This window comes from Papaver somniferum, chromosome 4, assembly GCF_003573695.1.
Source record: "Papaver somniferum cultivar HN1 chromosome 4, ASM357369v1, whole genome shotgun sequence".
Lineage (NCBI taxonomy): Eukaryota > Viridiplantae > Streptophyta > Magnoliopsida > Ranunculales > Papaveraceae > Papaver > Papaver somniferum.
The window spans coordinates 49,904,084-49,976,172 of NC_039361.1; the positions used below are offsets into that span (position 1 = coordinate 49,904,084).

The window sequence follows — 72,089 nt, forward strand, 5'->3', positions numbered from 1 at the left end:
TAACTCAACAGGTAAATGACATGCCTTGCCATACACAAGCCGATAAGGCGACATTCCAATTGGGGTCTTAAACGCAGTACGGTAAGCCCATAAGGCATCAGTAAGCCTAGACGACCAGTCTTTCCGATTAGGATTAAATGTTTTCTCTAATATACGCTTTATCTCCCTATTGGAAACCTCTACCTGACCACTAGTCTGTGGATGATATGGGGTAGCTACCTTATGTGTAATACCATATTTCTTCATCAAAATCCTAAAAGGTCCATTACAAAAGTGCGTCCCTCCATCACTAATTATAGCTCGCGGTGTACCTAAACGTGTAAGTATATTATCTTTCAAAAACTCAATCACAACCCTATGATCATTAGTCTTACATGCAACCGCCTAAATCCACTTAGAGACATAGTATATAGCGACAGGGATGTATAATTTACCAAAAGAATTAGGAAACGGACCCATAAAGTCAATACCCCATACATCAAAGACCTCAACAACTAAATTAGGGTTCAAGGGCATCATGTTCCTACGGGAAATGGTTCCTAATTTCTGGCAACATTCACAAGTAACACAATAACTGTGGGAGTCTTTAAACAACAAAGGCCAATAGAATCCACACTGCAATATTTTAGCAGCAGTCTTCTTAGCACTAAAGTGACCCCCACAAGCATGATCATGACAAAAGGAAATAATACTAGACTGGTCATTCTCAGGTATACATCTCCTAATAATCTGGTCTGGACAATACTTAAACAAATAAGGATCATCCCAAAAGAAGTGCTTCACCTCGGCTAAAAACCTAGAACGATCTTGTTTACCCCAATGTTAGGGCATTCGACTAGTAACAAGATAATTCACTATATTCGCATACCAAGGTGCTTGGGTAACAAAGAACAGTTGTTCATCAGGAAAACTATCCCTAACAGGAGGAGAATCATTAAGGGTATCCACAACAAGCCTAGACAAGTGGTCTGCTACTACATTTTCTGCACCTTATTTTTTTTATCTCTAATGTCTAAGGAAAATTCCTGCAACAATAGGGTCCATCTAATCAATCTAGGTTTAGTATCCTTCTTGGAAAGAAGATACTTCAAAGCATCATGATCAGTAAAGATTATGACCTTAGAACCTAAGAGGTAGGATCTAAACTTGTCCAAGGAAAACACAATAGCTAATAGTTCCTTCTCCGTAGTAGTATAGTTCAATTGGGCATCATTCAGAGTTTTGCTAGCATAGTAAATCACATGAAGTAACTTATTTTATCGCTGACCTAGCACAACACCAATAGCATAATCTGAAGCATCACACATGATCTCAAAGGGTAGGTTCCAGTTGGGTTCCTGGACTATGGGGGCGGTAGTGAGTAAATTCTTAAGCTTCTTAATAGCCTCTAAACAAGCATCATCAAAGACAAACTTAACGTCTTTTGCAAGCAAATTGCAAAGAGGTCTAGAAATCAAGCTAAAATCCTTAATGAATCGACGATAAAAACCTGCATGCCCTAAGAATGACCTAATATCTCTTACGGTTTTTCGGACCTGTAAAGTTTTAATGAGGTCAACTTTTGCTCTATCTACCTCTATACCCTTCGAAGATACGATATGCCCTAGAACAATTCCTGAACGAACCATGAAGTGACATTTCTCACAATTAAGCACTAAATTCTTTTCCTTACACCTAGTCAAAACTAATGACAAATGATGCAAGCACTCATCTAAATACGAACCAAACACTGAAAAATCATCCATAAAGACCTCTAAGAACCGTTCTACCATGTCAGAAAATATGCTCAGCATACAACCCTGAAAGGTCGCAGGGGCATTACATAGCCCAAAAGGCATGCGTCTATACGCAAAGGTACCAAAGGGACATGTAAAAGTGGTTTTCTCTTGGTCTTCTGGGGTTATGACAATCTGATTATAACCGCAGTATCCATCTAAAAAGCAATAATGGCTACATCCAGCTAATCTCTCTAGCATTTGGTCGATAAAGGGAGGGGAAAGTGGTCCTTCCTAGTGACCTTGTTCAATTTCCTATAGTCAATACAGACATGCCAACCCGTGGTCACCCGGGTTGGGATTAACTCATTGTTATCATTCTGGACTACAATAATACCGGATTTCTTGGGAACAACCTGAACGGGGCTGACCCACTTACTGTCTGAAATGGGGTAGATAATGCCTGCATCTAACAGCTTAAGAACCTGGTTCGAACTACTTCTTTCATATTAGGGTTCAGTCGACGTTGCATGTCCCTAGAAGGTTTGGTGTCACTCTCTAAATAGATATGATGCATACAATCAGTAGGACTTATACCCTTAATGTCTGCTATGGTCCACCCTAAAGCTTCCTTGTTATTCTGAAGGACAGTCACTAGCCTACTTTCCTGATCACTATCCAAGTCGGATGCTATAATCACAGGTAAAGTTTCAGATGGGCCTAAAAACACATACTTCATGGAATCTGGTAATGGTTTATGGTCCAACTTAGGAGGCTTTTCTAACGAAGGAACTAGGGTAGACTCAGAAACGGGTAGAGGTTCGAACTTAGGTTTCCAGCCATTACTAGTGTGTATCAAAGGGGTTGAATATAACAAAGCATTCACCTCATTAATCACATCGTCATCATCAAAATCAATCTCAAAGTGGGCTAGGCATTTCTCTAATGGATCTTCTAAAAAAGTGTTTGGTAATGACTTCTCGATTAATGTTCCTATCATGTTCACCTCTTCTATGCTCGAGTCATCTAGTTCAGAGGGTGGCTTACTAATATTAAAAGTGTTTATCTCAATAGTCATATTACCAAAAGACAAATTCATAATACCATTTCGACAGTTAATGATCGCATTGGATGTAGCTAAAAACGGGCGACCTAAAATCACTGGTATTTGGTTCTCTGGGTCAGGGATAGGTTGGGTATCTAGGATAACAAAATCCACTGGATAAATAAACTTGTCGACCTCAATAAGAACGTCCTCGATCACACCACGAGGAATTTTAACGGACCTATCATCTAAATGAAGTGTCATATGGGTAGGTTTCATCTCACCAAGTCCTAGCTTAAGGTACACATGGTATGCAGTAAGTTCACACTGACTCCTAAGTCAAGCAAAGCTTTCTCGACACAGTATTTACCTATTGTGAAAGAAATAGTAGGGGACCCTGGGTCTTTATACTTAAGAGTAGTGGTATTCTGAATAATGGAACTCACATGACTATCTAGGAAGGATTTCTTCTGGACACTAAGTTTTCGCTTTCGCGTACACATATCCTTGAGAAACTTGGAATAAGCGGGAATCTGCTTAATCGCATCTAACAATGGGAGGTTGATAGTAACCTGCTTAAAAACCTCCAATATATCATTAAAGTTGGACTCCCTCTTCGTTGGAACTAGCAGCTGGGGGAACGGGGCTATGAGAACAAAGCCGGGCTCAGCATGACCCTCATTGGTCTCTTTGGAGACTCTATCAGTCTCCTCATTTTCTGGCTCAGAAGGGTGAACTACAACATGTTCACTATCAGGCATGGCAACCTTATTGTCAACTTTCTTTCCACTCCTAAGGGTTGTTATAGAATTCACATGATTGTACGATTTCTCTCCTTTAGGGTTAGGATCAGTTTGACTAGGGAACCTTCCATCTTCTCTTTCACTAAGAAACTTAGCTATTTGGCCGACTTGAAGTTCTAAGTTAGCAAGAGACTGGGAATTATTCTTAAAATTCTGCCTGGTTTCTTCTTGAAAACCATAGTGGTTCTTTGATAACATCTCATGGTTCTTTGCTAACATAGTAAGGGTTTCTTCTAAGGTGGAGATCTTTTTCTCATTCTGAAACTGGGGTTGACCTGAAGAGTTCTTAGCATAACCAAAACCTGGGGAGGCTGAGAATTACTAGACTGTCCTTGATTCTGACCCTTAGACCAAGAAAAATTAGGATGGTTTCTCCAACCAGGGTTGTAAGTCTCTGAGTATGGGTCAAACTTCTGACGGTTCTCAAACCTAGCATTGTTATAGACACATGGGCTTGCTCTTCACTAACCTGACCTTCCCAAAACGAGTTATTGGGTTCTACTCCACAACTAGACACTTGAGAGGCTCTAAACCTATCATCAGGTTCAACAAGAGACCTATGTTTAGGATGATTCAATTCCAAAGCTTCTAACCTTCTAGACAAAGCAGCAAACTTAGCATCAGACCCGAAGCTTGTATCTACCACATTGGTGCTACTTCTATTGACCAAGAGTCTTTTGGGGGTTCAACACAAGACTCCCACTGTTGGGATTTTTCAGCGACAACTCCTAAGAAGGTAAAAGCATCATCAACACTTTTACTAGTGAACTCACCAGCGCACATAGACTCAACCATGGCTTTGGTTGAATAGTCTAAACCATCATAAATAATCTCTACGAGTTTCATCTTATCAAATCCATGGGAGGACACTGGGATAGGAGATCATTGAATCTCTCAAACCTATAAAGAGACTCCCCTCTTGTTGCACACTAGCACTAATTTTCTGCCTAACAGACGCAGTTTTATGCTTAGGGTAGAATTTCATATAGAAAGCAGCAATAAGTTCCTACCATGTTTCAATGGATTCAGATGGTAGGTTGTTCAGCCAGGTCTTGGCTTTATCTCTTAAGGAAAGGGAAACATCTTAAGTTTCAAGACTTCATCAGTAAGGTCTTTTATTCTAATTTTCCCACAAATTTCCTCAAAGTCCCTAATATGAAAATAAGGGTTCTCATCATCTTTCCCTAAGAATATAAGGATCATCTGAAGAATACTAGGTTTTATCTCGAAATTAGCCGTAGTGGCTGGCAATTTAATGCACGAAGCTTGGGTGGACCTAGTTGGGAACATGTAATCTTTCAAAGTTGCCATCGCTGGCACAGCTGAAGTACTAGGGGTATTTTCCTCACGAAGAGACAGATTCTCAAAACTGAAGTTTCCAAAAACAGGTCTCTCAAAAGAAGAGTCTTCGAGCTCCCCGCCTTCACAAGAAGAACTACTAGGTTTATCACTAATCAAACGACCTAGAGTGTTTCTTTTCCAAGCCCGCTCTTCAATAACCTTGGGTATATACTAGAAAAACAAAAGAAAAAGAAAGAAATCCTAAAAGGAAGGGAAGTTCTATGCAAATACAAACAAGGATGACTCCACCACAACAAACCTACTGATTTCTAGCAAACAAAAAGCATGATAGCTCCAATTAGATTGTTTCTAGACCAGCTTCTAATCCTTCGAAAGGGAATTCGTTACAATTTAAGCAAACCCCTCTGGAATCAATCCGAGTTTAAGTAAGTTGAATCGAGACGAGGGAAGCTCAGTGGAGCTTTGATACCCAAGGCCTCACCGGCGTTACAAGGCGGCGTATTCAACTCACATAAACCATCATGAACTTTGAAGCATGCTTAAAAGAGTAACCAATATTTTTCGAATGACTTTCCTATTAAGCTCGTTACCCTATGGTCTCGTTCTAGTCAAATTTTAGGCTTAGGTTCGCGTTTGGTTTCGTTTTCCTAAGGCGGGCAAGAAGGGAACGGTGATGAAATCCGAACCCTTATCTTGTACGGACAGTCCTTGTGATAGACACATTTTTGTGTCCAATTTGTTCTCAATACTATATATTGTTGGCACTCGATTTTGTACTAATTTTGTTATTTTATGTATTTGTAGGTATTTTTTTGGAAATAAATATTTTAAGAAAATTCGGCTCGAAAAGTTGATTTTGGCACCCGGAGGACACGTGTTATTCGGACTCCCAAGTTTGGATAAGGGGTAACCTAATTGCTAAGGGGCACCCCCAGGTCACCCCAAGGCATCTGATATTCGCACCCCAGTCCAGGATAAGGGGCACCTTCTTCAACAATTTGAAAACTGAAAATTGGCGGGAAAATGTTCACAGTTCAGGAGAATTTTCGATCGAAGAAATGAAGTAGTTGTAGGTCGATTCAATGGCTGAATTTTGGCAGAAAGATGTGATTTAGCCTATGGAAGATAGTTTGGGTGTCGAATTTGATCGGAATTGGCTGGAAATATCGATTTGATTCTCGAGCTCAAAACAGAGCTACACGGAGTGAACACGACCTGTACACGGTGTTTTGTGTGTTTTGGTTGTGCATGGAAGTGTTTTGGAGGAGTTGGATGACTTATAAGGCATGTATAAGGCTTACTAGAGCGTGTAGGATCGAAGTTTACGTGTGAAATTCTAAATCTGGTAAGAAAATATTCAAAAATAATGTTATTCACTGCCGAGTAAAGACGAATTATTTGGAGTTATGGCGAGGGATTTCAGCGTGTCTTTGAGTATAAATATGATCTTTGGGTCTACTAAAATGGTGGTCGAGAGTTTTGGGGAGGTTTGGAGGCGAGCAGAGAGGCGCAGGAGGAGTTGCAGAGAAGTTACCTGCTACTGCTGCTGCCATTAACACGCCTGAAGAACACGAAGAACGGACCTGCCATAGCAGTCGTTCTTAAACAGTGACAGCGACAACGGCTCGTGGGTCGTAGTGTGGGTCTTAAAACGCTACAACAACAGTTTATCTTTTTATCGTTCTTCCTTTTGTAACGGTGAACATCGCCTTTGCAACAGTTATTTCTGTTCACTTGTTTTACTCCCTTTAATCAACTTTTTGAGCTTAATACATGTATTTTGAGATTATGATTAATATGAGGAGCTAAACCCCAACACTGGGGTGATGGAGAAAGCCTTATTTCACACTTGGGTAATTATATTTAATTCTTCTCATGACTTTTGCACTAATTTTAATTGAAATTATGATTTGAAAAAATTAGTTGTCATTTGATTTGATGCGACATGCTTAGCTTAGATGATTTGATACCTCATGCTTAACATTTACATCTAATATTTGGAGAATTTATCTTGGCAAAAATAAGAGTCAATATATTTTATATATTTACTGAGCTATAATTGTTAAAAGAATCATTATTTGAACCTTAAGAAATGAATTCGGTGGAATCCTAAACCCCAGTACCTCTTGCACCATTGTTAATATCTTTGTGTATATAATTTTTATAAATCTAAAAATCCATTACCTTCACAAGTCCGAGAGTTTGAACCTTTATTACTACAACCACACGAAAAATCTTAAATCACTTTCCCTTTACTAGGAAATTAAAACAGCCGTTTTCAAATCCTCAGCATATATGCAAACGAATGAATACAGTAACTCGCTGACAGGGGATTCACGAGTGTTTCGACAAACTTACCTCCCGTACCAAAAGGGGGATGAACAGCTGAAGTCGACTCGGGCCACGACTCATATGTCATGTACGAACCCGAGGGGGCGAGGCGATATCGTAATCGCCGTCCTTCTCTGCAAACAGTTGATATTTAAACTACCCTTCCGTATGGTTTAAAAAAAAATAAAGTCCCAAAGTACACAGTCCAAAGTCCGAAAATAAAGTGCAAAAGAAAAAGATAATCTAAAAGAAATTCTAAAAAAAATAAAAATAAAAAAATATTGTCTCTCTCCTTTTTTTTAATTAATTTTTATTCTCCTTTTCTTTTGCTCCTTTCGCTTTGCTTTTACTCCAAATCTTTAAATATTCACCAAAAGCTTTGGCAAAAAAACATTTCGCTCCAAATTCCAAAATCTGTAAGGAAAAGACAAAAACCCAGAAACGTAAAGAAGAACAAATAAAATAAAAATGAAAAACAAATAAAAACCTAAAAAATCTAAAAAACTCTAGCCTAAAGAAAAGTCCGCGTCGGCGGGGCAAAAAAATGATGTGATTTCAAATTGAGTTGTAGTAAAAAGTTCGTTGAGACTTGTGAAAGCAAAGATTTTAGATTTAATGAAATTTGAAAACAAACAAAACTTAATTCAAGATTATTAGGAATAACCAAGACACTGATTCCACTATCACACATGAATAAATTATGGAAAATAATCCAACACTCTAATTATCTTTTAAGTCCCTTATTTCTTAATTCACAATTAATCAAACATATTTTAATATATTAATTGTATTCCTCAAGCATAGACTATCAATTGATTAAACAAAGTATAATCTATCAAATTGAATCACAAATAATTAAGAAAATTATGTAAACATTTAAAAACTCTGCAAGAGCAGTGATTGAGTGAATAATAATTAAAAAATAGAGAAAATGAAATAGTTACCCATTATTCATGTGTGAATAGCTTCCTCATTGCATTGGTTGTGGGAGAATTAGCTCATCATCATGTTGGAAACACACTCAAAATTCATTTTTATTGCTCAAAGGGTGTTTACAAAGAAATGAAGAAAAACTATTAAAAACCGGGTTATAAGTGTTACAAACTGAAAAGAACGATAGAACAGATTACTGTCGCTGATTCTCGACCCTCGCCTGTGTGTCGTTTCCACTATTGAGAAACGACTGCTGTTGCGCGCCTAATGTTCTTGGTGTTCTTCACAGCAGCAGAAATGGTGATTCTTCTGCAACTCGACTTTCACAGCTCTGTAATATCCCCTAAACTCTCTGTATCCCTTGTACGACCCCCAAACACTTATTTTATACTCACCAGGACCTCAAAATATCACTAGTTAATGCCAATATCTTCTCTTTACTCACTCTGCATATTATCGGGATTTCTTTCCCTGTTTAACTCCTACACGCTTCTGTTGTATCCAAACATACTCCAATTTCGCTCAGAACAAGAACAGAAAGATCCCAACACTTCAGACACGCGCAATCCTCAAACACTTTCCAGACATAAAGCCGAGAATATATTTCTTCCCTGTTTGACTGAAACACCGAGGAATCTTCATTCTTTCTTCAAACTAACCGGGTTACCAGTCCTGTTTCGTCTTAACAGGCCCATACAAGTCCAAAACCATGAAAGAATCCCCACAAAATCTTCCCAAACTCGATTCAGCAGTTACGCAAGTGACAACATATTTCTCCCATGCACGAACTGCTCTGGTTTGATCCCTTGGATTATCTAGCCAAATTCAGTCAAAACAGACAATCATACCACGTCTGTTACGTACAAACAATTCATTCCAAAGAATCTCAGCCATTGAATCTCCCTAAAACAACTCTAAATAACGAACCCTAATTCTGATAATAGCCTGTGAACAGTTTCCCGCCAAACTGAAAATTCAAATGAAGAGGATGAAGTCCCCTTAACCGGACTTGGGGTGCAAATAGCAGATGCTCAACTGAGGTGCCCCTTATCCAAAACTGGGGTCCGTTTAGCAGTTGTCCTTTGGGGTGTTCCGCATAATTTTTCGAGCCGATTTTTCCAAAAATACCTACAAACACACAAAACACCAAAATAAGCACAAATCCGAGTACCAACAATACAGAAAATTGAGGACAACTTAGACACAAAAATGTGTCTATCAGTCCCTGGAATGAATGTACTAGGATGTAAATGGGTCTACAAAATCAAACTTAAGGAAGATGTCACTTTAGAGAGACACACAGATAGACTTGTAGTTCAGGGCTATAATCAAATTGGTGGTGTGGATTATGAGGAAACTTTTAGTCCAGTAGTTAAGCCATCTACTATCAGATGTGTTCTCAGTCTTGCCTTAAATAAAAAATGGCCCATTAGGAAATTGGATGTATCCAATGCTTTCTTACATGGAGATTTAAATGAAGATGTGTACATGATGTTGCCTCCTGGTTTTGTCTCTATAGGAATCCTTCTTATGTTTGTAAACTGCAAAAGTCCTTATATGGTTTAAAACAAGCCCCTAGGGCATGGTTTGATAAATTCAGCAAATTTCTATTTTCTCAAGGATTTACTCAGTCTGAATGTGATCACTCCATGTTCTACTATAGCAAGTCTGGTGTTAAAAGGATTCTTCTGGTCTATGTTGAGGAAATTATACTAGTTGGCAGTTCAGATGATGTGTTATCCACTTTTATTACTTCTTTAAGTGCTGCTTTTGCTATGAAGCATTTGGGATCATTATCTTATTTTTTAGGTATGGAAGCACTTTTCACTTACAACACCAATTCTTTGCTTCTTACTCAAAATAAATATTCCTTGGAGTTATTAAAGAAGTTTGACATGTTAGAATGCAAACCATGCAAAACACCAATTGCTCCAGGTCAAAGAGACTCTATTTCTGATGGTACTGTTTTAAAGGATTCTTCTACTTATAGAAGTTTAGTTGGAGGTCTTCAATACTTGGCTTTTACAAGGCCTGACATCAGTTATGATGTGAACTATGTTTCACAATTCATGCACAAACCAACTGATATTCACTTGCAGCTTCTTAAAAGAATTTTGAGGTATATTAAAGGCTCTTTAAGATCTGGTATTACTCTTATTAGGGGTAACTGCACTACTATTACTGCATATAGTGATAGTGATTGGGATGGTTGTCCATATTCTAGAAGATCCACAACTGGTTATTGTGTGTTTCTGGGAGATAATCTGGTTTCTTGGTCATCCAAGAAACAACCAACTATAGATCATTCTTCCACTGAAGCTGAATACAAAGCTTTGGTTGTTGCTGCTTCTGAAGTTAGATGGATTTCATATATTTTGGATGAATTGGGAGTTCCTCTTACTACTCCTTGTCTCATGTACTGTGCTAATATGGGAGCAAGAAGCTTAGCTTCAAATCCAGTCTGCCATGCTCGCACCAAGCACATTGAAGTAGATTATCACTTTGTCAGAAGTTTGGTCATGATTGGATTTCTCTTTGTTAAATATGTTCATACTCTGGACCGAATTGCAAATTTTTTTATAAAGGGTCTCAACAAGAAGTTGTTCTTCAAGTTACAAGGAAAACTGATGCATTACCAGAGTGTTCAGTTTGAAGGGGGTTGTAAGAGAACATAATGCTCAAACAATTATTCTTGTCCACGTGTACTCTTTCTTAACCAATACTTTGTGTCCATATGTATCTTTGACAGCTCACTGTAAGGGTTTTGTCTAGCTTAGTTGTATCTGTCCGGTGTGTCTTTAAATATATTGTCAGATTCTTTGTATTCTTTCAACACTAATAATTCAATACATCTCTGTTCTTTCAACAGTAAAATAGACATCACTTTTTGATTTCTTTCAATGATTGTATTGGTCTATTATGAATAAAACTATTATGAATAAAATTATTTGATTTATAATTTTTCTTGTGATAGTTTTCGGTTTACATAGCCTGTGCTTGAATGCTCTTATATTATTGCTATGTATATTTATGGGATGTTTGATTTCGGTTTTACTACCTTAATATTCGATCTCATATGTTCAGAACCCTTGTGGTTTGGGTGACTATTTGATTTAGCAGGATTAAGTTCTAGCCCATGTTGGTAGGCTTTATCAAAGAATCATGAGGGGTTCTGGTAGAAACAATATGTGAAAAAGTCACAATATGTTGAATCGGTTTTGGTTTAGCATAAAAGCATATGTGTTTCGACGGTTTTCAACTTTTGCTTGCAATTTTTAAAACCCATTTTCAACCTTTATATGGTAAAGGTTGGTTGTTGTTATTCTTTTGTTTTTGCATAAGGATGACAACATGATGATATTTCGATATCAATTCTCCCTGGACAAAGATGCAAACTTACTGGAGAAGTGGATGAGAAATTTTAGGTAACAATCTTGTTAGTTAATTGTTTTCCTGTTTAAGAAAAGCCTGAATTTATTTCATATATATTTATTGCTTTTGCTTAACAAAATTTCGGTACAATTGATATTTATTCCATTATTTATGTATGGATGTATGTGTGATTCAATTGGTTCCGGTTAAGAAAAAATATTGTTATCTTGCTTTATTGTGTGGTATCAATTGTTTAGGCTTACAAAATTTTGGTGCAATTGCGGTGCTTTAATGTCTATGTTGTTTCAATTGCTTCTGGTTGAGGTGAATAATTATGCAAGTTTATTTATTTGGTTTGTATGAATTATTTATGGCTTAACGAAATAAAAGGTTTACGGGATGAGTTGTTTAGTACAACTCGATTCCGGATAAGAGAAACTAAGTTAATTCTGATCTTAGTTAGACTTATCGAAGTGAGGTTTTGGTTATTCAAGTCTAATCGAATGCCTTAACAAGAAATGCTAGTTAACTAACCTAGTACTTGTCTTGTTTAAAGTTGAAAGGTCTAAGTTTATGGATAATTAGAACCTGATGAGAAAAATAGAGTTATCTTTATTCTGGTCTTATCGAATAAGCGATTGTTTTGTGCAATCGGCTTAGCAAAGGAACTATGTTGCTTAGTTGATTTTTAGTTTGCTAAACTAAAGTGGAAAAATTGTTTCAGACAATTGTTTCCTTGATAACATATCAAAATAAAACTACTTGTAGTTTCGGTTTTGATATTGATTGTCGGAACATGGTGTGTGGAACCGTCGTGCCTAACTCTACAGGTTGCAAGTCTATTTTGAGATTTTGTAATATTCTTTTCGTGTTTTCCTTTATTTTTTCGTTTCTTTGTCATTTTGTGACAAAAAGAGGGAGAAATATATGGAGTAAACAAGTGATACTGGCATTGATTTTATATTGATTGGTATCGCTAAGGAAAAGAACATTGGTGCTTAAATGTTTATCTAAACGAAAGAGTGAAAGCACAAACTAGGGGGGGTTACATATCATATTAGTGGTATAACAAAGACGCGCGGATTGAATATCTAATTATTTTCCTTAGAGGGAGTATTATATTTGTTATTATAATGTCAACAACGACATTTTGAGGATTGAATGTATGCAGTTTACTGTGTTGTTGAATTCGGGAATCAAGTGTATGTGTAATGAATTCTTGTAATTTGTTTATCCATATGAGGTAAGAGTTTTGTCACTAAAATTGACAAAGAGGGAAATTGTTAGAGCATAGATCGGCTGAACCCACCAAGCGTTGGTATGTCAAGTTTGGTTGTCATATTTTAGTGAATCAAAACTCATGTTAAGAGTCGCTTGATTATGTACTAGAGTCAACTTCGTATAGGTTAGCTTTAAAGTATTAGGATACGAGACATTACGAGTATTGCGAAGACTTGAAGATGTGAAGAAGCAAGGAGCTACAACGACAACAGTCATCCTTCCACTTGAGGTTAGTGATATTTGACTTGAACCGTTTCATTCCCTAACGTATCTTTCAAGTCGTGCATATTGAAAAAAAAACTGTGAAGCATATTTTGAACTCTAGATAGACATAGTATTAAGGAATACAATACGAGGTTTATTGCTTAACCATTAAACTTTGTAGATAAGACATCGCCATAATCATTTGAATGCTATTGTGATTATGTATGGGTATGAGGTGAGGATTTCATCTTAGGGAACAATGTTTACATGTGTTCTAAGGAAGTAAGTTCATAAACTTGTTCGTGAATCGAAAAGGAAATCTCCAGGTGTTATTGGTTTTGTTATTCATTGATTATCTTATGAACAACCAATATGTGTGATTGAGTATAACCACGCACAACTTGTTTGTGTTCTTGGTAGAACTATTCATAAAGGCCTGACTTATGTATTGGTATGACTTTAATTAGTGAAACCGATCTTAAGTAATCACCTGAGATGGTATGATCGGGTTTGTGATTTTATGTCTGACCAAAACTGGGAAAAGGGGAACCGATCCTAGTAAGAGGTGCAGTACATCACAAAGGGGAACCGGTCCTTGTATGAGGTGCAACAGGTTTATAGTAGAAAGGGGAACCGTTCCTATGGACATGTGCAACACGTTTTTAGGCAAAGGGTAACCGATCCTATGGACATGTGCAACACATATAAGTTAGATACCATATATATGTGGGGAACCGATCCGAGTACCTAGTCAACCGAATTTTTGAATTCTAGTGTGACTATGCACAGTACTCACATGGAGGTAGAACCGAAACTTGTTTTGGTCGAACCGTTAAACCCATGATTTGTGATTGAATGTTATTTGATCAATCACATAGTTCTTGAAAGTCAGATGAACCTATTCTAAACTTGTTTGGCAGTGTGGCAAATCAGTTTCAAGGTTGTAAGTATGAAAGAGAACTTACAAAGTTAGGATGTCGACATACTTTGAACACGTGTTGTGAATGTTTATTATTTAATTGTTCAAAGTTATTCCTTAATAGCTAAGGGAAGAGAATCCCAGGATCGAAACATAAATAAGTTAAGAATCTTTTAATTAAGGTTATTAATTTCATTTTTAGGAAAATAAGAATTAGTAATGTGCATTTACTAATTAAATATTTTCTGAGAGATTTCGATCATTATTTTTGGACAGAGCATTTCCAGGAATTATGTAAACCGAATTTGTGCTTTAATGAATATCTTGAGAATATTTCCAGTTTTGGAAATTCCTTGGTGTCCAAACTTCCTAGTCTATACATACTGAAGTTTGCATTTCTAGCAAACTAATCCTCCGTAACAGCAAACTACCTCTTGTTGTGCTGCTACTGGTGAAGCCTCATTCGGAGAGGAGAGTAACCTAATTAGGCGAAATATCTTACGACGGTTCGGTTTAATGTCTTCTTTGAGATTCGGAAGATCTAGTCAGTACCGTCGGTGGGAAACTAGATAATTGTGGTTTATCTTTTGTTTTCATTGATTTGATTGACTAACGGTGGTCGAAATTTGATTGCACCTAGTTTGTTTATGCTTGAGAATCTTTTGTGCTGATATAAGATTCACTCAAACTAGTTCAGAGTTTCGACAGGGATCTTTAGACTATTGTTAGTTCTAAAGACGATCTTGTGATAATCCATTGTTAACAGACTCCGTTTCTGTGCGTGATTGATCACAAGAGATTCAAGTGATTGTGTGCAGGTGTTTATTGAAGATCTAAGAAGATTTGAAGATATTGAAGATTTTTGATTTGTGAGTTCATAATATCTGGTGTGCACAATACTTGTTTCGATAAAAAGAGGATCCAATTAATAATCGGTTTTATCCTTGTGATAAAATTGGATTGATTAATTGAGTAGATCGGCATCAACACAATTCTTTGAATTAAGAGTGTTGATCGCAAAATATTAGCGGTTACTTTGGTAATTGAACATAAGATATATCTAAGGACCTGACAAAGGAGTTTATGTTAAGATAAACAGAAGAGCCTTTGTCCGACTCATATCACTTGGTTGAAGAGAGTAGATACCAAATAGATTTGTTGTTCCTTTACTGTTTGGAATACGAACCAAAGGAATTTATCCAAGTACGTGACTTATTTATAAGTTGGAGGCGTGGGAATACAGACGGAACTAGGTGAACTATAGGTTTAGTTGCTTGGTCTCAACTATACGAAGTTGGTGTAGTTTTGTGTAGCGGCTTAATCCTGAGAGTATTCAATTCTGGACTAGGTTCCGAGGTTTTTCTACATTTTTGGTTTCCTCATTAACAAAATCTTGCCGTATCATTTACTTTTAATTTCCACTTTGTAATTTTTTTTATTATAATTAAAGTAAATCACACAAACGTTAATTCCCATTTACTTGATAAGTGAATCCTATTGTGTTTGGTTAAGTCCGAACATTTTTATCAAGTAAACATACTTCGTTGTTGTATTGTGTTGATCTCGTATCCATAGACGATCACACGAAGTGTGAACCAATTAGTTGTGTTGTCTCAACTCAGTCCATAGACAATCACTTGCGAAGAAAGGACTTATAGGTAGGATATTTTTAGATTGAGGTATATTTGGGTACCCTATATTTTCACTCCCAGATTTCTATTTGCTGATTGAATTAAGAGTTAGAGATATTAAACTCTTTGATATACTTTATTTTAGATTGATTCTGACTGTCTAGTTGATTATCTAGAAAGTGTATTGGAGTAAGTCCTCTCAGATTACCAAACCAATTGTTGGGTGTGGTTGTTAGACCCCCGCATTTTCAATTGGTATCAGAGCAGGCAAACACGTTAAAGACCTCATAAGTCTGTGTTTGTAGCAATCTGTGTTCTGAGGATCTGAGAAGTATCTCTTAAGATAAACGCATATTATATGTCTTCCAAAAGTTCGGATTATGCCAAAAATCTTGGGTTTGCCTCAAAGGATAACTCCTTAGTAGATTCTTTCGAATCCCGAGGGAAAAACAAGATTTGTGGGACTGTATCAGAACCCGAAATGGAACTCACCAGATCATTAAAAAAATCTGCTGATATCATTGATGTTCAAGTCTCTGAAATTATGATTCTTGAAGAAAAAAATGATCTGCTCATTGATGAATTTGAGAAATCTCTTGATAGGTAACGTGAACTCCATCTCTTCATTGAATCTCTCTCTAACGACATAAAAAAACTGGTTCAAGAAACTACTCTACAGCGTGAAAAGATTAGTACTTTTGAAAATACTGTTAGAGAAGACTCTGTTAGAGAAAAACATTTGATCAAGGCTCGTTCATCAGAAATAAACAGCTATTGTGTTAAAAAAGAGAAACTTGTTGCATCTCTGCAACTTGCCCGAGAACAGTGTAACGCCTTGAAAAAGGAAAACTCTGTTTTGATGATTAAGTCATCTTCTACACTTTCTCCTGATACTCATAAGGTTTTACCTAGTGTAAAGAAAAATTCCTACAAGGAAGTACCTACTGAGAATCACTTGAAAAATGTGCATGTGAAGGATGAAGGTTTGGATCAAGGCAATCATGTCTCAATTCCACGATGTTGTTCCTTCTGTGGGAAAAAGAATCATTATGCTCTTCATTGTTTTATCAGAAGGAAACAAATTTCTAATCTTCACAATTTGCTTCTTTCTACTGTCAATGGAGTAAACCGTCTGACAACATCTACAGTGAGTTTCTTACCTACAGAAAACCAGAAATATTATATGATCTCTCTTCAAGAAATCATCACAGGTTGCATATTTCTCATTACGGTATAAACTCTTGTGCCACTAATGAAGACTTTCCCAGTATTTATAAGAATAATTCTGGTAAGTCTAGATCAAGAAAATGGAAATCCTCCAAATTCCCTTTTCTAGAACCTATTTCTAGAGGTCCTAGACTCAGTCCTCAGAAAAATCCTTCGGATGGACTTTTGAAAGGATTTATTACTAATTCCTCTGGAATACGTTTTAATCGATGGAAAGAAGGGAATATACAAGTAAAACGGTCAAACAACCTATATAACCCTTCTTCCATGTTTGATAGTGAGATCACTTCTCACTCCTTTACCTAACTTTAGGTAACCTCATCCTTGAATCTATCTTGAGAGGTACAAGAATGATGACTATGGGAGTCTCAAGATTTGTTGTACATCTATGTGTGTTGTTTTCTTTTGTCAATCAATCAAAGTTATGCAAGTCTGTCTCATGACTCAGGCTCTAATTTTAAGGATTATTGAGCAATATTGACAAACTTTGTATCTTTCCTCTTACTGGATCCAGTTTAAATCCATTCTTCTCTTGTGAACGGTCCGTCAACGTCCGTGTCCTACTGTTGTGAGTTCATAGGGTTTCCTTACTGAGAAGTGTCTTCTCTTAATACATATACATCTTATATTGTATTAATCCATCCCTAACAAAAGTTATATGGAGAACTCTGCAAAATCTCAGGAGATTGTGCATCTTGATATGGAGGAAGACACTCAAGGATGTGATTCGATTCAAGAGCTGGTTCTGAAGAAGATGCTTGCAAGGAAGGAACACAACTCCTGGATGGGTGAATCTGTGAAGGATTTAATTTGTTTTCAGAACGATCCAAAGGTCGAGTTTACAAATCTTCAACTGCAAATAAGCCAACTTTTAGATGGTCAGGCCAAAATCCTTGCAAATCAAAATATTCTGATACGGAATCAGAAAAAAGCTCATCATGGACTGTGTCAAATCTAGACAACTTGCTCGGATTGTTGATCGAAAAGTTTGTGTTCTAACTCACGGACATGGTATGTCTACGATCAAGAGAATAAATGAAATCAGTGACACCTTCAATGATGGATTCATTGAAAGGTATGAGGTTCTCAATGAACTTTGATTGTCTAGTAAATCTTCCTTTAGAGAATTTATTTCTTGAAGAATAACTATGGTTTGGAATAGCTATTACTGTGAGTATACATAACTATGTCTAACGATTTTTCATCTTCATGTTTTTAGATTTATTTATTTAAATTCTAAGTTTTTTGGAAGATAATTTTTGCAATTTTAGTATTTATGATTTTATATATTGCAAATTTTTATGGGATATGTTGTTTACGTCCGTGAACCTGTGACTGTCCCATACTTCTTCAAAAGTTATCTCTATTATGTCGATATGAATGTATTGATGGAAGATAGAGTGAACTTTTAGCATTACAAAAGTTAAAGCTTTTTATGTCATATTTTGATGGAAGAAAGGATAAAACTTTTGTTTACAAGGATGAAGCCTATTGTATGTCATTGTGCAAATAGTGATGGAAAGTAGGATTAATCCTTTTCTATTCCGCAGTATTTGTTCGATCTCCGATCCACATTTTTGTGCATATACTATGTTGTTCCATAAAGTTTCTTATGTTGAGCACAACCGACTGAGTTGATCATTCTCTTATGATTAACTTAGTTGTTGATCCGTAAGGTTCCCTATGTCGAGCATAAACAACTACATTAATCATTCTCTTTTGGTTATTTTAGTTGTTTCTCCGTAAGTTCTCTTATGTCGAGCATGACCAATTGAATTGATCACTTTGTGGTTAATTTGGTTGTGTATTTCAATTAAATTAATCACGGGATTTCTTGTGATTAATTTGGTTGTATTTTTCGATTGAACTAACCATGGGTTCTCTTCTGGTTATTTCAATTGAATATTTTTGGATTCAAATTCATGTTTTTCATGTGATTTGTTTGTCCAAAAGAAATCCTTCTTTTCTTGTGAAAGTAAGGTCGCCTTTGTTGTTCCTTCGGGGATGACATTTTATGGGGGATATTTCATTTTGAACTTGTGCTTAATTGCCAAATCTTTGTGGGAAGTGCGGCTGTGGAATTTTTAGGGGTTATCTTGTATCTTTATTAACTCCTTGATGAATGCATTTAGCTTCGGCTTTATGATTGAATCTAAATTTGTTGGTATGTTTATACATCTTTTGGTCATGAAGTATCTCCGAGGAAATTTCATTAGGATCCCACTAATTTTCGTACCTTTGCCAATTTTTTTGACAAAAAGGGGGAGAATTAATATGTAGTTCACACTACAAATACATATGGTTTACGGATCATTATTTAAGGGGGAGTGGTTTTCATGTTGAGATATGTAGTGACTAAGGGGGAGTGATACATATGACCATAGTATTGTTGTCAAAGTTATGATACAATTGAACTTTGATGTTGTGTAATAATAATATGACATTGTATAAAAATGATTGAGAGCATTTTGTTTTCTCATTGTTATAGCTACGGATCTTCAACAACTGCGATGCTGAACTTACAACCTTTAGTATCATGGAGTACTTAGAAGTGACGAAGATTTCGAGTCGCGTTGAAGATGCCAAGGACATCAAGCATGTGGATGAGAAGCTACAATTTTTTTAATCTTTTTTGTAATCCATATGTGTTGATAGTTTTGTCACTAAAATTGACAAGGGGGGAGATTGTTAGAGCATTGCTTGGTCGAACTCGCATGCATTCCTATCTCAAGTATGTTTTTCAATGTTAGTGATCAAAACTATAAGTCTTGATTTCTAGCCTATTTATAGATTTCTCGGACTAGGACATAGATAGTGTAGTTGAGCTTAGATCTCTCGAAGTTCATCTCTTGAAGACGAAGAACTACTAAGGGGAGCTTGTGGAACTTCTTCGACAAAAGGTATGTGGAGACTTGAACTCATCTATCACTTGGAAAGTCTATTTCTATTATCTCCTATATTGAGACATAAGTCGTGTTACGATATAGTTTTCTCTATACACATTTGAGATTTCGAGCTGAGTATATCTCACTTACATATTTCTCGAAATATTTGTTGGTAAGCTTTCGCTTCGACCAAGTTCATCTTATATCATGAGAAAATTTCCGAGTAACATCTTACATGGCTTGTGTGATACAATCATTTGATGTAGGCTTGGAATGTTTCGATAATGATTATTTCAATATCTTGAAAATTGTTTTGATGCTAATAGTGTGTGAAAACGGCTATTGTCATTATAGAAGAATGTTTCAATGATTGAAATAAAGAGTTTATGATGTAACCATATTTAGATATAAGCATATACAGTGTGTTCGCACATTAGTGTATGAATCCATAAACCGGAAGCCAAGAGTATGCATATGTGTGTATACGAAATTGGTGAAGGATACAGGTTAGGTATGCGTAACCGTACGCATACTGGCGGAAGTTTTCGAACCGAAAATATCTGTTGAATTTGGGAATTACAAACTCCTAAACTAGTCACCTTAAGTATGCGTACCCATACGCATACTGGCGGAATTTTTCGAACCGAAATTTCTGCTGAGTTTGGAAACTTAACAAACTCAAAAAACCGGTTGCTTAAGTACGCATACTTAAGCTGGTTACTTTGTTAAATCGTTTAGTTCATGGACTTAAAAATTTAAATCATAAGGAATGCAATCTTTGCAAACCGTGGGTATAATGTCCATGATTTATTCAAGTGAATCAAACCGATTTGGTTTCAATTGTGTTTTCTAAACAATTGAACAACTCTTTAACTAGTTTCATTTGAGTCATTTGAACTAGTTATGGTTAAGATGAATAAGGTTGATATGAGAGTAATCATATGGCTAACCTCGGTTAACTATTTTTGAACCAACCTAGTGTACAGGTTTAGGTACGGTTACATAAACCTAAATGAGGGTACATTTCATTTGTGTGTAACAAGCTAAATTCGATCTAACGGTTGAAAGATATTAGCTTAGTTGAATCAGGTTTTTCATCTAACAGTGAATATTGAATGCTTTGTACCAAGGTAACTTGGATTGCAAACCCTGATTTGAAAACTATATATAGGAGAACTATAGCAACTGGGAAACCTAATCCCCATACCACTTGTGTGTTACTAGTTGCATAACTAGAGTCGATTCTCCTTTAACCTTAGGTTTCTTCTCGAGACCCTGTAGGTTAAAGACTTGAAGACTTCATTGGTATTGTGAAGCCAGACCCAACTATTATCTTTGTAGTTGTGTGATCTGTTCTTGCTGTTTCTATCGTGTTGAGTGCAATTGAAATAATTGGCTCGAGATTTTATATCTCCGATAGGCAAGATAGAAAAGTAATCACAATCACAAACAATCTTCGTCTCATCGTTTGTGATTCCACAATAACTTGTTTCGCTAGTCGATTAAGTTTATTGTGAAGTGATTGATAATACTAGGTTGTTCTTCGGGAATATAAGTCCGGTTTATCAATTCGTTCATGTTCACCTTGATTTATCAAAAGACAGAACAAAAACTCTTGGGTATTTATGTGGGAGACAGATTTATTCAATTTTATAGACTTTTCTGTGTGAGACAGATTTATCTATCAAGTCTCCGACTTTAGGTCGTAGCAACTCTTAGTTGTGGGTGAGATCAGCTAAGGAAATCAAGTGCATAGTATCCTGCTGGGATCAGAGACGTAAGGAGCGCAACTGTACCTTGAATCAGTGTGAGATTGATCAGGGTTCAACTAAAGTCCAGTCCGAAGTTAATTGGTAGTAGGCTAGTGTCTGTAGTGGCTTAATACAATGTGGTGTTCAATCTTGACTAGGTCCCGTGGTTTTTCTGCATTTGCGGTTTCCTTATTAACAAAATTCCGGTGTCTGCTTTATTTCTTTTCCGTATTATATTTTTTTATACAATTGAAATATCACAGGTTGTGCGTGATCAATCAATTAGAATATCCAACCTTGGGTTGTTGATTTATATTGATTGACACTTGAATATTGGTCTTTGGTACCGTTCAAGTAACTCCTCTTATATTCAATCATGCTCGCAGATTTCTATTTGTTGATTGCGGATTGAATTAAGAATTAGAGATATTAAACTCTTTGATATACTTTATTCTAGATTGAGTCTGACTGTCTAGTTGATTCTCTCTAGAAAGTGTATTGGAGTAAGTTCTCTCATATTTCCGAACGAATTGTTGGGTGTGGTTGTTAGACCCCCATATTTTCAATAATATTTCTTCAAAAAAAAATGTGAAAGATTGTCTAATGTGAAAAAAATGACACGACCTCCAAATATCAACAACTCCTACTGCTCCATCACTCACAGAGGGAGTAAAAAATCTAATTAAATAACCAAAATACACAAACCAACCCAATTTATAATTAAGAATAAAAATGTATAATATATATCCAAAAATTAGCAAACTATGAAAGTAAATTAACTAAAATTAAAAAGAATCTTGTAAATATAAAGAAAATCACTTTCATATTCATACCTGAACGACAACTCGCACTGCAGTTAGCTTCTTCAAGTTTGAACAATTCTCCTCATCCATTGTCTCTTAAAATTAGGGTTAGGATTATAACTTAGAAGGGAATTCACATAAACATCACATCATTGAAAACGAGAGAATATCAAATTTATACGAGACCTTGCCTATTATGTGTGATTCCATACCTTTTTTTTTAGTATTAGATTACATTGGCATAATATATGCAGTTATACATGTGTTACAAAATAAAATCTTAAATTTTATGAAAACACTCTAATAAGATGTCTATGATACATTGATGTATTTTTAGGTGCAATAATATATCAATTTAATTATGATAATGTGTCTCCTTCGACTAACATCCTTAATTCATATTTGTTTACTTTCAAAATGAAATATATTTCAAGCTATGTTAGGACTACTAAGTATATCAATGCATTATACATAAATGGATTTCATAATGATATAATACCAACTACTTCCAGTCAAACGGTTACACATGGAATTTAAGATTTAATGCAGTTTGCGATCAATCATAGTTACCTACCTATTATTATTGAGCTTGACAATAAATCGGTAATGTCTAAGGCAATGACGGATGAAGAGCGTGATATCCCGTATTCACGGTTCATCAATTAGAGCCCTAATTTTATGGAGAGGAACAAAGATAACTTTCCTTTTCCCACAGAAAAAAGGGTTCACATATAAAAATCTTTCATAAAAAAGACAGAAAAAACGAGAAAAAAAAGTTCAGTATCTCAGATGGTACCACAAAATTTTGAAGTCAGTGATCTATGTTCACGATATGCACATTTATAGATTTGATCCGCTAGTATATTTCAAATCATTTGTGATAAGTCTATCATTATAAGCAAACCTCCTCCATAAGAACCCTGCTCAATAGTGTACCCCACTGATGGAGGTTCTCCCTAAATCAATCTTTTCCTTTTAAGAGTGAAAATTTTGGAAATACGAAGACTAGAGTTTTCGAGCGAAAAAAAAATATTCAACCGTGAATAAGAAGAAGATCCTATGATGACGATAATCTAATGTATGCATTATATAAAACAAAGCGCACATATATTCTAACACCTCCTTCTCAGGTTTTGGAGTCGAATAACGGAAACAACCAATGAACTTCCAGTCAACATGGGCTAAAACTAATGGTTCGTCTACCATGAATGAATCGTATTTATTTTGGATAATTCTAATGATATCAATCATTCCAACCAAAGGTTTTCATTTGGTCCTAGGGGTTCAAGGTCATGGTCGTTACTCATGTTTGTATCCAAACAAGTTTCAAAATCAGTTATTTTATTTTACAAAACTCCATCAACTGTTAATGGGGAGAATGTGATTAACACTCTCATAAATTCGAAGCAAAATATCCAAGTGCGAAAATACATTGTTGGTAACTTTCGTAGGTCGTATATTACCATAAACAATGGTGAAGGATTCGCTCACAAAAACATGGGGCTTGAAAATATGAAAATCCATGGTTACAATGTTTTTGTCTTTGAATTTGTGAATGAAGATGATAGACAAACAACTCCGTAATTTGGACATATATTTATTGAAAATAGATTATTCATAATTAGGACTTGAAATTTTTTTCTTGAGTCTGACTTTGTTGGCGTTGCTCGGTTGAACTTACCAAGTTTGGTATGTCAAGTTTAGTTGCCATATTTTAGTTCCAAAACTCGAAGCTGTGATTTGATTACCAGAGTCAACTTTGTAAGGTCAGACTAGGAACATATAAATGTTGAGATTCACTCTTGTTACTTATGAAGAACCTGAAGACATGTCGGCATCAACGAACACATCATCCTTCAGTTCGACTGAGGTTAGTAACAACAATAACATACTTGACTTGTTCCACTTTTATATTTGTTCTTTCATGTATTGAAAACATAATATACGAAATATAGTTTGTTTACTTGTCTCTAGTATCGGTGATTTGGTTATTCTACTATGATAAAAGTAAGGAAATATATAGTATTTGTTTAATACAACTTGAGTATATGGAGTTACAAAGTACAGTTTATCTATAGGCTTTGTAAGTCGATGTTACACTAAGTGGTAACTTGTTACTATTTAGTGAATTGAACTTCCAGAATGATTCAAACCTTGGGATTACATATGAAGGAATATCAAGTAGACTCACAAATTTATGTTTGTATTAAAAAGAGAACACATGACCGATCCCAATGTAGGCCCGATCCCTGACCGATCATGTTTAGAGTTTAATCTATTTTTACATGTTCGATATGTTTGGTGATCTTAGGGTTTGAAAAACACCAAGATATACATGGATTTAACTTGGAATACTCGTGCAATGTCAACATAGTGATTTGAACGTGTCATAAACTCTTATTACTTAATGTTCAAGAATTTTCTTTGATCCTCAAGGCGAGATCTCGAAACCGAAATATTCAGATTTCTTTTAGATATTCGAATTTATGTGCTCACCATATCCTGTAGTTACATTTATTCAGTTCTGATTGACCTTTTTTTTTTTTTTTTAAAAGTCGTCTAAAAATTTGTTGCAGAAGTGGGTCGAACTCTAGACCTCTAGCGTACTAGGATAGACTCTAACAATTTGGCCACAAGATCGTTGTTGTTGTAACTTCATATAATACTTATATATTCATTTTAATCATTTTTATCAAGTGGCCCAACAATATAAATTCTTTATATATAATTTGACATATGTTGAATTTTGTGTACCGAAATTATATCCCAAAAACGCATCATACACGTACGTATTGAAAAAGCAGGGGTCTAAAAACCACACCCAATGTTTCGTTTAGGCATTCTATATGGACTAACTCCAATATATTTCCAAGAGAATCAACTAGACAGTTAGACTCAATCAAGGAAAATACATCCAAGAGTTATATCTCAATTCCTCAAATCTATCTGCAATCGAACAGATAGAAATCTGTGAGCACGATTAATATGAGAAATAACTTGGATGATAACAAAGACCAATATCCAAGCGTCAATCAATTTCAATCAACAACCAAAGGTTGGATTTACCAATTGATTGAACTACGCACAACCTTTGATATTTCAATTATATAAAAATATAATGCGGAAAAGAAATAACACAGACACCGAAATTTTTTTTAACGAGGAAATCACAAATGCAGAAAAACCCCGGGACCTAGTCCATATTTGAACACCACACTGTATTAAGCTGCTACAGACTCTAGCCTACTACAAGTTAACTTCGGACTGGAATGTAGTTGAGCTCTAACCAATATCACATTGATTAAGGTACAGTCACGTCGGATTCTGCGCACTTGATTCCCTTAGCTGATATCACCCACGGCTAAAAGTTGCTACGACCCAAAGTCAAGACTTGATAAACACATCTGTCTCACACATAAAAGTCTATTGAATAGATAAATCTCTCTCCCACAGAAATACCTACGAGTTTTTGTTCCGTTTTTCGATAAATCAAGGTGAACGGGAACAAATTGAAACACTAGACTCATACTCCCGAAGAAAATCCTAGTAATATCAATTACCTCACAATAATATTAATCGTATGATAGCAAAATAAGATATTTTGGAATCACAAACGATGAGACGAAGATGTTTGTGACTAATTTTTATCTTACCTATCGGAGATTAAATCTCGAGAAAATCTTAGAGAAGATAGTACTCAATACGATAGAACAAAGTAAGATCATAACACACAACTATATAGAAAATAGTTGGGTCTGGATTCAGAATCCCAATGAAGTCTTTAAGTCGTTAACCTATAATGGTTTTAGGAGAAACCTAGGTTAAAGGAGAATCGACTCTAGTCACAAATAGTATCACACAAGAGGTATGGGGATTAGATTTCCCAATTGCTAGAGTTCTCCCTTATATAATCTTCAAATCAGGGTTTGCAATCAATGCTACCTTGGTAACAAAGCATTCAATATTCACCGTTAGATGAAAACCTGATTAGAATCAAGCTAATGTCTTTCAACCGTTAGATCGAACTTAGCTTGTTATACACAAATGAAATGTGACTTCATTTAGGTATGAGTAACTGTACCTAATCTGGTACACATGGTTGGCTCAACAATAGTTAACCGAAGTTATCCATATGAATACTTTCATATAAACCTTGTTCATCTTAATCATAACTAGTTCAAATGACTCAACTAAAACTAGTTCTAGAGTTGTTCAATTGTTTATATTCTCATTAAGTATACAAGACACAATTGAAGCAAAATCGATTTTGAATCTGTCGAATCAATTCATGAACATTATAACCATGGTTTGCAAAATATTGCATTCCTTATTATATAAATATATTATTTCATGAATAAACCGATTTTAGAACATAACCTACTCAAGTATGCGAACGGGTACGCATACTGTCGTACATGACCAAACTCAGTTGAATTCCCGGACTTGAGCTTTTAAGCCGGTACGCATACGAGTATGCATACTAATTAAGTTCCCGGACTTCAACTATCAAACCAATACGCATACGGGTATGCATACTATGGTTCCCGGACTTGGAATAACTTGCAACAGTTAGAATACAAGTACGCATATTGTGCTATATCCAATCAATTGTTAATCGTTCTAAACTCCATGTTAATCATTGAAACATTCTTGAAAGACGGGAATAGCTGTCTCATACAAACTATTAGCTTCAAAGCAATTTTCAAGTGATCAATATATCAATACGAAACACTCCGAATCTACATCAAATGACTGTCTCACACAAATCATGTAAGATGTTACCAGGCGATTTTCACATGATCATCTTTTGACTTTCGTCAAGAATAAAGATGAACTTTGTTAAAGCGAAAGCTTACCAACACATATTTCGAGAAATATGTAAGCGAGTTAAACTCAGCTCGAAATATTAAATGTGTATGATATAAAGTCTATATAGCTATACGACTTTTGTCTCAATGGGTGATAGAATAGAAATAGACTTCTGAGTGATAGATGAGTTCAAGTCTCCACGTACCTTTTGTTGATGAAGTTCCACAAGCTCCCTTTAGTAGTTCTTCGTCTTTAATCTATGAACTCCGTGAAGTCAAAAGCTCAACTACACATTTTATCCTAATCCGAGGCATAGCTATAAGTAGACTACAAATCAAGACTTATAGATTTGGAAACTAAACTAGACAAACAAGCTTGATATAGCACCGATTGAGAGTTCGACCAAGAAGTTCTCTAACACGTATGCATTCTGAATTACCACCGTATCGCGAACTGTTGACCGGATTATTGGCCGAATTTGATTTTAAGAATCTGAATAATAGTCGTATGTATGTCGTTCCGTACGTTTTCCATATCACGAATTTCTAACTAGCGTACCAAGTACACCAACAAAATTTCAATAACTAGATCATTCTTGGATGATTCAAATTCAACTTTGAGAGATTCTTGTTCTGAATTAGATACAAGTTCATCTCAATGTTCTTCAATTATCTAGTTTTTCTTGAAGTACCTTTTTTCATTCACGACCTTTAGAGATTTCTTCTTTAAGACCTAGTATTTGTTTTAAGATAATCCCTTGCACCAATAGAATCAAGTTGGTTTTGCAAGTCTTTATTCTCACTACGATGTCTGTCATATTGAATTTTCTAGCCGAATAAAGAGATTTCAGTTTTAGAAAGTTTTTGATGACATTCCTTAAGAAGTTTATTAGAAGTTGTATCTTCATGGAACACTTCTTCGTCAGAGTCAGAATCTGTGTCCGAAAGGCATCTTCCAGAAGCTAATGCAAGCTCACTTGTATACTCTGGATAATAATAACTGTCAGGCATATCATCAATATTTTGGAAAGTTTTAGTGTATGCTGGTTGTCTACGGTCCCTGCTAGGGCATACAGAAGATAAATTCCCGATCTCACAATAGTTGAAGCATTGGAAAATATAATCAACACAGGTCCAAGGCTTATGATCAAGAGATGTTGTATCTTTAGTAAAATCTCTTTTTCGTGTTTCTCAAGATTTTTCTGAATTGTCGTGGAGTATCATCCTTAGTTTCTGGCATAGTATTTATGGAGACTACTAAGGGGAGCTTGTGGAACTTCATCAACAAAAAGTATGTGGAGACTTGAATTCATCTATCACTCAGAAGTCTATTTATATTATATCCTATTGAGACAAAACTCGTATAGATATATGTACTTTATATTATACACATTTGATATTTCGAGTTGAGTTTAATTGGTTTAAGTATTTCTCGGAATATGTGTTGGTAAGCTTTCGCTTTAACCAAGTTCATCTTTATTCTAGACGAAAGTCAAAAGATGATCATGTGAAAATCGCCTGGTAACATGTTACATGATTTGTGTGAGACGGTCATTTTATATAGACTCGGAATGTTTCGTATTGGTCTATTGATTACTTGAAAATTGCTTTGAAGCTAATAGTTTGTGTGAGACATCTATTCCCGTCTTCCAAGTATGTTTCAATGATTAAGATGGAGTTTAGAACGATTAACCATTGATTGAAAATAACATAATATGGTACTTGTATGCTAATTGTTGCAAGTTATTCAAAGTCCGGGAACCATAGTATGCATACCCGTGTGCGTACTGGTTTGGAAGTTGAAGCCTGAGAACTTAGTATGCATACCCGTATGCGTACCGGATGAGAAGTTCAAGTCCGGGAATTCAACTGAGTTTGGTCACGTGACAATATGCGTACCCGTTCGCATAGGGAAAAATATCGTTTGGTCCTTTTTTAGGTGGGCCCATGTCTGTTTGGTCCTTTGGGAAAACGCCTTTACTGTTTGGTCCATAATTATTTAAAAATATTAAATTAACCAAAGTACTCTTCCGTGTTAATTTCAACTTATCTTTTTGTAGCAGTTCATTCTGCCTGATGAAAACTGTACACTTCATTATATACTATAAAACAGACTTCATTCTAGAAATGAACTCCTAATAAAAACCTATACAAATCAGACTTCATTTCAGAAATGAACTCCATATAAAAACCTAAAAAATAGACTTCATTCCAGAAATGAACTCCATAAAAAACCTATACGAATCAGACTTCATTCCAGAAATGAACTCCGTATAAAACCTATACAAATCAGACTTCATTCCAGAAATGAACTCCGTATAAAAACCTATACAAATCAGACTTCATTCCAGAAATGAACTCCATATAAAAACCTAAACATACAGACTTCATTCCAGAAATGAACTCCATATAAAAACCTAAAAATACAGACTTCATTCCATAAATGAACTCCATATAAAAACCTAAAAAAACAGAGTTCATTCCAGAAATGAACTCCATATAAAAACCTAAAAGAAACAGAGTTCATTCCAGAAATGAACTCCATATAAAAACCTAAAAAAAACAGACTTCATTTATGGAATGAACTGCAGCATCATCATCTTCGTCGTCTTCAACAGCAGCAGAAATAAATTCTTCGTCATTCAACAGCAGCAGCAACATCGAAAATCTTTTTTATTATCTTCGTTTCAATCTTCATCTTCTTTGACATCAGCAACAATAACAGATCTTCATCTTTTTCATCATCTTCAAAAGAAGCAACGGGAAAAAATGACGAAAAAACGAAAAATCATCGTCGTCTTCATCATCGTCATCTTCATCTTCTTCATCATCATCAGCAGCAGCAGAGACAAAAAAATCAAGAAAAATTCATTAAGAAATCGTCTTCATCATCTCCACCATCTTCAACAACAAAGAACAACAAACACAAAGAAAAAAAAATACAAATCTTCATCGTTTCATCATCATCTTTATCTTACACACCATCGTAATCAGTAGCATAAGAAAAAAGAAAAAAGAAGAAGAAGAAGAAGTAGATCTAAAAAGAAAAAAAAAGAGGTGAGAGAAAATAAATCTGCAAATTATTTTCTTCTCTCCTAATAATGAGTATATATATGGTACCCATTAAAAGGGTATTTCTGCCACTACCATTTGAAAATTACATTATCCATGACGTCACCCTAGGACCAAATCATAATTTTTAGGACAAAACTATAATATATTTTACCAAAAAGGACCAAACAGACAGTTGACTCAGTCGACTGGACTAGACTCTATCTAATATATTGTTCTTAGGACCATATGGTATTTCCTACGTTCGCATACTGGCGAACCCATACCAAGTCTGGAACTCTAAGTATGCGTACCCGTTTGCATACTTGAGTGGGTTAAGTTCTAAAATCACTTTGTTCATGAACTGATACATTTATATATTAAGGAATGCAATCTTTTGCAAACCGTGGCTCTAATGTTCATGAATTGATTCGAGTGAATCAAAATCGATTTTGCTTCAATTGTGTCTTGTATACTTTTATCAGAATATAAACAATTGAACAACTCGATAACTAGTTTCATTCGTGTCATTTGAACTAGTTGTGGTTAAGATGAACAAGGTTGATATCAAAGTGTTCATATGTCTAACTTCGGTCTACTTTTGTTGAGCCAACTATGTGCACACGTTTGGGTACGGTTACTCATACCTAAATGAAGTCACATTTCATTTGTGTATAACAAGCTAAGTTCGATCTAACGGTTGAAAAATATTATCTTACCTCTAATCAGGTTTTCATCTAACGGTCAATATTGAATGCTTTCTTACCAAGGTAACATTGATTGCAAACCCTGATTTGAAGACTATATAAGGGAGAACTCTAGCAACTGGGAAACCTAATACCCACACCTCATGTGCGATACTAGTTGCGACAAGAGTCGATTCTCCTTTAACCTAGATTTTTCCTAAAACCATTATAGGTTAACGACTTAAATACTTCATTGGGATTCTGAAGCCAAACCCAATTATTTTCTCTGTGGTTGTGTGTTCTGGTCTTACTTTGTTCTATCGTGTTGAGTACTATCTTCTCTAACATTTGCTCAAGATTTAATCTCCGATAGGTAAGATAAAAAGTAGCCACAAACATCTTCATCTCATTGTTTGTGATTCAACAATATCTTGTTTCGCTTTCATATGATTAAGATTATTGTGAGGTCATTGATATTACTAGGATGTTCTTCTGGAATATAAGATTGGTATATCAATTGGTTCCCGTTCACCTTGATTTATCAAAAGACGGAACAAAACTCGTAGGTAGTTTCGTGGGAGACAGATTTATCTATTCAATAGACTTTTCTGTGTGAGATAGATTTGTTTATCAAGTGTTCGAATTTGGGTCGTAGCAACTCTTAGTTGTGGGTGAGATCACCTAAAAGAATCAAGTGCACAGAATCCGGCATGGTTCAAGAAGCGTATGGACCGCCGATTGTACCTTAATCAGTGTGAGATTGGTTAATGATCAACTACATTCCAGTCCGAAGTTAATTAGTAGTAGGCTAGAGTCTATAGCGGCTTAATATAGTGTGGTGTTCAAATCTGGACTAGGTCCCGAGGTTTTTCCGCATTTGCAGTTTCCTCGTTAACAAAATTTCTGGTGTCTGTGTTATTTCTTTTCCGCATTATTTTTATATAATTGAAATATCACAGGTTGTGCGTAGTTCAATCAATTAGATAATCCAACCTTTAGTTGTTGATATAAATTGATTGACACTTGGAATCACGAGAATTCTACAACGATTTTAGTAAGGAGCGCTAATTAGGGTTTCAGCATCCCAAACCCTGATTTCGACAAAGTTGTCAGGCACCATCACTACCATTTGATAACCGAAGCTCCAGCGTCATTACCATCGTTTGGTAGCCGAAGTTCTGAAACCAGTTTACACCATTCTGCGGACCGAAGACAGTTTCCACCATTCCACTGACCGAAGCCAGTTTCCTCCATTTCAAGCCGACCAACGCCTACGGCTCCCATTCCAAGCCGACAATCTACATCTCACCACTTCACGGTCTATCCAGCAACATCACAAGTAGAATCTATGCAAGGCCGCCAACACGAGAATCACGAACTCTCCTTACTTCTCGAAAAAGGTTAGTCGGGTATTCTTGACCATCTTTTCACGACTTGTCATTTCGATTTTGACCTCGCCTGTCACCATCTTATGCTTACCTCGCAACAATGCTCCTGTTCCGAGCTAAGCAGGGGACTTAATGTTGATGGTGGTTTTTGGCTTAGGGTTAAAATCGTAAAACCTTACATCTGACATGACGTCACTAGGACCACTAGCGCATTTATTGAATCATTCAACACGCCTACGTAAGAATTACCAGGGTACTTTTTTTTTTTACATATATATGTGTCATGTTCCTCGGTAAAACCCTTAGTATTGACCGACATCACCTTCGTATACCAAACCCTAAGTTCTTACACCACCATGCCAATGGCAAACCATGCCAGCTACGTCTCCGTGCCAAGGCATGCCAACCATGCCAGCCGTGTGCCAATGGCATGCCGTGCCAGCCACATCTCCGCGCCAAGGCATGCCAACAATGCCATCCGCACCACCGTGCCAACCACGTCTCCGCGCCAAGGCATGCCAACCATGCCATCCGCATGTGCCAATGGCATGCCGTGCCAGCCAATTCTCCGCGCCAAGGCATTCCAACCATGCCAGCCGCACCACCGTGCCAATGGAAAACTATGCCAGCCACGTCTCTGCGCCAAAGCATGCCAACCATGCCAGCCGTGCCGGCCACACCTCCGTGCCAAGGCATGTCAACCATGCCAGCCGCACCACCGTGCTAATGGCAAACCATGCCAGCCACGTCTCCGCACCAAGGCATGCCAACCATGCCATACGCACCACCGTGCCAATGGCAAACCATTCCAGCCACGTCTTCGAGCCAAAGCATGCCAACCATGCCAGCCGCGCCACCGTGCCAATGGCAAACCATGCCATCCACGTCTCCGCGCCAAGGCATACCAACCATGCCAGCCGCACCACATATGCCAATGGCATGCCGTGCCAGACACACCTCCGCGCCAAGGCATGCCAACCATGTCAGCCAAGATTCCATGCCAAAGCCATGACAGACCCGCTACATGCCACTGGATGCCAAAGCGAAAGGTTGCAACAATGAACGACCACCCTTCCATCTGAGATGCAGATCTTAGCCGTCCAAGGTCACCATCCAACGCATGGTAACCTTTGGCCCAACGCCAAAACCCTAGTTTTGGCCACCCCTAAACCGCGCCAAGGCATGACGACCATGACACATGTGCCAATGGCATGTCGTGCCAGCCACCTTGCCGCGCCTAAACCATACCATGCCGGCCTTCCCTTTACGGCTGCCAAAACGAAGGCGTGCGAAAATCAACGACCACCCTTCCATCTTAGATGCAAATCTTAGCCGTCCAAGGTCGCCATCCAACGCATGGTAACCTTTGACCCAACGCCAAAACCCTAGTTTTTACCACCCCAAAACCGCGCCAAGGCATCCCGACCATGCCACATGTTCCAATGGCATGCCGTGCCAGCCACCTTGCCGCGCCTAAACCATACCATGTCGGCCTTCCCCTCACGGCTGCCAAAACTTAGGCATGCGACAATCAACGACCACCCTTCCATCTTAGATGAAAATCTTAGCCGTCCAAGGTCACCAACCAACGCATGGTAACCTTTGGCCAAACGCCAAAACCTTAGTTTTTGCCACGCCTAAACCGCGCCAAGGCATGCCGACCATGCCACATGTGCCAATGGCATGCCGTGCCAGCCACCTTGTCGCGCCAAAACCATACCATGCCAGATTTCCCCTCACGGCTGCCAAAACGAAGGCGTGCGACAATCAACAACCACCCTTCCATCTTAGATGAAAATCTTATCCGTCCAAGGTCACCAACCAACGCATGGTAACCTTTGGCCCAACGCCAAAACCCTAGTTTTGGCCACGCCTAAACCGCGCCAAGGCATGCCGACCATGCAACATGTGCTAATGGCATTGCCGTGCCAGCCACCTTGTCGCGCCTAAACCATACCATGCGGGCCTTCCCCTCACGGATGCCAAAACGAAGGCGTGCGACAATCAATGGCCATCCTTCCATCTTCGATGCAAATATTAACCGTCCAAGGTCACCAACCAACGCATGTTAACCTTTGGCCCAACGCCAAAACCCTAGTTTTGGCCACACCTAAACCGCGCCAAGGCATGCTGACCATGCCACATGTGCCAATGGCATGCCGTGCCAGCCACCTTGTCACGCCTAAACCATACCATGACGGCCTTCCCCTCACGGCTGACAAAACGAAGGCGTGCGACAATCAACGGCCACCCTTCCATCTTAGATGCAAACTTAGTCGTCCAAGGTCACCAAACAACGCATGGTAACCTTTGGACAAACGCCAAAACCCTATTTTTGGCCACTCCTAAACCGCGCCAAGGCATGCCGACCATGCCACATGTGCCAATGGCATGCCGTGCCAGCTACCTTGCTGCGCCTAAACCATACCATGTCGGCCTTCCTTTCACGGCTTCCAAAACGAATGCTTGCAGTAATCGACGACCACATTTCCATCTAAGACGCAGATCTTAGCAATCCAAGGTTACCAGCTAACGCAGGGCAACCTTTTGGCTCGATGCCAAGCCCTAGTTTTGGTCGCGCCCAAACAATGCCAAAACCCTAGATTTTGGACACGCCTAAACTAGGCCATATTAAAGCCATGCCGGCCATGCTTTCATGCCACTGGCTACCAAATGAAGGGTTGCAATAATCAACGGCTACCCTTCCTGTCAAGATGCAAAATCTCGACCGTCAAAGGTCACCACCGAGCCGGCAAGTCTCCCAAGCTCAACTTTCCAAACAACATCAACATGCTACATGTTTTCCACGAAAACACTCGAGACATCAACACATGTCACAAACTGGGGGATGCTCATTAGGTATTAGTTTGGCGGTTTACAGCGTGCGGCGTGCACTACGCCCTTTACAAGACAATGTCATAAGGATGAGGCGGTTAGTAAATACAGGAAGTAATGGTAAAATGATTTCTTTTATGGAACATCAATTCTAGGCATTACCGGTTACCACCTCCTCCCATTTACTCATCCGTTTTCCATTTCTTACGAGACCAGAGTACGTTTCACTTCGACTTGTATAAATAGGTTTTACCTATTTCCACCGAACAACAAATTCTGGTTAGGAGCATACAACACTTAGAAAATGTTTGCTAGATTTCCTATCTGTTAGCTTCCCACTTCTGATGCAAGTCACAAAACAATTGTTCTTACAGGATCAACTATTCTGGTCTCAACACTCTCTTCGCTTTCCTCCCAAAACCAACCCTTCTCCTCCTCTTTGTGACCGAAGCAAGTCTAGAACGTCCATTTCTTGGTTTAGGCCGTATTTGTACAGATTGATCTCTTGAATCTAAAGTACTCCCTTGCAGTACATTGTTTAGGGTTTAGACTCGTTTCTCACCCACACACCTGAAATCGGCAGAAACGTTTTCACTCTCAAACAACTATATGTAGATTTATCCTTAGAAACAATATTCTCACCTTCACGAACTATCGGAGGAACATACCCCTTTATAAAAAGTATTTATGTCTGATATTCACGGTCTTATAAGAAGGAGCGCAAAAAAATTTCCACCATAACTAATTAGTGCCGTCAAGCTCAGATTAATGTCTACAGGTTCAGATCGCTACAGACACAGATTTATTAGGTATTTACGGTGTTTGCCTTCTATGATCACAATTGAAAAGGAATGGGTAACTAGTACACTACTTACTATTTCGTTCGGGAACCTATATGGAAAATCATTGTACAATCTATACGTTCGGTTACAAAGTTATATTTAAGATTGTTTTAACAAGGTAAACCTAGTATATACCCGAAGTGTTCAAAAATTTTAATCCAACAAGAACAAGTCTTGTAATTTATATTTCAAGATACGAGTTCAACAAGAACGAGTCTTGTAGGTTCTTTACAGTTGATTTAATATTATCTAGGTTTAAATACGTACAACATGTCAATTATAAAGATAAAATAATTTAATGCGGAAAAGAAATAACACAGACACCAAAGATTATTTTTTAACGAGGTACACTACAATCTTGTAGAAAAACCTTGAGACCTAGTCCAGATTAAACACATATCGATTTAAGTTGTTACACCAATTACTAATATCAGATCTCGGATAAGATGTAATACCTACTTCGTTTGTATTCTTGCACTTGTAGATCTCCTAGAAGAACACCAATTCTCTTTAGGAATCGCTCTTATAAATCTTCTAGCAGAATACTGATTCTCTTTAGAAGATACTCTTGAAAATCTTCTAGCAGAATGTTGATTCTCGTTAGAAGATGCTCCCCAACAATTAGGGTTTACCATTCCGTAACCTAGTTGATTCTTCCTCACAAGATCAACTAGAAATTATCTAGAGATATTTTATATATCAAATACAGGCTTTATGAAAAACACCTAGAAACAGGTTCCGTAAATTTCGAAGAGGATAACTTCCATGTGCTTTACAATTCCCAAGTAAAGTCTTTTGAAATCTCTGTCTTGTTCGTAAAAAACATATATATGGAAAATAACCTTATGTAATACACCCACAATTTCTAAGGGATAGTTTGTGTGGTTATATGGAACTTCTATTTGTAGTTAGTGATCAAGGATAGTATTCAAAAAGCGTGGGTCTAACAACACCACCCAATATTTCTCTTAGCAATCTGTATGGACAAACTCGAATATACTTTTAAGAGAATCAACAAGACTCAATCAATTAAAAGTATATCAACGAGTTTATATCTCTCTTCTTGATTTGATTTACTCAAGCAAGAACTGCGAGTTATAATCAAATACAAGGAATAACTTGGATGGTACCAAAGACCAATATCCAAGGATCAATCAATATCAATCAACAACAAAAGGTCGTATTTACAATTGATTGATTCAAACGCACAACCTGTATTATTTCAATTATATAAACAAATATAATGCGGAAATAGAAATAACACAGACACCCGAAATTTTGTTAACGAGGAAACCGAAAATGCAGAAAAACCCCGGGACCTAGTCCAGATTGAACACACACTGTATTAAGCCGCTACAGACACTAGCCTACTCCAAGCTAACTTCGGACTGGACTGTAGTTGAACCCCAATCAGTCTCCCGCTGATCCAAGGTACAGTTGTACTCCCTACGCCTCTGATCCCAGCGGGATACTACGTACTTGATTCCCTTAGCTGATCTCACCCACAACTAAGAGTTGCTACGACCCAAAATCGCAGGCTTTGACAATAAACAAATCTGTCTCACACAGACAAGTCTATCAAAGGATCAATCTGTCTCCCACAGATAAACCCTAAAAGGTTTCGTTCCGTTTTTTGATAATAATCAAGGTGAACATGAACCAATTGATAACCCGGTCTTATATTCCCTAAGAACATCCTAGAGTTATCAATCACCTCACAACAATCTTAATCGTATGGTAGCGAAACAAGATGTTGCAGAATCACAAACAAAGAGACGAAGATGTTTGTGATTACTTTTTATATCTTGCCTATCGAAGATATTAATCTCAATCCAGTCAATCTGATTGTACTCGTACGATAGAAGATGCAAGATCAGATCACACAACTACGATAAAAGTAGTATCGGTTTGGCTTCACAATACCAATGAAGTCTTTAAGTTGTTAACCTGGTTTTAGAAGAAGAAAACCAAAGGTTAAAGGAGAACCGACTCTAACACGCAAACTAGTATCACAAGTAAGGTGCGGGGATTAGTTTTGCACAGATACTAGAGTTCCCCTTAAATAGTCTTTCAAATCAGGGTTTGCAATTAAGTTACCTTGGTAACAAAGCAATAAATATCCACCATTACATGAAAACCTGATTTAGAATCAAGCTAATATTTCTCAACCGTTAGATCGAAAACTTAGCTTGTTACACACACTTGAAAATGCACGCTTCTAGGTTTGTTAACCGTACCCAAACGTATGCACTTGTTGGTTCAACAATAGTTAACCAAATGGTTAGCCATATGCGCATTCCATATCAACCATGTTCTTCTTCACCATAACTAGTTCAAATGACTTCAAATGAACTAGTTAGAGAGTTGTTCAATTACAAGGAAATCTCATATAGTACACAACACACAATTGAAGCAAAGATGATTTGATTCACTTGAATCAGTTCATGAACTTTTATAGCCACGGTTTGGAAACTGCATTCCTTAGTCTTTTTAAGTTTACGTTCAGAAATCATCTTCAGATATATAACCTTCTCAAGTTCGCAGACTAGGTTTGCGGACTTAAGTAACCGGGCAGAGTTTACAAACTCCAGCAGAAATTCTCGGGTATGAGAACTTCGCCAGTTCGCGGAATGGGTTCGCAGTCTGAGTTCGCGGACTTAGTTTCACGCAAGTAGTTTGTCAACTCCAGCAGAGATTCTCGGGTTTGAGAACTTCGGCAGTTCGCGGACTTGGATCACGCCATTCTTCCAGTTCTCTTGATCAACAAAGTTCGCAAACTTTGGTTCAAGGAATAGGATTTATACATAAATGTGTTTCCACAACAATGCTTATGTCCACCATTGGTTATGTAATCTAAACTCTCATTTCAATCATTGAAACATTCTTAGAGGACGTTATACAGTTGTTACACCATTTCTCGTCAAAGCAATTTTCAAGATGATTGAAACATATCATGACTTTCGTCACATGGTAAAGATAAACTTGGTTAAAGCGAAAAGCTTACCAACTCATATTTCGAGATATAGATAGGCGAGGTATACTCGGATCGAAATACCAAATGTGTATAATCAAAGTCTATATACATAACATACTACTTCTTGTCTCAAAGAGTAGGAGATAGAGTAGATAGACTTTTGAGTGATAGATAAGTTCAAGTCTTCACATACCTTTTTGTCGAGAAGTTTCACCGGTTCCTTGAGTAATTCTTATACTTGTATGATGAATCGCCATGAAGTCCTTGATCTCAAATACACTTTCTATCCTAGTCCGAGACTTAGATATAATATACTAGAAATCAAGACTTATAGTTTTAATCACTAACATTGACAAACATGCTTGAGATAGCAACGCATGCGAGTTCAACCGATAAATGCTCTAACAATCTTCCCCTTTGTCAATTTTAGTGACAAAACTATCAATACATATGGAATACAAAAAAGATAAAGAAACTTCAATAGCTCATATTTCACATGTCTAATCTTCAACATTCCTCGAAATCTTCGTCACTTCCAAGTACTCCAATGATACCAAAGGTTGTAAGTTTAGCATCACCGCTGTTGAAGATCCGTAGCTATAACAATGAGAAAACATAGTTCTCGATCAATGTTATACAGTGTCATAGTATTATTACACAGTGTGAAAGTCCAATTGTATCACAATATCAATAATAATACTATGGCGATATGTATCCCTCCCCCTTAGTCAATACTCCATCTCACATGGAAACCACTCCTCCTTACACAATGATCCGAAAACCATATGTATTTGTAGTGTGAACTACATATTAATTCTCCCCCTTTTTGTAAATAAAATTGGCAAAGGTACAAGAACGGGATCATAATGAAATTTTCGAGAGAGACATTTCATTACAAAAGGAAAAAAAATACAACCAACTAATTTAGATGCAATCATAAAGTAGAAGTTAAATGCATTCATCAAGGAGTTTAAGATACAAGATAACCCCTCTAAAATTCCACAGCCGCACACCCCTCAAGATATGACCATTAAGCACAAGTTCAAAAGAACTCTCCTCCATTTGATGTCATTCCCGAAAGAAGAACAAGAGCGACCTTAATTTCGAAAGAAAAGAAGGATTTTTATTGGACACAAAAAACCATGAGAATGATTTCCTATATCCAAAAACTCAATCAAATTAAACACAAAAAGTGATCAATTCAATTAATTATGCTCAACATAAGAGAACTTATGGAGACACGAAAATACTCAACTAGATTAATTACAAGAGAACCCATAATTAATCTAATTGGAATACACAATCAAACTAATCCCAAAAGTAATCAATTTAATTGTCATTTGGTTTGCTCGACATAAGAAAACTTACGGAGCAATAACTAAATAACCAAACAAGATGATTAATTTAGTTTAATATGCTCGAAATAACATATCTCATGGAACACCAACTAAGATAAAAAATCAACTTGGTTGTATAGTGCTCAACATAGGATACATTACGGAGCCTCACAGTAATATATAAAATATGGATCAGGGATGATTAATACTGCGGAATACACAAGGATTCATTCTATTTTCCACCACTATTTGCATAACGATATTAATAGACATAATCCTTGAAAACAAAAGATTTTAACCTATCTTCCATCAAATATTTGATAATATAGGCTTAACTTTTGTATTTGTCAAAAGTCCATTCATTCTTTTACCAGTTCGTGAATACCGATCACGAACGAATTTACTTCTGACAAAGTATGGGATGAACATAGTTCACGGACGTAAAAACAAATATCCCATAACAAATTGCAATATAACAAATCATAAAGTTTAATACTGCAAAACATCATCCTCCAAAAAGTTTTTAGAATTTAAACCAATAAACCAAAAAAAAAAAGATGAAAAATAATAGTTATGTGTAGTCACAATCATTGTTATTCAAAGCCCTAGTTATTCTTCCAACTAAATCAAAAAGAAGACTTACTAGGCAACAAATAAAACAAGATAAAGGAAAACAGACTTCAATGCTATTCCGAACACGAACTAAGATCATATGGACGGTTCAGAATCCTCATGAGACAACGGGTCTTTGAGCTTGTGAACAACAACATTCATTGCAGCATTAGAGAGGTGATTCTCTTTGCGAAGAACATTGATGTAAGACTTTATGAGACCAAGGTCAGCAGTAACCTTTTCCAACTCAGTTTTAAATGCATCAAGATTTTTCAGAGTAACAATGAGCTCTTGTTTTGCTTCCCCAAAGTACTTAAGAAAGTCATGAACAACTTTAGCAGAAATCATTTCATCCTTTTCAGCATCCTCATGAACATAGGCAAAATAACATAAAGAATTAGGATGATCTTCATCTACAAGGGTTCTTTTCTTCTTGGACTCAACAACACAATCTTTGTCAAGGAATCATCTTGCAAAACCACCATAGCAAGATGAAGAAAAAGACATTCTTGACAACCCAGAAGCCAACGTAGAGTATGCGTACGTGACTTTCGTAACTCAATAGGCTGGTATTTAAGGGTCTCTTAGGGAAGGGATTCTAGGGTTTTCTTAAACAGTTGACTCATCCCAAAACACGGGTATCCGTTCGAGTACAACATGACCCCTAGAGAAAATAAAGCCCAAAAGGGACTTTTGCAACAAAAGACTCGAAAAATTCCATAACTCAGGAAAGCAATTTTCAGCATAGTTGTAGCAAGAAACAAGACTCAAACGTGGACTTCCTAAAGAAAGAAAAAAACAGAAGCAAATTTAGACACAACAATACCTTAAGCACAACAAATCTGCATACTTTAGCTATGGACGATAAGAAGATAGATCAACTCAACAGACGCAGATGCCAAAAGTATACCTGATTAATAACACATCTTACTCAACAGGGTTTTTATGAATAATCTCTTCAAACCTTGTGATTAATTAGCACAAGTATGAGCCACGAGCTCATCAAGAGATTTGTGTTTATGGTCAAGTTTCTTTTTCCTCCTGAATCTAGAGAGGGACTCCTTTTTATGTGAGAAATTATCATAAAACTTACTGTCATCAAAATACGAGACATAGTTTGAGTTCTTACCAGAAGAATTTTGGTTTGAGGAGGAAGAAAACCTGTTGACGAATTCTTTATACCCTTCAATTATCTTTTTCAGATTATCTCTCATTTCATCAATTTTTCTTCTTTCTTCTGAACTTCCTTTCTCAACAGGAGCAGCATAATTTCTAGAGACCACGACACAATCTTTCTTTAGACGATGTTTATTAAGACGTTTGTTTTGTTCTTGAGTGTTCGAGGAACTCATTGAACTGACTTTCCTGGTAACATACAAAGGGTAGGTACGAAAACTAATTGGTTTAGACAGACGAATGTCAGTTACACCTTTAAGAATTAGATCTAAGATGTGTTGAAGTTGAAATAAGGAGTTTTTCTTCAACCTAGAGGTTCCATTTCGTTTAACAGAACTTTTTGTCTCACGGACAAGACATACTTTCTGATCATCAGAATGATTAGATAGTACAGTCTTAATATCATCGTTAGAATATTTCTTCCCTCCATTTGATGTGCAACATTCTTGAGTGATGGTGACTTCAGGCACATCCGTTTACTAGAAGGGGCTTCCGTTTTTACTTCTGAGCATGAACCATCTTTAGTTATGTCAGAAGTACTTGGCATATTGGATTGCTTTGAGCATCCTTGAATAGAGATCTTAATCAAGAGATGTTCAATTTCCAGGGCATCATTTTTGAGGCTAGCCTCAAGAGTCGTGCACGAAGACTGATCTTCAGCATTACCTTTGGATTTGCAATCACTTACTACACCAAGAAGAGTATCGACATGGTGCTTCAACCGATTAAATTTATCATCTTGAATTCTAACAAGATTTAGAATCAATTCACTCTCTTCAGCTGAATCCCATTCATTGCCAGAGAAGCTCTCTTTTGAAGGGTAATCGGAATCACACATGTCGATGTTAGTCTGTCTCGTCAGAACACAAGGTTCGTCTATATTCGAGATTGAAGAACCTTTCTCTTTAATAGAATTTGACGAGATATAAATTTTATTTCTGGCGAGGCGTTTATCAGAGACATTACTCTTGTCCATAGAGTCAGATCGTTATAAACACAGACTTGTAAGGTCATAAACGTGTTTGCCTGCTCTGATACCAATTGAAAAAGCGTGGGTCTAACAACACCACCCAATATTTCGCTTAACAATCTGTATGGACAAACTCGAATATACTTTTAAGAGAATCAACAAGACTCAGTCAATTAAAAGTATATCAACGAGTTTATATCTCTCTTCTTGATTTGATTTACTCAAGCAAGAACTGCGAGTTCTAATCAAATACAAGGAATAACTTGGATGGTACCAAAAACCAATATCCAAGTATCAATAAATATCAATTAACAACCAAAGGTCGGATTTCCAATTGATTGATTCAAACGCACTACCTGTATTATTTCAATTATATAAACAAATATAATGCGGAAATAGAAATAACACAGACACCAGAAATTTTGTTAACGAGAAAACCGCAAATGTAGAAAAATCCCGGGACCTAGTCCAGATTGAACACGCACTGTATTAAGCCGCTACAGACACTATCCTACTCCAACCTAACTTTGGACTGGACTGTAGTTGAACCCCAATCAGTCTCCCACTGATTCAAGGTACAGCTGTACTCCCTACGCCTCTGATCCCAGCAGGATACTTCGCATTTGATTCCCTTAGATGATCTCACCCACAACTAAGATTTGCTACGACCCAAAATCGTAGGCTTTGACAATAAACAAATCTGTATCACACATACAAGTCTATCAAAGGATCAATCTGTCTCCCACGGATAAACCCTAAAAGGTATTGTTCCGTCTTTTGATAATAATCAAGGTGAACAGAAACCAATTGATAATCTGGTCTTATATTCCCGAAGAACAGCCTAGAGTTATCAATCATCTCACAACAATCTTAATCGTATGGTGGCGAAACAAGATGTTGCGGAATCACAAACAATGAGACGAAGATGTTTGTGATTACTTTTTATATCTTTCCTATCGGAGATATTAATCTCAAGCCAATCAATATGATTGTACTCATACGATAGAAGATGCAAGATCAGATCACACAACTACGATAAAAGTAGTATCGGTCTGGCTTCACAATCCCAATGAAGTCTTTAAGTCGTTAACCTGGTGTTGATGGTGGTTTTTAGCTTAGGGTTAAAATCGTAAAACCTTACATCTGACATGACGTCACTAGGACCATTAGCGAATTTATTGAATCATTCAATACACCTACGTAAGAATTAGTAGGGTACCTTTTTTTTCTTACATATATATGTGTCATGTTCCACGGTAGAACCCTTAGTATTGACCGGCATCACCTTCGTACACCAAACCCTAGATTCTTACACCACCGTGCCAATGGCAAACCATGCCATCCACGTCTCCGCGCCAAGGCATGCCAACCATGCCAGCCGCATGTGCCAATGGCATGTCGTGCCAGCCGCATGTGCCAATGGCATGTCGTTCCATCCACATCTCTGCGCCAAGGCATGCCAACCATGCCAGCAACACCACCGTGCCAATGGTAAACCATGCCAACCACATCTCCGCGCCAAGTCATGCCAACCATGTCAGCCACGTCTCCGCGCCAAAGCATGCCAACCATGCTAGCCGCGCCACCGTGCCAATGGCAATCTGTGCCAGCCACATCTCCTCGCCAAGGCATGTCAACCATGTCAGCCGCACCACCGTGCCAATGGCAAACCATGCCAGCCACGTCTCTGCGCCAAGGCATGCCAGCCATGTCTACGCGCCAAAGCATGCCAGCCGCGCCACCGTGCCAATGGCAAACCATGTCAACCACGTCTCCGCGCCAAGGAATTCCAACCATGCCAGCCGCACCACATGTTCCAATGGCATGCCATGCCAGCCATACCTCCGTGCCAAGGCATGCCAACCATGCCAGCCGCGCCACCGTGCCAATGGCAAACCATGCCAGCCACGATTCCATACCAAAGCCATGCCGACCCTGCTCCATGCCGCTGGATGCCAAAACGAAGGGTTGCAACAATCAACGACCACCCTTCCATCTGAGATGCAGATCTTAGCCGTCCAAGGTAGCCATCCAACGCATGGTAACATTTGGCCCAATGCCAAAACCGCGCCAAGGCATGCCGTGCCAGCCACCTTGCCGCACCTAAACCATACCATGTCGGCCTTCCCTTTACGGCTGCCAAAACGAAGGCGTGCGACAATCAACGTCCACCCTTCCATCTTAGATACAAATCTTAGCCGTCCAAGTTCGCCAGCCAACGCATGGTAACCTTTGTCCCAACGCCAAAACCCTAGTTTTGGCCACGCCTAAACTGCGCCAAGGCATGACGACCATGACACATGTGCCAATGGCATGCCGTGCCAGCCACCTTGCCGCGCCTAAACCATACCATGCCGGCCTTCCCTTTACGGCTGCCAAAACGAAGGCGTGCGAAAATCAACGACCACCCTTCCATCTTAGATGCAAATCTTAGCCGTCCAAGGTCGCCATCCAACGCATGGTAACCTTTGACGCAACGCCAAAACCCTAGTTTTGGCCACCCCAAAACCGCGCCAAGGCATGCCGACCATGCCACATGTGCCAATGGCATGCCGTGCCAACCACCTTGCCGTGCCTAAACCATACCATGCCGGCCTTCCCCTCACGGCTTCCAAAACGAAGGCGTGCGACAATCAACGGCCATCCTTCCATCTTAGATGCAAATCTTAACCGACCAAGGTCACCAACCAACGCATGGTAACCTTTGGCCCAACGACAAAACCCTAGTTTTGGCCATGCCTAAACCGCGCCAAGGCATGCCGACCATGCCACATGTGCCAATGGCATGTCGTGCCAGCCACCTTGCCGTGCCTAAAAAATACCATGCCGGCCTTCCCCTCACGGATGCCAAAACGAAGGCGCGCGACAATCAACGACCACCCTTCCATCTTAGATGAAAATCTTAACCATCCAAGGTGACCAATCAACGCATGGTAACTTTTGGCCCAACGCCAAAACCCTAGTTTTGGTCACGCCCAAACCGCGCCAAGGCATGCCGGCCATGCCACATGTGCCAATGGCATGCCAGCCACCTTTCCGCGCCATACCATGCCGGCCTTCCCTATGCGGTTACCAATTCAAAGGAGCGATGATCAACGACCATCCTTCCATCTAAGATGCAAATCTTAGCCGTCCAAGGTCGCCAACCAACGCATGGTAAAATTTGGCCCAAAACCCTAGTTTTGGTCACGCCCAAACCGCGCCAAGGCATGTCGGCCATGCCACATGTGCCAATGGCATGCCAGCCACTTTGTCGCGCCATACCATGCCGGCCTTCCCTATGCGGTTACCAAAAAAAAGGCTGGCGACGATCAACGGCCATCCTTCCATCTAAGATGCAAGTCTTAGCCATCCAAGGTCTCCAAGAAACGCATGGTAACCTCTGGCCCAACGCCAAAACCTTTGTTTTGTCCACGCCCTAACCGCGCAAAGGCATGCCAACCATGCCACATGTGCCAATGGCATGCCAACCACCTTGCCGTGCCATACCATGCCGGCCTTCCATATGCCGCTACCAAAACAAAGGCTTGCGAAGATCAACGACCACTTTTCCATCTAAGATGCAGATCTTAGCCGTCCAAGGTTACCAGCTAACGCATGGAAACCTTTGGCCCGACGCAAAGCCCTAGTTTGATCGCGCCCAAACAAAGCCAAAACCCTAACTTTTGGATGCGCCTAAACAAGGCCATATTAAATCCGTACCGGCCATGCTTTCATGCCACTGGCTACCAAACGAAGGGTTGCAATAATCAACGGCTACCCTTCCTCTCAAGATTCAAAATCTCGACCGTCGAAGGTCACCACCGATCCGGCAAGTCTCCCAAGCTCAACTTGCCGAACAACAACATGCTACATGTTTTCCACGAAAATACTCGAGACATCAACACATGTCACAAACTGGGGGATGCTCATTGAGTATTGGTTTGGCGGTTTACAGCGTGCGGCGTACACTATGCCCGTTATACGACAGTGTCATAAGGATGAGGCGGTTAGTAAATACAGGGAGTAATGGTGAAACACTTTCTTTTATGGAACATCAATTCCAGGCATTACCGGTTACAACCTCCTCCCATTTACTCACCCGTTTTCCATTTCTTACGAGACCAGAGTACGTTTTACTTCGACTTGTATAAAGAGGTCTTACCTATTTACACCGAACAACAGGTTCTAGTCAGGAGCATACAACACTCAGAAAAACATTTGCTAGCTTTCCCATCTGTTAGCTTCCCACTTTCTGATACAAGTTGTAAAACAACTACACTTCCAGAATTAACTATTCTGGTCTCAACACTCTCTCCGCTTCCCTCCCCAAAACCAACCCTTCTCCTTCACTTTGTGACCGAAGCAAGTCTGAAACGGCCATTTCTTGGTTTAGTCCGGATTTGTACAGATTGATCTCTCGAATCTAAAGTACTCCCTTGCAGTACATTGTTTAGGGTTTAAATTTGTTTCTCACCCACACACCCGAAATTACCAAAATCAGCAGAAACTATTTTCACCCCCAAACACCTGGTTTTAGAAGAATAAAACCAAAGGTTAAAGGAGAACCGATTCTAGCACGCAAACTAGTATCACACGTAAGGTGTGGGGATTAGTTTTGCACAGATACTAGAGTTCCCCTTAAATTGTCTTTTAAATCAGGGTTTGCAATTAAGTTACCTTGGTAACAAAGCAATCAATATCTACCGTTAGATGAAAACCTGATTTAGATTCAAGCTAATATTTCTCAACCGTTAGATCGAAAACTTATCTTGTTACACACACTTGACAATGAACGCTTCTAGGTTTGTTAACCGTACCCAAACGTATGCACTTGTTGGTTCAACAATATTTAACCAAATAGTTAGCCATATGAGCATTCCATATCAACCATGTTCTTCTTCACCATAACTAGTTAAAATGACTTCAAATGAACTAGTTATAGAGTTGTTCAATTGCAAGGAAATATCATGTACTACACAAGACACATTTAAAGCAAAGATGATTTGATTCACTTGAATCGGTTCATGAACTTTTATAGCCACGGTTTACAAACTGCATTCCTTAGTCTTTTTAAGTTTAAGTACAGAAATCATCTTCAGATATATAACCTTCTCAAGTTCGCAGACTAGGTTCGCGGACTTAGTTATCGGGCAGAGTTTACAAACTCCAGCAGAAATTCTCGGTTATGAGAACTTTGCTAGTTCGCGGAATTAGTTTCAAGAAAGTAGTTTGTTAACTCCAGTAGAAATTCTCGGGTTTGAGAACTTCGGCAGTTCGTGGACTTGGCTCACGCCATTTTTCCGGTTCTCTTGATCAACAAAGTTCGCAAACTTTGGTTCAAGGAATATGACTTATACATAAATGTGTTTCCACAACAATGCTTATGTACATCATTGGTTATGTAATCTAAACTCTCATTTCAATCATTGAAACATTCTTAGAGGACGTTATACAGTTGTTACACCATTTCTCGTCAAAGTAATTTTCAATATGATTGAAACATATCATGACTTTCATCACATGGTAAATATAAACTTGGTTAAAGAGAAAAGCTTACCAACTCATATTTCGAGATATAGGTAGGCGAGGTATACTCGGCTCGAAATACCAAATGTGTATAATCAAAGTTTATATATATAGCATACGACTTCTTGTCTCAAAGAGTAGGATATATATTAGATAGACTTTTGAGTGATAGATAAGTTCAACTCTTCACATACCTTTTTTTCGAGAAGTTCCACCGGTTCCTTGAATAGTTATTCTACTTGTATGATGAATCGCCATGAAGTCCTTGAGCTCAACTACACTTTCTATCCTAGTCCTTGACTTATCTATAATAGACTAGAAATCAAGACTTATAATTTTAATCACTAACGTTGACAAACATGCTTGAGATAGCAACGCATGCGAGTTCGACCGAGCAATTCTCTAACAAGTGTAATAACCCAATATTCGGCAGTGGTTGGCCAAATGAAATATAAGTAATAGTTTGTCATTTCCTTACACTGGGGCCTTTTCAGCACAGTTGGCTCCATAGTTGGCAGAGAACTATGCAGTTGAGCATACTCGGGCGGGAGTAATCCAGGGATGGGTGACCTCCTCGGAAGTTACTCCAGATGACCGCAACGATTCCCGTTGAGACCCCACACTGCCGGATAACCGCAGTGGCTAAGTGGGGACAATATCGGTGGAGGGTCAAATAATTATAGATAGGTTGCTTGGAAACCAAGCTACCTTGCCTAGGAAAGGAAATAACCAAGTATATTTCACGGTTTTAGTTCGCGAACTATTGTCAAAAGTTCTTGTACAAATTTCCTATTCACGAAATTAACTCCATCCACACATATAAGTGTTACTATAATAAATCACTCATAACTTCTTCGTTATAACTCGGAATTGAGTGATTCTTGACTCTTTGAAACATTTTCTCATCACTTCAATACGAGGACCTTTCTAGGGACAAAGGTCATCATCACAAAATTCTTGGTCTAAAAAATCCTCGAATATATACATAAATATATATTTACCGTCATAGGAATTGTTCCATACAGTGAACACTTGTTTCAATAGATAGAGAGGTAGAATAAACAAGATAATCAAGAGTTTGTTACTAACATTTAATAAAGTTTTCCAAGATGTATTCGCGTAGCCTTCAATCTCCATTCTTCAAGGATAACTTTTATCATCTTTTCTACTTCTTAAACCGAATCTAGTTCGAAACTGACATTTAGGAGACTGAATTAAGTGTATTTTGGCATTTAAATTTGACAACTGACTTGACATACCAATGCCAGTGGTTTTCAACCAATTAATGCTCTAACAATATAGGTTGGTAGTTGAGTATTAGACATTCTTGAATATAACCCTCGAAGACTGATGATCGACAAATATATTTGGACAAATTCATCAACAACAGAGGTATGTGAAGACTAAACCATTCTATTTACTCACATACATTACCATTCTATCAGACTACGTCGTATGACTTCTGGTAGATTTAATATTGCAAAGGAGAAATTTTGAGTCAAGCTTGACTTGTTAAGCATTTCGAAATATTATTTAAGCAATGGAGGTTCATTGTTCCATATCAATCTTAGCTCGAAATAATTTATTGTTCAAGAACTATTTTTGCGTCTTATGGATGAATTGAAAATTTCCCAAGCAATAATATATTATATCAATGGCAAATGAGAATGTTTCAACATCAAAAAAGAGTCTATCAAAACTACTAAAATTTGAACTCAGGGTAGGTTCTTGAACCATTTCGCAAATCATGGATATCTGGAGTTATAGAATATAACTAGGTTCACGAGCCTAGTTCGCGAACCGTAAAGAGTTCTGAATGGGACAGTTCACGAACCTAGTTCACAAACTATGGTGATATGAATTTGTCAAATAGCCAATAGTTCACGAGTTTATGAAGAACCGTAGACATCTGGGTTCGGGAGTAGCAGGATGGCTCATGAATCATAGCGCCCTGAATTCTTGAACTGGCTAACGGTTCACGAACCATTTCACAAACCTGCCTAGCACGTATTAGAAGATACTCAAAAATTATTTTTAAAAATATGTTTATCATTGCTATGAATCTCATAAAAACCTCGAATAGTTCGTGAAGCTAAGTCTGACTATGTTTACGTTGATAGTTCGTGTATCCTGATCTTGTTCTTTCTGTTATTGAGGTTTTAGCAATTTCTTTTAGGAACTAGATAAATAGAAATCGCAAAGTTCTCTTCATCTCAGACTTTTTGTTTCCTCAAGACAGATATCTAAATTTTTTCTTAATCGATTAGGTCATGATTGTTCTTGATAGGTGGTTAAGAATCTTGGCTTGTCAGCTAACTGAGTGTAAATATTCTGGATTTGTGAGGTTTTCTAGCTTTGTCTATTGCAAAAAAATTTCCAAGCCTTGATATATTTGATCTAAAGAGAAATCAAATAGTCTTATCCGTTAGAGGAAGATTTATATAAAAAGTCTTCACTTAGGTTGAAGCAACTCTTAACTTGTAAAAGACATCAGTCAAGAGAATCAATTGCATAGAAACTTGCGAGGTTCAAGAGACGTAAGGAGCATGACTGCATCTGAATTTCTTGGAGGGTGAATTCAGTCTCAACTACATTCCAGTATGAAGTGTGATAGTAGGATAGTGTCTGTAGCGGCTTAATTATACAGTTCGGTGTTCAATCTGGACAAGGTCCCATGGTTTTTCTGCAGTTTTAGTTTTCTCGTTAACAAAACTTCTAGTGTCTTGTGTGTTTTTCTTTTCCGCATTACATTGTTTATCTTTATAATAGGAATAACACAATTTCTAAGTAATTAATTCTAGTAGATAAGTCCATATTAATTGTGATCGATTACGAGACTTGTTTTTATAGACATCGTATCTTGAAAGGTAGATAACAAGTTTCATAGTTGGCAGAATTCTGATTTAATTATTTGGATACGACTAGATTGATCTTGGATATTGATATTTGATATCGTCCAAGTACTCTTCTAAACAATCAGGTTCACAGACTCTATTGTCTAGACTTTATGATTGTTAAGAGATAGAGATATAAACTCTATATACATATTGTCAAGGACCATTAATTTGGTCTACTTGCAAGTATTAAGTTTTTCCCATACAGGTTGCCGAACAAAAAATTTGGTGGTGTATTTGATACCCTCTCCTTTTCAGATATGTTAGTTATTTGGCTGTACACTTAGGCACGTAATGCCTGAGAAAAGATTTGTATGCTGATGCAAGGGCATAACAACCGATTTGGAATAACTTTTGGGTATCAAGATATGAACCAAGTGGAATTGAAGCATAGTGGACGATGTAACAGTAAAGCTGAAATTCATAGGCTTTAATGGCAAGTCACATAAGCTAAGTGATGGAATATGGTATTAGGCAGAAAGTTTTGGCAAGGACAAAGGCCAAACAAGTTTGCTGATTTCTGAGATAGGCTCAGAAGCATACAATGCCAAGTGGTTCACAATTTTCTGAACTGATGTTGCATTCAACGAGGACGTTGAATGGATTGGGTGGGGGAGGTTTATTACCGTTCTATTCAGTGTAGCTCCATGATGGAACAATACTGCATTCAATGGCCTAGCAGATGGAGATGCATTATCCGACAATGAAGCTTCATGATGGTTAAGATAAAAAAGGCTATTTGACACATGAAATACTATGTGATACCATTGCATTTCAGTAGTGCATAGTTATCACATCTCAAGGAAGGCATTAGGGATGCAATACAAGTCATGGAATGATTTAGGCATTGGCAAAAACATTGGCTAAGGATTGGACAATGCATATGCAACAGTGGCGTTGCCAAACGCGACATTGTTGTTATTGCTCGAACAAAATAATTCAAGTGATGCACTTACCAAGAGGAGCTGACCCAAGCAGCAGACTAAGGCATGAACGTCATGAATTTACTCAGATGGTGGCATTAGAATGACTTAAGTGCATTGGCTCCGTCCAGGAAAATTGTAGCACCATGATGGTTGTACATTGGCTCCGTCCAAGACAAGTATCGCACCATCATGGTTGTACATTGGATCAGGCTGACGGTTATGATATGCATGCACATCACACACATTCCATAGCAAGGATTTAGATTATAACGGTTATAAAGTGGCTTTACAACCTTCTTTTGCAAGTCCTAACTGTTAGATTTTTTGTGTTTTGCGCAAAAAATCCCATATGGTAAAGTAATGCTTGTTTAGATTAAGTTAAGTCGGATTAGTCTTAATCCGCATTAAGCCATGCTTATGGTATTAATTATGCATTAAAGACTAGCTTAAGGTTAATGATAGATAAGGTTGAGTCTAATCATGACATGTCCTTTAGCTTGACATGTCATATGAGGTGTCCTCCAACTCATAATGGAAAGGTTGGAGTGACATGTGGAAAGCATGACTAGGACTCTCTTTTAGCCTCACAAGTTTTTCCTTAAAATCAAATATGTATTCATTCCATCATGAGGTAATGTGAGGAAATAGAATTTGATAATAAGTCATGAAAGTTTAAGTGTCTTGTGTGTTCTATTTCCTTGTACAATAACCTGTTTTGATATGAACTATGTGTAGTATTCTTGCTACATATGGTGATGTTTTCAGTTAATTGTTGAGTATGCTAATACTAGTTTCAAGTCTAATTTCAGCATGTAGTTAGATTCAATGATGTTTAGTTGTAAAGTATAAAGGTTAAGGAGCTGAAATTCCAACATTCAACTTCTATTTCACCTAGTTATTACATATTCAGCAGCTAGGGTGATTGTATTCCTTCTAAGGTTGTAGTTCTTCTCATATGCGGTGATTCGGTACTTCATACTTGATGTTGTGGGGTTGTAAAATCTGTATAGCAAGTATTGGAGCAGTTTTAGAAGATTCTTGTATCATAATCAAGGTTTGTTCGCATCTGCGATGAATTTGGACTTTTCAAAATAGTTTTTTCTGTTTAGGTACAAGGTCTGAATTTTTTCTTTTTTTTAGAAATTGTAACTTGTACAATCTGTAGCTTTCATTACTCGAATTAGTGTTGCCAAAGTGATGCTTTGAGAGTACATGGAAGTGTTTTAATGAGAACTTATGTGATTGTGATGGTTTGTTTTGATTCATTCAGAAATTGTAAAAACGAATCTTGCCCAAAGGTGTTTTGTGTTTATAAAATTTGATGTGAATAAAGTCTCATATGAGTGAAATCTTTTCATATGAGAATTTATTCTTAAACTTATTATGACTCATTATATGTCGTAATTTCTGCCCAAAGGTGATTTTCGATGATACAGAGTCTTGTTTTTGAGTTTAAGATGTTATTGTTTTGCTTATTGACATGTTGTTTACTTGGTTTATGTTATAACTGTATAAAGTAATAATAAGCATGTATGTGTTGTGCGAATCTGAATTTCAGTGGAATTGTGATTATGGCTTTATCATCAAGTTTATTCCATGTTGTGTTTGAATCTGAAATTCAGTAGGAGTGGTGTTTGTAGCTTGTTTATCACCATTCTCTTATTCTTGTAAGGTTTGTATGCTTATAAAGTAGTCTCTAGTTTGAGATAAAGCATTTGTTATGTGTTTTGCTTGAAGTTAATGGGAATATGATGTTTATGGCTTTATCATCATGTTTGTTTTCTTACTTTGGTAAGGTGTATATGCTCATAAAGTAATTTCTGGTATGAAATATGGTTCTCATTCGATATCATCAATGTCCTAAAGTTCTTGGTCTCATTAGAATACGAGCATAGATCTTAATTCGAGCAATACAATGGGGATATCATTAAGGAGAAAAAGAGGGTGGCATAAGAGCATATGTAGTGCTGCTTGTATAGATTTAAGCTAAGCCAATAAAGTTACAAGTACAATTCAGTTGGCATAAGGCTAAGCCAAATGAAGTTTTCAAGTGCCAGATTGGTTTTGGCGTAAAGCTAAGCCAATAAAATATTTTTCTGTTTTGAAAAATAAAATGTTTTACTTGGGAATAATTGGTCGTATAGTTTTCTGATTGTAGAAATGGCTTGCACCTTTTGAATACAAGGGGTGAGTCTCTATAGTCTGAATGCTAGCGTACTATTGGACTCGAGTGTGCGGTTAGCATAAAAAGTTTTAAAAAGGTTTTGTTGCTTAAACAAGTGGGAGATGTTATATTTTTTGTGTTTTGCGCAAAAAATCCAATATGGTTAAAGTAATGCTTGTTTAGATTAACTTAAGTCGGATTAGTTTTAATCCGCATTAAGGCATGTTTATGGTATTAAATATGCATTAAAGACTGGCTTAAGGTTAATGATAGAATGAGTCTAAGAATGACATGTCCTTTAGATTGACATGTTATACGAGGTGTCCAATGTAGCCATGAGGTGTCCTCCAACTCATGATGCAAAGGGTGGAGTGACATGTGGCAAGCATGACTAGGACTCTGTTCTAGCCTCACAAGTTTTTCCTTAAAAGCAAATCTGTTTTCATTCCATCATGAGGTAATGTGAGGAAATAGAAGTTGATAATAAGTCATGAAAGTTTAAGTGTCTTGTGTGTTGTATTTCCTTGTACAATAAACTGTTTTGATATGAACTATCTGTAGTATTCTTGCTACACATGGTGTTGTTTTCAGTTAGTTGTTGAGTATGCTAATACTAGTTTCACATCTAATTTCAGCATGTAGTTAGCTTCTATGATGTTAGTGGTAAAGCATAAAGGTTAAGGATCTGAAATTCCAACACTAACCACCTAGGACAGGTGCGGCATGAATTGGCAAGCTATCACAAAAGCTAACAGTTGAAAAGCACTCGGGCGGTTAAGATAATTGCCTATGTAAACGGTTGTACACGGTTTGACTATGTTCTTGGCGCTATAAATATGTCATAGAATCCTTATGATTGGAGCCCTTCGATTATAGAGGCACCACATTACAGTAGAAAATAAGTTTTAAGCCTATCTAGGTAATTGGGACGACCGACCAGAGGGCCCGAAGAGCCAGAAGGGGAGGAGTCCCTTTTATGGCCATTTTTTTGTAAAATGAAACCTAACACAAATGTATAATTCAGTAAAAATATTGGATTCGATGAGGCTTTTTCTGGTGAAGCCTTTTCACATAATTCCTCATGTATCATATTTTTCCTTACTTGACGATAATACCCCTCCATTATGCAATCAGGAAAAGTGATACTTTCACTCCGTGTCAGGAAAAATGGTACTTTCACCCCGTTGCAGGAAAAGTGATACTTCCACTTTTTCAATTTGGCCTATTTTTAGGCAAAAATGAAACTGTAAAAGTATCTTTTTTTTTTCTGAAACAGAGGTAGTACATGCCTAGAAATATCATTCCAACGAAAAAAAAGATGCATAACAAATTATGGGGCCACCACAAAGGATGCATAAAAGTTTATACAGTTTATACAGTTGTATTTTGGTTTATGCATCCACTAATTTGGTTATGCAATCACTAAAACGATGTATATGCCTCAAAGATAACATTCCAACAAAAAATGGTGTACAACGCGTTATGCAATCACTGGTGTTTCGTTTTTCTTCGGTCAGCCCTCCCCACCGTGGCAGCGGTGTTCTGGTAAGTTTGTAAGTCCACTGGTTGGATAAGATTTTTGTAATCTTCCCCTAAATTAATGGAAATGATTTCATTGGCTTAAGATTGTGTATGTGTTCTTGTGGACTCGTAAGTACTCCTCAATTTCTATGAAGCGCAATCATGGCACTAACCCCTGTTTTTAGTATATGCTACAATTGAAAGTAAAGAGAAAATCAAGTAAGTCTTCCATTGCGTAGAGTTGTTGTTACCTTGGTGCAAACTTATAAGGATGGAGTAATTGTGGGTGAAGCTTGAATACTTTTTTTTTGATAAGAATTTTTTTTTATTAATCAATTTAAGAGATTACTAGTTGAAGTGTTTTTACAATCTCGGAAAATTTACTCTCATTTTACAATGTTAAGATCTGTTTGATCGAAAAAAAGCATCGTGAGGAAGGATGGTGATCTGATCTGAAGAACAAGCCCTGGAGATTATATCTGTCTAGTTCGTTTTATTTTTCATGTTTTCTAAATCTATTTTTTGGTTTCTTATGATTTTAAACTCTCTTTATTATTTGTTCCTTTGATTATTCATGTTATTATATTCCTTTCTTATTTATGTTTCTTGTTTTTCTATGGAAAACTAATTCTTTGATTTGCGATACTTTTTTGCGAATTCAGTAGCAATCCAATGGTGGACTTTTGGGAGCCGTGGTGCATTTGGTCTTTCAGATCTCATTTAAAACAATGGTGTTTTCTCATAATCAAACGATTATGAATTGTTCAAATCCTCAGCAAGTTACGAGTTCCTAACAACAGTGGTGTTATTAGTCTATTTTTCATTTTGTTTGACCCACATATCAGTGGTGTATGATATTATCCAAGATTCATATCAACCCCCAATCCCGATAAAATCTTTCTATCATCTTCCCACCATCATGATCACAATCCTCTGAAGAAGATTATCCTCAATTCTAGCAGGGGTAAATTTGGTAACTCAAAGGTTAAGGCAACGCTCCAAACAAAATTCAAAAGTTTGAATTACACTTACCAAAAATAAAGCATTATATCACTTTGGGATATCTCTACACAACTCATAATCTTTATCAACCAAATCTTGTTATACAAGGTAATTTCTGTCACATTAACAGAAACCCTAAACCTAAAGCTATTTATAAATCAATTGGAAAAAATGAAGGTGTTTATCACAGAGAGAACAACTTCAGAAAAACAAAGATGGCTCAAAGTTCAATGATAAAGCTTGCAGCTCTAACTAGAAGAATGAGAGTAACTAATCTAGGTGTGGAAAGTTCAAACATGAGGGGTAGTCTTTTCACAGAGGCGGAGATTGATAAAGCTGCTAATTAATGGAGTAATAGTCTTATAGGGAAAATAATCTCAAAAGATGAAATGGATCTTGATGCAGTCAAGAAGGAGGTGAAAATCATCTGCAGAAGGCTGAAAAGGGTCGATATTAATGTTATGGGAAGAAATATGTATGTTTTCAAATTCAAGAGTGTTGAGGACTTGAATACTATTCTGGAGACAACCCGTGGATCATCTCCTAGTGCTGCAGAATTATATCTCAGGAACTCCACTGGAAGATTATAAGTACACCCACCAAGTTTTCATAGTGTTAATCACTGGTATGAGTTTAGAACATCTTGACAATGGGATATTTGAGAAATTGCTTAAAGATATGGGTACGAAAATTTCCGAGGAACGGAAGAGAGGATACAACATTCGACGAAGATATGTGTCTACAAAAGTTGAAGTGGATTTGTGTATGCCACTCAAGAGATGGAACTGGCTACTGAATGCGGCAAAGCAAAAATTCCGGGTCAAGTACCACTTTGAAAAGCAACCAAGATGCACTTTCCCTCATTGTTATGTCATTAATCACGATAAAGAGGAATTTGATGAGCGAGCATGGGATATCTTCATCTTTAGAATGACAGATGATCAATTCAAAGATTATTATGAGAAGCATGCTCATATGGTAGAATCTATGCTCAGGCAGGAAGGTAATGCAAGTAATAATGTGCTACAAGAGTCTAGATGAGGATGTGCCGATACAGGAATAAGATGGGTCGGATACAAGGAAGAACAACAGAATTAGGGATGATGGAATAGAAGACAACTATGTTATTTTGGATAACCCGTCTTTATCAGTCTCTCAAAACCCTAACCAAAACTCATCATATTTTCCTAAGGATAGTAGAGTTGGTCAATCAGAGTTTCAAGACAAAGCCGTGTACGATGAGGATCTGATCATGGAGGATGCAGAAAATATAGTAAGAGGAACAAATGGAAATCACCGTGTCCCAGCTATTGAATCGCAAACGAGTAACGCAAATTAGGTTATTCCAATTCGTCTTTTCTCAAATCTTAAGTTTTAAATCCAATTAAGTTTTCCTATTAATTCTCTATCTTATGTTGTTAGATATAAATTTAGGGTTTCGATCTAGTTGTTAGTTGTTTCAGTTACTCCCAATTGGTATGAGATTAGATACAAATTTAGGTCTTTGATTTCTCACAACCTTGTTTTTTTTAATAATTTTGATAATCATAAACCCATTCCTGTGTCTGTTCATATTCTCAACCTCCACCAATTCAAAACTACTTTGTATGCAATCTTGTTATGTTCTTGTTAGAGCACTGCTCGGTCGAACTCGCAAGCGTTGCTATCTCAAGCTTGTTTGTCAAGTTTAGTTTATAAAAACTATATACTTGATTTCTAGTCTACTTATAGATATGTCTTGGATTAGGATAAAAGTGTGTAGTTGAGCTTAAGACTTCACGACGTTCACCAATTGAAGAAGAAGATCTACTGAAGAGCTTGGAGGAACTTCATCAACAAAAGGTATGTGGAGACTAAAACTTATCTATCACTCAGAAGTTTATTCTATTATATCTTATAAAGAGACTAAGTCGTATAGCTATATAAACTTTTATATTATACAAAATTAAAATTTTGAGCTGATTTTATCTCGTTTATATATTTCTCGAAATACGTGTTGGAAGCTTTTAGATTTAGCTAAAGTTCATCATTTATTTGATAGTTTAATTGTAACAACTTGTTGTTGGAAACTAAATATTAAGTCAATATGATCATGTGAAAATTACCTTGAACATCTTACATGTTTTGTGAGAGACAGTCATTTGATGTTAACTTGGGAAGTTTCGTATTGATCGATTAATCTCTTGAAAATTACTTGAATCTAATGGTATGTGTAAGATTACCATTGTTGTCTTTTAAGGATGTTTCAATGATTAAATAAGAGTTTTAGAACGACTAACAATGCTTGGATGTAACACAGTATGTATACTTGGTATGTACACTGTGGAGTTCTAGTTCAGGTCTGGAACTCTTGTTTGCGAGCTATGTTTGCGAACGGGTTTTCCTGTGAAAAGGTCAGGAACTGTTGTTCGCGTACTCTGTTTGCGAACGGCTAGACAAGGCTGAAGTGTGGAGCTGTTGATCGCGTACTCTATTTGCGAATGGCACGGTAAGGCCAAAGTCCGAAACTTTGGTTCGCGTACTCTGTTTGCGAACAAAGTGGTTAGGTTCTAAAATCGGTAAGTATGAAATACATACTCATGAACTCAGGTTCGTTTGCGAACTAAAATCCCTGGAACTTTAATGAAATAAGGAATGCGAACTTGTTTTGCAAACCGTGGCATTATGTTCATGAATTGGTTCTTGTACAAGTACTTTGTACAATTACAAACCAAACCGATTTTTTTTCTTCAAATGGTTCATATATATTTTTATGATATAGTGAACATTTGAACAACTCTCTTGAAACACATTTAGATTCATTTTATTATCTATCATGATTGATTGATCATCATATTTCATCTAGAAGTGATAGATGAATATGGCTAAACTATAAGTGTTCACGTGTCTAACTTCGGTTAACTATTATTGAGCCAACAAGATATACACGTTTCATCCATATCTAAACATAGCTATATTTCATTTGTGTGTATCAAGCTAATACCATCTAACAGTGGAGATTAATTGTTTAATTTCTAAGCGACTTAGCTTGAATCTTAAATCAGGAGTTTATATTACGGTAAATATCAATTGCTTTGTTACTAAGATTTGTTAGCTTTGGTTGTAAGCAACCCTGATTTAAAAGATTATATAAGGGAGAACTCTAGCATCTGAGAAACCTAATCCCGACACGCTCGTATGTCATAGTTGCAAACTAGAGTCGATTCTACTTTAACCTAGGTTTTTTAAAACCATTATTAGGTTAACGACTTGAAAACTTCATTTGGGATTCGTGAAGCCAGATCCAACTATTTTCTATGTGGTTGCGTATTCTGATCTTGCTTGTTATATCATATTGAGTTTTATCTTCTCTAAAATTTACTCGAGAATCATCTCCGATAGGTAAGATATAAAAAGTAGTCACAACAGTTCTTCGTCTCAGATTCTTGTGATTCCTCAATAACTTTTTCTGCTAATCAGTTAGGTTATTGTGAGGTGACTAATATTTTTAGGATGCTCTTCGGGAGTATAAAACCGGATTATTGTTGAGTTTCCTGTTCACCTTGGTTTATCTAAAGACGGAAACAAAACCACAATAGACATATCTGTGGGAGACAGATTTTTTTATAAGTCTTAGATTTTGGGTCGTAGCAACTCTTAGTTGTGGGTGAGATCAGCTAAGGGAATCACGTGCACAGAGTCCTGCTGGGATTCAAGAGTCGTAAGGAATGCGACTGTACCTTAATCGATGTGAGACCTGGTTAGGGATCAACTACATTCCAGTCCGAAGTTAACTTGTAGTAGGCTAGAGTCTGTAGCGGCTTAATACAGTGTGGTGTTCAAATATGGACTAGGTCCCGTGGTTTTTATGCATTTGCGGTTTCCTCGTTAACAATTCTTTTTTGTGTTTGTGTTATTTATTTTTGAATTATATTTTTTTATATAATTTAAATATCACAGGTTATGCGTAGTTCAATCAGTTGATAAATCCGACCTTGTTTGTTGGATAGAACTTGATTGACACCCGGCTATTGGTCTTTGGTACCATCCGAGTTATTCTCATATCAATCAGTCTCATCGATTTCAATCTAGTTGATTTACTGATTGTATTGAGAAAGAGATAAAAGCTCTTTGATATATTTCTTGATTGAGTCTCACTTTTAATTTGGTGCTCTCGGAATTTAAATTGGAGCTTAGTCCATACAGATTTCTGAACGAATTATTGGGTGTGGTTGTTATACACCCGCGTTTTCAATTGGTGTCATAGCAGGAAAACACGCTAAGACTCATAAGTCTGTGTTTGTAGCAATCTGACTCTATGGACAGAAGTGCTATATATCTATATAAAAGTACTGCCAGTCTTTGATGGATCGAATTACTTATGGTGGAAATTTTTTATGCATGCCTTTCTACAAGCGCGTGATTCTGAATCATGGGTTCGTGTTGTTAATGTCTATGATCCTCTAATGGTTACAGCAGACGATGTAACTATTTCAAAGGATATTGGTAGATATAGTGAAACTGAGATTAGTCTTGTGCCCTGTGATTGTGGTTGCCATAGTGAAAGCCTAGTATTTCTTGCAGGAGAAGTAAAAACACTAGTTTCATGCAAGTGTCACCCTAAGTGAAATTTATTTTATGAACAAAGTTATGAGGGTTAAGAGATACTCCCTGAAAGACTGAATCACATCTATCCTTCCATATAATTCATCCACCAATCATAAGAGTATACAATCATCTTTCATCCGTGTTGGTATTAGTGGACATGAATCAACTAGCAACTCATTCAGAAACATTATCACAGTTGCTTCTTACAACATAAATATTGATGTTGATCCCTCTCCATACAACTCTTGTATATCTGCACTCTAAGAGTAGATACTCCATTGTTTCTTCACCCATTCCACAACAGCCACATTGAGTTTCTATGATGCTGTTATATATAGAAAGCCTAAATTTAATTATATTATAGACAAATTGAATGTAAATGTATCGAATAATTTACGTGACTCAAGCTTTATCATTCATGTAACCTTGTTGTACATACTTCATTGCATTATTTTCTTAATGAAACTTGTAAATACGCCTAGATCTTTTTTAGTATGTCTAAGTAAAAAAATTAAGAAATGTTACATGTTATAAGTAAGAAAAAAATAGTAATCGTTTCCGATGGATACACAAAAAACATGTACTAATCAACTCCACCTCTAGGCTTACCAATCGAAGTGTAATTGATGAATCTTGGGATATTATATATCCTCGTGTAATAGTCCTCTAGTAACTTGAAGAGGAATGTGATTTCTCTTTTTCCTTCATGACTGATGGCTTAACAATCATATTAATATCTTTTCCATCAGAAGAGATGATGCTTGGAGTCTCCATAAATTTGAAATATGGGTTTGTGAAAAGAAACACAAATAAAACAGCTCCACAAACAATCTTTTGATGGAAAGAGTCTTAGAGAAAGAAAAAGGTTGTAAGGTAACAGAACCTATATACAGAGTAAGTAAGGTTTGTGTACAATCTACACGAACAACCCTATGAGCGTAGAAATGTCAGTTTTAACCTTTTTATTCAAATAGGGTGAAATATTTAAAAGAAAAAATTCAAGTAATAATATTAAAGATACAAACTAGAGTAGTTTCTCACCCTGGAGCCCGATTGTGCACAATTCATGTCTCTTTTCTAAATACGGGCACATGAGACAAGAAGCACTTCCAACACAGTTAGACTGTGATGGGGTGAACAATAATTTACTCACCACAGGGTTCCTGCACGAAATTATCAACATCCCTTTTTGTAAATCATTTAGACCTAATTCTTTTTTGTAGTGTTCTAACCTTTTCCTTAGAAATCAACTCCTTAGGAGATGAGTTAAATTTACATAACTCGGATGGATTTGATTTCTGAACAAGTTTGAGATTGTTTGCTAATCGACTGGCTCTCCGTTGCAGTTTGTTGACATACCTTACTTTATGTAGTACTTGAAACAATTTGAGAGTTCATAGTACAATAAGGACATGTCAATGTCGAGGATGGTTCGGACACCATAGTCAAACATGCTGCTAAACAAAGCAAAGTACCTGAAACATACGAGGTAGAGTTTTCATTTGACAGAGAAAAATCCATTTCATCATCCAATGCGGTCGATGATGTTTCTCCAGGAAAAATATCAAGGTTGATATGAGTATTGCTACAATTATCAAAATTGATGTTATTGTTATAAATTAAAATGAAACATCCAAAGTAGAGAGAAAAGAAGAAGAGAATTCTCATTAGATCTGTACATTACAAAGGAAATGCTCTCTATTTACAGGGAAAAATAAGATCATTTACAATGGAATTAAGGGGCATGCATCCATTGTTACTAGTAATAGTGGTGGTTACAAAGTAATAGGGGAAGTGAAAAGGTTAAAAGGAGGTGAAAGGATTATGGTGAAGAGGAGTGTAAGTATGGTGTAAATACAGTATATATTCATTTCATAACACTCCCACTTGGATGACACCACACTAATATACACTGCCTCGTTAAAAATTGAGATATAACTCTTGGATGTATTTTCCTTGATTGAGTCTGATTGTCTAGTTGATTCTCTTAGAAATATATTGGATTTTGTTCATACATATTGCCTAAACTAAATATTGGGTACGGTTGTTAGACCCTCGGTTTTTCAATTGGTATCAGAGCAGGCAAACACGTTCAAGACCTCATAAGTCTGTATTTGTAGCAATCCGACTCTATGGACAGTTGTGCTATCTCTGACAAACGCATCACCAGAAATAAAAGTTTTGTTTCTATGAAATCTATGGAAGAGAAAGACTTGTAGATCTCACATATAGATGAACATGTGGTTCACACGAAACATACAAGTATTGATATGTGTTATCATAACTATCTTACTGACGAGTCTGACTCTGAAGTAGAAAGGGAAGTATCCCAAGAAAGTGCAGCGATTCTAAAACTTGTTAGAATCCAGGCAGTTGAAATCAATAGGCTGAAACACAAGTTCAATGCTATGATTGGTATGGTAAAAGACCGTGATTCCCAATTAAAGGTTCTTCGTGAGGAAAATGATGTTGTTTGTTCTTCCAGAACCTAACTCGAGGCTAAACTCAAGGAAGATACCCTTGAAATAGAACGAATATTGAATAATCTCTCTATTCAAGACAAAAGTCGATCGGTGGAGTCTGTCATACCAAACACTTCTGACTATGCTGTGATATTAGAAAACATGGCTAGTTCTAATCATGTTTCTCTAATGAAAACAGTTTCAGAAGATAAACTGCAAACCCTTCCTATTGCTAAAGAAGTGTTTTGTTCTTCCACTGATCACAGATTTACCACGTCGCATGGAAGGAAGAAATCTTCTAACGATGTGTCTAATGCTACACATGATAGGTGTCTAAAACACCTTTATATTTATCCACTATTTATGCTTTCTTTTCTAGTTTTCTTGTAAAATATATATCTTATGTTTGCTTTTGAGTGTTTAGGTACTTTGGAGTCATTTGGAACAAAAGAAGAAGAAACATGGCAAAAGTATCCTTTCATGTGCAACTGCTATTGGAGGAGAATTTTTTCTCATTGTTTGCTTTTATTTCTTCATCTCTATCTGAAAAGCATGTCGTCTTTAGTGATGCATATTCATTTGTCAGAAAAGCATGACAGGTTTAGTGATGAAGAGACATTGAAGAGAAGAAGTGAATTTGAGAAGTAAGAGACGGCTGTTGTTGGTGGAGGAACTCGAAAGAAGAAGAAAGCGTTCAATTGGGAGCATAAGGACGCAGGCGAGTGATATGGGAGTCGAGTTAAGTCAACATAAGGGCTGCCATTTGGTTGGCCCTTGTCCTATTCATAGGTGCCTAGAGTCATTCTGGTTTCCCCCTATCTACTTCACCTTAGTGGGTATATCCATCCCCATTCCTATACTAAAACTAAAGTTCAGTGTTTCATTATCTTTACTTCATTTTCTCCACCTGAAATCAAGAGGGGATAGTCGGCCATTGTTGTAAGAGAGAACTGATGAAGCTATTATAGAGGAACAGAGAGAGATGGAGATTCGAAGATTTCACTATTGTTGTTGAAGCTCTGATGCATCAAAAATTAAGAAGGGAATTAGGGTTTGAAGCATTTCTGCTGTTGATGTGGGAGATCTGAAATGGAAGAGTCGAACAAGGGTTGAATCTGAGTTATGAACAGTGAAGATTCTCTAGCAGATTCGAAGATACAGGCTTCTGTGTGAAATGATTGAGTTAGGGTTTTAACTGAATTGAGATTTGGGGAAGAACATGGATCTGATGTTGTTGTTTTGGCTGAAATATTCACAGTTCAAGAGTGTGTTTTAGCTAGATTTGAAGCTGACAGAATTTGAGAACAAGGAAGAGGGTTCATGGAGGTGGAGATTCAAATGAAGAAGGTTCTGTTGGTGAAATTAAAGTTAAAACAAAGAAGACCTTGTGTTGGTGATTGAGAAGCCGAGAAGAAATTGAAATCTGGGGTTGTCATTGCTGTGAATTGGTAGAGAAGGAAATGGTGATTATCATGGGTTGCAGGCATGAACTGGTACCATGTGCATCTATTGAATGGATTTGCAGAGACAAGGTAAGTGGTAGCTGCTACTGAACTGAACTTGGAGGTGATGCTACTGTTGGGGTGATGCTGAGAAACGAAGAGAAGGACTCGAGTTACTGATGTTGTCTGCTGTGTGTAAGAGACAGATGGAGAGAAGGGTTTGAGTTATCAAGACCAACAAGAGGCAGTAGAACAGATGTATGTGTAGGAACTTGCAGGTGGTATGATTGATTCCTGCAACTGCAATGGAACGTGTTAAGCTTATGCATTGCAGGGCACTGATAGCTACAGTGGGAGTTGAGGCTGTTAACTGGTGATGTCGTAGTTGGTTGAACTGAAATGTGGCAGAGAAGATTGTGTTAGCTGCAGTTTCTAGAAGAATGGCTCAAGATAATGATTGCAGTTATGATGAAGCTGACTTGGAATTGCAGGTGCAAGCTGGAATGATATGGCAGTTGTGGCTGATGCTAAACTGAAGTGCATGAAATGGGTTGTGCAAGCATGAAGGGAAGGTGGTAGTAGTACTTGTGGATTGCGAATTGATGCTGGACTTGAATGCTACAAGGAAGAAATGATGTTGGTGGTGATGTTGTTGCTGTTAAGGCACTCAGATGCGAGCTGATGCAGTTTGTCTGGTGGGGAGATAGTGGAGTGCTTCTGCAAATGGAAGTGACAGACAATGAGAAGCGAAGAGGTGGTTAAGATGGTCAGAATGGGGAATAAGTTAAGCTGCAGAATGGGTTTGTAATGCAGTTGATATGCTGCTTGATTGAAACTACAGCGGGGAAGGAAGATTGGTCGCAGAAGTGCAGAGCTGAAAGGCAAGGCCGCAGGAAGGAAGCGTAATCATAGTGCAACACAGAGTTTAGGCTGTGGCAACAGCTCAGGCCTTTGGCCAAGACCAGTCAGCTGCCTACTCAGACTTCACTCACCCAGTTAGCCTCTGACTGGACCTTGGGAGATTTTCACATGGGTTTTCACACTTGGGCTAGGAGGACATATTGGATATGGGATTTTGGAGGATTGACCTAGTTTTGGAAAGAGGAAAAGATGTAAAAGAAAGACTTCTACAACTTGGATAAAAACGTATTCTACTTGGAGATTTTTGGAGATAGCCGCAACTAGGGTTTGCTTTCGTATTTATTTTTCATCTTCTTTATTTCAATTATTATTGATGATGAACTCCAAAACTATGAGTAACTAAAACTATTTTTGATTGAGGGTGATTTCAAAGCCCGAAATATAAACTCATAATTGATATGCAATAGCTCGTTTTCTCGCAAGTTTAGTTATTGTTTGATTTCTACCATGCTAATAATGTTTATGGATTGTTCCTTAATTGTTTAAGTTCAAAATTAAATAGTTATGTCACAATCTTATTGCTAGTTTAGATTTTCTTCGATCCGTAATTGTCTAGAGAATTAAACACAGGTAGCAATATGTGGGTATTGATGTTGGGACTTTGTTAAGTACCCATATGCAGGTAGCAATATGTGGGTATTGATGTTGGGACTTTGTTAAGTACCCATATGCAGAAATTGACACTAGTAGGTGATTCATGCTTTTGAGTTCATCACTAGGAGCAACCTTATCTCACAAAACTTAGGGCATTTGTTTAAGTCACACCTAGAGAGCGTACTCCTAGGAAACTTGGCAAGTAGAATCCGCTAGTCGAGCGCTTCCGTATCCGGTGAGCTTAGGAGATAATAACGGGATAGTTGGGCGTACTAATTATCCTAGGGTTGTTAGTAACGAGATAATGCAAAGAACGTAGCTTTATATCAATTTGATTTATATTCCGTGGCCGAGAATGAACCTTTAATCAATTTCATCTCATATTCGAATACAACTTTACAATTTCCAGAATTTCTACAACAAAATCTTCTTTGCTAAGAGTAATTTCATAACAAATTTTACTTCATACCTCCCTTGGGACGAATCTGCTTTCATTATATTACTTGCTAGTGTAAAGAAAAGTAGAAAAATATTATTTGTGAGTTGACACCTCGTCAACACACTCTAATCACTCTGGTGATCAGAAAGTATGTCTTTTTTTGTGATTCAAAAGGACGTGTTCAACGAAAGAGTGAACTGAAGAATGACAATTACTTTGGTCGACTTCAGCACACCTTAGATTTAATACTCAAAGATGTAAATGACATCCGAATGTCTAAACCTATTGGTTTTAGTAATCTCCCTGTGAATTCTTCCAGGAAAGTCAATTCAATATGCTCATCTAACATTCGAACCAATTGTGGCAATACTACAAATCGTTCAAGGAGATTTCAGAGAGGTTCTTCTCAACCTAATGTGAAGAATGTTGTTCAAGATGTGAAAAAGATACCAGTAGGTGGATGCAACAGTGGGGATATGAAGGATAACCTTAATCTGATAATTGAAGGATACAAGGATCTTATCAACAGGATGTCAAAGTCCTCCATACAAACTTCTTCTGGTAAGGAGTCGAACTTAGTCTCATACTTTGATGATAGTAGGTTTTATGATACCTTCTCACATCACAAAGGGTTTCCTCCAAAAATTAGAAGGAAAAAGAGGATCAACCATGGAAAATAATATGCATTCGATGAGCGCAATGCTCATACATATGTTAATTAATCACAAGGGTTGAATCCTTACTCACAAAAATCATGTTGAGTAAGTTTTACTAATAGTCAGGCATACTTATTGGTAAAATGCTTTCTGCTTAGTTAAGTTATTCTCTTATCATCCATAGCTAAAATATTTTCTACAGTAAAGTATTGCCTAAGTATTGTTCGTGTCTCGAGAATCTGTTCGATTGTCGTCTTTTTATTCTTGAAACAGTTTTTGTTGCAACTATGTTGCCTGCTACTCTTGTGCTCTAAATTTTTCTCTCTGTGGAAATATAAAATTTATTGAGCCAAAAAAATTGTGAAAGAGAATCTTCACGTAGCAAAAATATATTGTTTTCTTTTCTTTTGGGTTCGGGTTGTGTTCATACGGGTTCCCATGGCTTACTTGTCACGAACTTTCTTTAGAAATCCTCAAATTTACCATCCCTAAGAAACCATTTAAATACCAAACCTATTGAGTCACGTACGCGTACTGTAGATTATTTTCTATTTGTCAAGAATGTCTCCACCTTCTCGCACTTGTGATTTTGCAGGAGGTTTTCTTAATAAAGGTATCGGTTTCGTGTCCAACTGGAGGAAAAAAAGAACCCTAGTAGAAGTTGGTGGTCAAAATCCTGATACCTCATGCTACTATTCCCATTCTTATCAATATGTTGAGAATGATGAGATGGTTTCGGCCTAAGTGGTTCATGATTTTCTTAAATACTTTGAGGAATCAAAACTGCAGCTCGTTGATACTATGAAGGGTCTCGATGTGTTAAGAACTGAGTGGAAAAAGGTTAATTCTGACCTTGTTCTCATGAAGACACATGTTAAAGATCTTCTCAATGAGGATATCTTCTCTGAAGAAGCAGTGGATGCTATCAATCACAAGCTCAAAAGTTTCAAGACTCGCGAGGGTTCCGGAAAAGCTCTTTGATTTCAGTTCTTGATCGATTTTGATGGTTTATGAGTCTCTTTGTGATTACACATTGCTTGTGCCAACGATTTTCATCGTGCAATGTTTTTAGATTATATATTTAAATTCTAAAGTTTATTTGGAAGATGATTTTGCAGTATTAATCTTTGTTGGTGTTATATATTGCAATTTTTTTATGGGATATGTGTGTTTACGTTCGTGAACTATGATTGTACCATATATGTCAAAAGTTAAGCATACTATGTCATTACGCAAATAGTGATGGAAGATATGATGAACTTTTGATTGCAAAGATTAAGTCTCTGATATCATTATGCAAATATTGATGAAAAATAGAATGAATCTTTGAATATTCTGCAATATTGATCTTTCCATGATCCACTTCTGTGTGAAAGTACTGTATGGCTCCATAAGTTATCTTATGTTGAGCATTTTCAATTAAATTAATCATAGGTTCTCTTGTGGTTAATTTAACTGAGTTTTCTAGATACAAATTCATGTTTCATGTGATTTGTTAATGTCCAAAGAAATCCTTCTTTACTTGTGAAAGTAAGGTCGCTCATGTTGTTCCTTTCGGGAATGACATTTTATGGGGGAGATTTATTAATTCAACTTGTGCGTAATTGCAAAATTTTTGTGGGGAGTGCGGCTGTGGAATATTGTAGGAGTTTTCTTGTATTTTTATAAACTCCTTGATGAATACACAAAGTTTTGACTATGTGAAATCATCGAAACAAAGTTGATATGTTCTTTTTTAGTCATGAAGTATCTCTATAAGAATTTCATTATGATCCCACTAGTTTTCGTACCTTTGCCAATTTATATTGACAAAAAGCGGGAGAATTAATATGTAGTTCACACTACAAATACATATGGTTTACGGATCATTATGTAAGGGGGAGTGTTTTTCATTGTGAGATGAAGTATTGAATAAGGGAGAGTGATACATATTACCGTAGTATTATTGTCAAAGTTGTGATACAATTGGACTTTGATGCTGTGTAATAATGTTATGACACTGTATAACAATAATTGAGAACAATTGTTTTCTTATTGTTATGGCTACGGATCTTCAACAACTATGATGCTGAGTTGAACACGTTTAGGATTATTGGAGTACTTGGAAGTGACGAAGATTTCGAGTAATGTTGAAGAACCAAGGAAATCAAGCATTTGGATGAGAAGCTACAAAGTTTATTTATTTTGTAATCCATATGTATTGATAGTTTTGTCACTGAAATTGACAAAGGGGGAGATTGTTAGAGAACTTCTCAGTCGAACTCGCGAGCGTTGCTATCTCAAGCTTGTTGTCAAGTTTAGTTTCCAAAACTATAAGTGTTGATTTCTAGTCTACTTATAGCTATGTATCGGATTAGAATAGAATGTGTAGTTGAGATTTAGATTTCCCGGCGTTCATAGATTGAAGACGAAGAACTACTAAGGGGGCTCGTGGAACTTCATCAACAAAAAGTATGTGGAGACTTGAATTCATCTATCACTCAGAAGTCCATTTTTGTTCTATCTCCTATTGAGACAAAAGTAGTATAGCTATATAGACTTTATATTATACACATTTGATATTTCGAGTTGAGTTTAACTCGCTTACATATTTATCGAAATATGTGTTGGTAAGCTTTTGCTTTAACCAAGTTCATCTTTATTCTTGACGAAAGTCAAAAGATGATCATGTGAAAATCTCCAGGTAACATCTTACATGATTTGGGTGAGACAGTCATTTGATGTAGACTCGGAATGTTTCGCATTGATCTATTGATCACTTGAAAATTGCTTTGAAGCTAATAGTTTGTGTGAGACAGCTATTCCCGTCTTCCAAGAATGTTTCAGTAATGAAGATGGAGTTTAGAACGATTAACCATTGATTGAATATAGCATAGTATGCGTACTTGTATGCTAACTGTTGCAAGTTATTCAAAGTCCGGGAACCATAGTATGCATACCTGTATGCGTACTGGTTTGGAAGTTGAAGTCCGGGAACTTAGTATGCATACCCGTATGCGTACCGGCTGAGAAGTTCAAGTCCAGGAATTCAACTGAGTTTGGTCACGTATGATAATATGCATACCCGTTCTCATACTGGAGAACCCAGACCAAGTTCGGAACTCTAAGTATGCGTACCCGTTTGCATACTTGAGTGGGTTAAGTTCTAAAATCGGTTTGTTCATGAACTAATACATTTATATATTAAAGAATGCAATCTTTTGCAAACCGTGGCTATAATGTTCATGAATTGATTCAAGTGAATCAAAATCGATTTTGCTTCAATTGTGTCTTGTATACTTCTATCATAATATAAAAAATTGAACAACTTCATAACTAGTTTCATTTGTGTTATTTGAACTAGTTATGATTAAGATGAACAAGGTTGATATGAAAGTGTTCATATGGCTAACTTCGGTCTACTATTGTTGAGCCAACTATGTGCACACGTTTGGGTACAGTTACTCATACCTAAATGAAGTCGTATTTCATTTGTGTATAACAAGCTAAGTTCGATCTAACGGTCGAAATATATTAGCATGACTCTAATCAGGTTTTCATCTAACAGTAAATATTGAATGCCTTGTTACCAAGGTAACAATGATTGCAAACCCTGATTTGAAGACTATATAAGGGAGAACTCTAGCAACTGGGAAACCTAATCCCCACACCTCCTGTGTGATACTAGTTGCGACTAGATTCGATTCTCCTTTAACCTAGGTTTTTCCTAAAACCATTATAGGTTAATGACTTAAAGACTTCATTGGGATTTTGAATCCAGACCCAACTATTTTCTCTGTAGTTGTATGTTCTGATCTTACTTTGTTCTATCGTGTTGAGTACTATCTTCTCTAAGATTCACTCGAGATTTAATCTCCGATAGGTAAGATAAAAAGTAGTCACAAACTTACTCATCTAATCGTTTGTGATTCCACATTATCCTGTTTCGCTTCCATACGATTAAGAATATTGTGAGGTGATTGATATTACTAGGCCGTTCTTCGAGAATATAAGACCGGTGTATTGATTGGTTCTTGTTCACCTTGATTTATCAAAAAAGGGGTTATAAAAACCACACCCAATAATTCTTTCGACAATCTGTATGGACTAACT

General features: G+C 37.2%; 1 protein-coding gene across 1 annotated transcript; it reads left to right on the forward strand.

Moving 5' to 3' along the window:
* Window positions 1-9,338: 9,338 nt before the first annotated feature.
* LOC113272498 (uncharacterized mitochondrial protein AtMg00810-like) lies at window positions 9,339-10,804 on the forward strand. The gene is made up of 2 exons (XM_026522324.1): window positions 9,339-9,661; window positions 9,793-10,804. The coding sequence occupies exons 1-2, from the start codon at window positions 9,339-9,341 to the stop codon at window positions 10,802-10,804; spliced, it is 1,335 nt and encodes a 444-aa protein (XP_026378109.1).
* The last annotated feature ends 61,285 nt before the right edge of the window (window positions 10,805-72,089 follow it).

Coding starts and splice junctions, on each gene's coding strand:
- LOC113272498 (XM_026522324.1), top strand. CDS start 9,339: ATGTGTCTATCAGTCCCTGGAATGAATGTACTAGGATGTAAATGGGTC. Junction 9,662..9,792: donor TCTATAGGAATCCTTCTTAT/GTTTGTAAACTG, acceptor GTTCTACTATAG/CAAGTCTGGTGTTAAAAGGA.